The 56,862-nt window shown below is 36.7% G+C and overlaps 6 protein-coding genes across 7 annotated transcripts; 4 read left to right on the top strand and 2 right to left on the bottom strand.

Annotated features, from left to right (window-relative positions):
- The first annotated feature begins 495 nt into the window (after positions 1-495).
- Positions 496-12,460, top strand: LOC124645859 (venom serine carboxypeptidase-like). The gene is made up of 8 exons (XM_047185805.1): positions 496-666; positions 2,050-2,360; positions 5,978-6,090; positions 8,006-8,179; positions 10,154-10,321; positions 10,471-10,733; positions 11,061-11,192; positions 11,579-12,460. Exons 1-8 carry the CDS (start codon positions 632-634, stop codon positions 11,970-11,972), a joined length of 1,590 nt encoding a protein of 529 aa, XP_047041761.1. The 5' UTR covers positions 496-631; the 3' UTR covers positions 11,973-12,460.
- On the bottom strand, positions 12,447-17,416 carry LOC124645863 (venom serine carboxypeptidase-like). Its single transcript, XM_047185808.1, has 8 exons — positions 17,320-17,416; positions 16,415-16,737; positions 15,251-15,366; positions 14,377-14,550; positions 13,808-13,975; positions 13,287-13,546; positions 12,811-12,945; positions 12,447-12,592 (listed from the first exon to the last, which is right to left on the bottom strand). Exons 1-8 carry the CDS (start codon positions 17,352-17,354, stop codon positions 12,469-12,471), a joined length of 1,335 nt encoding a protein of 444 aa, XP_047041764.1. The 5' UTR covers positions 17,355-17,416; the 3' UTR covers positions 12,447-12,468.
- A 1,450-nt stretch (positions 17,417-18,866) lies between these two features.
- LOC124645860 (venom serine carboxypeptidase-like) lies at positions 18,867-27,672 on the top strand. Its single transcript, XM_047185806.1, has 9 exons — positions 18,867-19,000; positions 20,153-20,408; positions 21,957-22,131; positions 22,380-22,492; positions 22,995-23,162; positions 23,643-23,810; positions 26,512-26,771; positions 26,990-27,118; positions 27,377-27,672. The coding sequence occupies exons 1-9, from the start codon at positions 18,969-18,971 to the stop codon at positions 27,570-27,572; spliced, it is 1,497 nt and encodes a 498-aa protein (XP_047041762.1). The 5' UTR covers positions 18,867-18,968; the 3' UTR covers positions 27,573-27,672.
- Positions 27,673-28,199: 527 nt separating this feature from the next.
- Positions 28,200-36,972, top strand: LOC124646252 (transmembrane 9 superfamily member 2). Its single transcript, XM_047186368.1, has 9 exons — positions 28,200-28,525; positions 28,810-29,205; positions 32,880-33,035; positions 33,225-33,563; positions 33,658-33,750; positions 33,994-34,199; positions 34,518-34,677; positions 34,947-35,108; positions 35,366-36,972. The coding sequence occupies exons 1-9, from the start codon at positions 28,406-28,408 to the stop codon at positions 35,705-35,707; spliced, it is 1,974 nt and encodes a 657-aa protein (XP_047042324.1). The 5' UTR covers positions 28,200-28,405; the 3' UTR covers positions 35,708-36,972.
- LOC124646251 (DNA excision repair protein ERCC-5 homolog) lies at positions 36,968-41,474 on the bottom strand. 2 transcript variants are annotated; one of them, XM_047186366.1, is made up of 7 exons: positions 41,071-41,474; positions 40,804-40,979; positions 40,506-40,717; positions 40,186-40,381; positions 38,166-40,047; positions 37,770-38,056; positions 36,968-37,695 (listed from the first exon to the last, which is right to left on the bottom strand). In XM_047186366.1, exons 1-7 carry the CDS (start codon positions 41,156-41,158, stop codon positions 37,015-37,017), a joined length of 3,522 nt encoding a protein of 1,173 aa, XP_047042322.1. In that variant the 5' UTR covers positions 41,159-41,474; the 3' UTR covers positions 36,968-37,014. The 2 variants fall into 2 exon arrangements, with proteins under 2 accessions (XP_047042322.1, XP_047042323.1); XM_047186367.1 differs by lacking the exons at positions 40,506-40,717; positions 40,804-40,979; positions 41,071-41,474 and having other exon boundaries at positions 40,286-40,381.
- Positions 41,475-41,568: 94 nt separating this feature from the next.
- On the top strand, positions 41,569-50,381 carry LOC124646253 (suppressor of hairless protein). Its single transcript, XM_047186370.1, has 4 exons — positions 41,569-42,956; positions 43,686-43,930; positions 46,463-46,688; positions 48,632-50,381. The coding sequence occupies exons 1-4, from the start codon at positions 42,105-42,107 to the stop codon at positions 48,818-48,820; spliced, it is 1,512 nt and encodes a 503-aa protein (XP_047042326.1). The 5' UTR covers positions 41,569-42,104; the 3' UTR covers positions 48,821-50,381.
- Positions 50,382-56,862: the final 6,481 nt, after the last annotated feature.

Here is a 56,862-nt window from a genome sequence, read left to right as displayed (position 1 = left end):
TTGTTTGTTTGTTTGGTTGTAATGAATAGGCTCAAAAACTACTGGACAGTTTTTGAAAATTCTTTCACCATTCGAAAGCTACATTATCCACGAGTAACATAGGCTATATTTTATCCCGGTACGGGCAGTAGTTACCACGGGACGCGGGTGAAACCGCGGGAAAACGGCTAGTTAATTATAAAATTATGTCGACACATTTGTTAAATTAGACTTGTTAGAAGTCTAGATGAAATCGATTGCCAATCTTATCTAGACAAAAATATTATCTATGTATTGTGGGAAGTAGGTTTACCCAAATATCTTCTTGCCTTACGGTCACGGCAGGCAAACCTTCTACTTTTAAGTTTTTCAACATACCCTCACCGTGAAAATCACTGCCGCCCTTGAAGGTCATTAGTCAATACGCGAGAGTTAATTATATGACCGTACATAATATTATGTAGACTATCAAATGACGTCACGGACCAGGCAGTGTTGTGCAATTTCTCTGGTTGGCGCGAGTCTACCCAGTCCGGTTGCTGAACTCGATGCCGACGCGCGCGAACCGTGTTCCATTTTTAAATCGCGCGTCAATTAACCTATGACACTGAAAAAGTTTCTAACATAAACATATAGTTATCTGTGGTGCAAAATGAAAGTGTTCATTGGATTATTTTTATTATCAAGGTAGGTCAATTAGCTTTATATTTACTATTTTAATTCCTTGTTTATTTACACAGATTGTTTTTTATAAATCAATCTTGTTAGTATGAGTGCACGCATGACATTGTGATTGAGTGCAAAATATCTGCCAGTTAGCAGGAAATCATGATCCCTTTACAACAGCGCAATTGTATGATGTCGTTGCACTTGCCAATAATTTAAATTGATTGATTCAGTGCCGGTTCAATGGGATATAATAGATACAAATGTTCTCACACTTGGTGTTTAGATTGATATCTATGCATAAGCTATGTTTATATCCTTGTAGATACAACAGGCAAAAAGTCTATGCTTAGAATTATTTTTCTTGGGATTTCGATTTTAAAAATGGTTTCGTGTCACTATTAAAAAGCTATAGGTACTGTGTCCGCTCTATATTTTATCCGCGTAAGGGAAGAAGTTACCCCATGAGGGGTGAAACCACGAGAAACAGCTAATTATGAAAATAGTTGAAAAACAAAATTTGATTTGCTTGATTGCCATTAAGAAAATCAAACTTTAAAATCTCCTGTTTTATAGCTTTGGAATGCCAAGTTTGTACTACGAATATTTTTTTCTCTAGCAATATTATTGTGTTCAATCAATCTCATATTGGTTTAACATTACCAGAACCTAAGTATGTACTTATGTTAATACTGAGCGTGACTGGATATGGTAATATTTTTTTTTGTATAAACCTTATCAGTTAATGGTACTAAGTGCACATTCATATTTTTCTAATCTCAACCATTCTATGAAATGTTAATACACCGTAAAATTACTACAGTTTAAGAGAATAATCGATTTAAACTAAAAAAATGTTTTATTGCTTGCATTTTCAAATATTTTTGCTGCATAAATTATAACTAAAGTTGGCCTTGGTTGTATCGCGACTAATTAAAAATGCAAAGATTTTTTAATCCACATTGGTACATAGTATGAATCTGAAGCAGGGAACAGACTTCGTCGTAACAACCTTTATTATGACTCATTTCCGACGTTTTTTCCTTTACAAGTAGGTAGGCTTCACAGGTAAGTAAGCATGTACTTAGTACATTGGTTAACAGGGCACGTGTCACCTATGTTTTCACCATGCGTGCAAGGAAGTGGCCACATTGTACTTAAACGATTATTTCCAAACACCTTGCACGCGCAGCCTTCGAAACAGGTTTAATGTCACGACCAATCTGTATTATTCAAATTAACAACAAAATTATTATGCCAATAAAATTTTAATTGAAATAGGAAAAATCGTGCTTATTAATATTGATAAAAATAAATTGGTTAATATTGACCTTCAATAAATTGCAGCCCTAAAAAATTAAACGGCGAAAAATCGATAATGTATTCGATTGTTTTTATTTTCAGCCTATCATCGACATTAGCAAGGACCCCAGCTCTAATCCTGACACCACTTATAAAAAAAAACTTAGTGGAACAAGCGAGAAACTTATCCGTCGTAGATCCCAAATTATTCTTGAACAGGACCAGTTACTCTGGGTTCTTCACGGTTGATGAAAAGCTGAACTCAAATTTATTCTTCTGGTATTTCCCGGCTCCAAACTATACGGAAGAAACGCCATGGATATTATGGTTGCAAGGCGGTCCTGGGTCCACGAGCCTCGCTGGTCTTTTCGACGAGATCGGACCTTTCGAATATACGAACAACGAGTTGAAATGTAAGTTCCTTTCGCTTTGATAATTAATATTTTACATACACATAAATCTTCCTCTTCAATCACTCTATCTATAAAAAAAACCGCATTAAAATGCGTTGCGTAGTTTTAAAGCTTTGAGCGTAGGGATATAGGGACAGAGAAAGCGACGTTTTATACTATGTATTGATTCATATGACGGGTCTTGTATTTTAATTATGACCGGAAAGACACTCAAAGAAATTAACGACGATGCTCGTGTAGCTTATGAATTAGTTGCATAGATGCATAGCCAATAAGTTGGCACGTTATGAATGACCAAATTAAGCAAATCAATTACTAACTTGTTGACCTTTTTATATCATAGGTAGGTCAATGTTTTAAATAGAGGTGGCATTCGACAATATTATTATTCAACATTATAATATTTTGGGGAATTCTCTAAACTCCTAGTATTAGGCAGGTAAGTACCCTGTTATTGTAATAATGACCATCATCAAATATCAGTATTCTCAATCATACTTTCACACAAAAATATAAGTAGTTTAATCAAGTATTTGCGATACTAAAATTCATCAGCAGTGGGTACACTTATTGCCAAACACGATAGTCGTACATTGGTGTTGTACGAATTTTACACTTCGATGGTAACTGAGACTTCCTAAAACAATAACCCAATGAACAGTAGTAGAACTGGGAAACTGATCCGTTGATACGCCTTGTTATGTTTGCAACACTTAAACATACATTTAATAACAGTAGTAGTAAACATTATTTAATGAAGGTGACCTTAGCTGGCACAATTTTTAATTCTTTTTTTTTCTTCACTGAAATAAACTCAAGTTTTTACGCAGCTTTGCTGAAAAATAAGGTTTACGTCAATAAAGAAAGAAAAATGTGAATGCAATTCTTAAACATTTGCTACTTGGTTAAATAAGCAAGCCAAGCCAACCATGCCTCTACTCATTTGACCAAGTAAATATGTACTTTAAAAACTTTAAATTATTTCACACACCTGCTCTACAAAAGTTATACCCCTAATTAGCTAATTCTACGTTGACCCATTTTCTCCAGACGTTACGTTAATCTCGGATGTGACGTCAGTTCCGTTTCGGACATATTTCTGTGATAAGAGTCATTGACCTTCTAATGCTTTTGTCGCAGCATCGTAGAATTTTTAAACAAATGTTTAAACCCGTTTTGCCCACATACCTAATTCTTGAAATGTTCCTCTATTTAGGTAACCTGCAGATCTTTTATGATGTAATTTAATAGCATTTTTTCCAAAACTGACGAAATTCCGGTTTAAAACTAGTTGCGATTAACGAAGAATTTAAATAATCATTGATGATGATATACCTAATAATTAATAATGTGTGGATTGGTTGATATTATACAAAACGTAGGAATTTCCGTATATATTTTCCCTTTCAGCGGGTTTTTGAGTGCGAGTTTTATGATACCAATTATTACAGTTTGTACGAATTGCTGTGGGGATTCCCTGGGTACCGTGGGTACTAGTTTTATTGTGACTGCAAAATGTTTTATTTACTTTTATTGAAAGCAGAAAAAGGCCTCTTAGCAAGGTTATGGCCCAAAAATGTAGGTATAGATAAAGACATAAACGTTTTTAATGGGTTAATTTAATACTGAAGTTCCCGTCCCGAAATATTTATATTTATAAAAATTTAAATAAATACCTAAATGATTTATTACTTCACTTTGTTTTTTTTTTTACAATACTTTTGCTTATTCTAAATAAGTGCTGATGCATGATTTGCTTGAACTAGTGTCTCATTGTGTCTCAGGCAGGCGTAAGAAGTGCTTATTATAATATTTATACTTAGCGAATTAACAATAAATTGCTGCAGTAACTAAAAACTACTTAGGTCCCTGTGACAAACAAAGTGTTATTATACATATTTATTATAATGCTTACATTCTATTTTACTCCGATTATCACTAGGTAATTTGGATTTATTACAATCGGCAAGTCAGGTCAAAAGACAATCCTTGCAGAAAAATTATACCTAAAGATATTTTTTTTTACTGCTATCATAAAATATAACCTGTTTTACTTAATTCATCGCTACTAATATTATAAATGCGAAAGTAACTCTGTCTGTCTGTTACGCTTTCACGTCTAAACCACTGAACTGAATAAAATTTGGTACAGAGATAGAGTTGAACTTGAGAAAGAACATAGGATAGTTTTATCCCGGACTTTTGAAGAATTCTCTTGGAAACGGAAAGCTAGTTACTTAATAAAAGTCCGTTCAACTGTAGAATACCGTCAACAGATGATGATATTATTAAATATTTAATTCACTATTGCAATCATAATATCGTACTTACACTATTATTTTAATTTTCCCACGATAGTCCCTTATTTATACACTTCTCATTTACTTGAATATTTGATCTTTTTGTTCTGATCCGAACAGATTACTCGGCACATAGACATACAACACCTTGACTGATAGACATATAAAATTACGAGCTTATACTTTCACGGTCATTGTTAATAAATCTACTTAAGCATACATATGGTAAGTAGGTAGTTACACTCACTGTCTCCAATCCTTACTCTCAACGGTATACGGTTCGTAGCAACAATTCAAGGTAAATTTCGGAATTACCGGTTTTCAAGGGCCCGCTAAGCTTAAGAATAAAATATTTTTGGTAGAACCGGTTCGCTATAAAATATAACAGTGGGTAACGATTTGTTATGTGAATTATGATGAACGGAATGCCAACCTTCGTGGTGTCAATTTCTTAAGTGATGTAAAAAGAGGTTGTAATTCATGCTAGAAACCTCACACCTGATTTTCAGGCGTTGCATACTGACAAGTCCTGTTCATTTTGTAATAGAGTGATCATACCCATATTATTTGGTAAGCGTCAACTAGAAACGACTTTCGATTTCAGAGACTTCGGCTCTCATCTTTCCTTCCTCCTTGCTTCCGCCAGTAATTCTAAAAGCTCTGTCCAACTAGGAATAAAAGCCAAGTAGGTATGTCAGTGGCTCAGAGTTATATATGCGAATGCGAATAGACTCATAAAGCATTGAAATTGTTTTGAAAAATAATAGACGAACCGTAAATGAAACACATGAAATGTTCGATAAACACGATATAACAGAAATGATTCATAGTTCATTTGTTCAGGTTTACTTGATCCTACCTACTTATTTATTTGATTAAATATGAAGGCCACGTGAAAGAGAATTAATTTTATTTAGTCACATGACATTACGGAATAAAAAAAACTCTGTTTAAGTTCTCCACCGCTTTGGACAAGGATAATGGCACTTTAAAAAGTAGGTTCATGCTTCAACGACCACATCGGTACTTTATAAGTACTTTGGGCAATATTTACGCAAATAGCATAACATATTCTTAGGACAAACCTTAGGGATTTTGAATACATTGACTCGAGGTTTTGTCTTAGTCAGCATTTATGTATTTTTTTTTGTGTTGTGGCAAGTTGAATAAGAATCGATAGGAAAACCTGGTTGGTTATGCTTTGGGCAGCGGAAACAAAGAAAATGTTTTTTTCATATAAAACTGGTCATATAATATTTTTACAAAAGTGTTTTTTTCTAACGTAATCAGTTGAAAGAAATATTGTTTTAATTGCAGTGCGGCGTTCAACCTGGGCCAAAGATCATTCGTTGCTGTTTATCGACAACCCTATAGGCGCCGGCTTCAGTTTTACCAACAGCCCTAAAGGCTTCATACAAGATATGACCACGGTAAGAACCTTACACAATACCTTTTAAGGTGATGCAAAGGCAATTTCTTAAGCGAATAGACTATAAAATTATGTGGCTAAACGATGTATGCTATTTTATGTTAAAAGCTGCATGGTATAAAGCTATGCTATTCATAAGAAAATTCTTAGCTCTATACAAAGTTGTATGTAATGTACATATGTAGACGATAAACCACTCACGATTTTTAAAGAAACATCAAAATGTAAATAAGTGTGTATATGGATGGATGGCCTTCTTAGATTTTTTTTTTCAATATTTTAGCGGTCAATTTGATTGCGCTTGTGGTGATACTTATTCGCTTAAATCAATACGAAGTAGTTAGTTAATTCAAGGTCGGAATCCATTAACATATAAGGTACGCACAAGATTGAAGATAGAATGGGCGTATGTGATCATGTTGACACATAGGTATTTGGCAGATTGTTACTTTTATCTTTACTTTAAGGTGAAGAAAACATTTACAGTGGTTTTGCTACGCTTTAAAAAAGCTTTTCACTTACCCATAGATAAAAAGGTAAGTAATTTTACCAACATTATATGATCTGAATAAAGTCTTCAAGATCTAACTATGTCAGCTATGTGTTGCTAGGTGTACATTTTCCCCCTTAAAATTAATAGATCAAGTGCGCACCAAATTACTCAGTTCTCGGCCATTAGTCAGTTAGTCTAAAAAATAAAAAATAATATTATTATGCTTGTGGACAATCATAAAATTACTCGTCCCGCTGTGGGTGCATGCGTGAGAAATAATCCCGCAAACCCAGCAAACATAATACCTATGGGTAAAATGATACCATACTAAAACAAGGTGATCAATCACTGTTTCACATGCGAATGTTTTTGCTCCGCAAGAGACAAAACAAACATTATTTGCAATTTGATTAGGTTGCATAAACGACTGTTGAACAGTTGATACAAAACAATAGACAACTGGTAAACCTACCTTACTACTTACGTTGTTTTTTGTTGAAAGTTCGATGAAGCGTGGCGATAAACTTCCGCGTATGAATTGTAGAGTGTTTCGTTACTTCAATAGAGCTCCCATTTTAGAACTTATTGACAATGTTTTTAAAATATTGATTTCTTTCAATTAGATTTATTTCAATTATTTTAAGAGGTTCATCATAGCCAGTTTAATCAAGATAGCGGAGCAAGAAGAATGTCAAAATCTTATCTTCTGAAATCTTTAGGCACCCGGATACAACAAAAGAGCATATGTCACGTCCTTTTCCAAGTTTTTAGAATACTATGTGGTCATAATAGTATCTATTTAATAATTATGATCACGAACCTGTAACTAGATTTGTGCTGGTTTTTCCTATATCATAGACATCATAGATCACGAATTCACGAGTTAGATAAACTAATCCAATTATTTATTTCAAAACAGAAATGTTTTGTGGACGCTGCGTGCTACCATTAAAAAAAAAACGAATACATCTAGGATTAAGTAACTCATTTTAAATTGCATTAAATTCATAAGTATAGATTGTCTACATTCCCATGAAAACTGGGAGATGTTATAGATGAAAATGAACTGATGAAGAATGAGAATTGTCCGTTTTTATGCAAAATGGAACCACTCGACAAATTTCATTTTTTACTTTTTTTAAATTTTAATATACCTTCTTTCCAAGGGGGAAATCATGTGGTTCTTTTTTGTATAAGAATTTAGACCACTTTTACATTCGTATTCTTCAAAAAAAGTAAAAAATGAAATTTGTCGAGTGGTTCCATTTTGCATAAAAACGGACAATTATGATTGTATAAATAATTAAGTAATTTTATCAAAATTAAGATTATAAAACAAAAAATATACGTATACCACTTACTACTTATTCTGAAAGATGAACCAGATTACAATAAATTCAAGTATTTAAATCGTATGTTCCAGTGTTCGTCGCACCTATACAAGGCTTTACACCAGTTTCGGCTCGTATTCCCCGAGGTGGCCAAAGCGCCGCTGTTCATAGCCGGGGAGTCTTACGCCGGCCGATATCTACCAGCTCTCGGCATCAAGATTCTAGAACAGGACCACAGTATCGGACTGCTGGATGTTAATTTACAGGTATGTACCTATTTGTTCAATTGTCCAGCTTAGAAAGCTAATTGTAGTCGGTCTTGTAGAGGGAAAAAGTGATCGCGGTGTATCGCCAACCCGCTGGACAGATCCGTAAAAGACATCTGCACGTTGGCCTTGCAAATGGCCGAAGACAGGGAGTCCTAGCGAGTACTTAATGGCTCGTAGCAATCCTCAGTCATGAGGTGTCGAGGAAGAAGATATCGTTCGTAATTATTTTTGTTTAAATCATTGCTTGCAAATGAAGCCTCGCCGTTTGTGTGTCAAACTTTTGTTGGTTAGAACCACTTTGTTTCTTCTAAAGCCCTTTGTATTCCAAGGCTCTTTCAACCTATAGGTACTTCTTTGGCCGGCGTTGCTCACATCTCCTTGAGACGTCAGCGTTATATTAACTTAGAACTATAATTTTTTAAATTTTACTTAATGATAGTTGAGTACCTATGTTTGCGTTGCGTATTCAGGGAAACATACTCTTAGTCTAATTCCCAGAACACTTCTCACTTATAAAAAATACAGAATTGAAATAAAAATATTGACGAATCATTTTCCACTGTTGTTTAAGCAGGTACTTATAAAGTACACACACAAAGGTTGCTCAACAAGTACCTGCCTAAGCTACACATTAAAAAACCGCTCAACTGAATAGAGGTTAAATAAACTGACACCTCTTAAATAACGGAAACTATTCGAGTTAATAACAAAGCAATCTCAATGCAAGTCAATGGACACAAATGACAACAAATGATAAATGTCAAAACTAATTGACAAGGTCAATTTAAAAATCGTTTGCGGTTCGTATCCGTGAAATCGTTTGGTTGTAGGTATGCAAAATGAAACTCACGATGGTTAGAATTGATATGCCATAGTAATTACTGACCTATGTAAAAATATGGTTTATTGTTACTATATGATTTATGTTATAACTTTCTTTGAGCTGTACTTACCGGTTAATTCAAAATAACGTAGTTTCAATAGCGACACTTATAATGGGAGCAGACTCCATTAATCAGCATAACCATCTATATTGCGCCAAAGCCAGTCACAATGAGAAATATGTCTGAATTTGATAATTGAAAATAAAAAAAGGATCCCAAATATTTTTCGCAAACCGTATCGACCTCAAAATTCGACAAAAAATTGATATCTACTCAAGAACTGTTTTTAATCTCAATGATATATTCAAAAGTTTTTACGACCTTACCGATTTCAATAGACTGTTAATAAGCTAGTTTTTTGCAAAAATATTTATTATTCTCGGTACCCTTTAGCAAAGCTTAAATCATCTTGTATCTAATCTATGGTTTTATAACTCATTGTAGACAGGATCTTTAGAATGCGATATTTTAAATTATAAGCTCTGCTTAATTAATTCGGAAGTACAAATATGGGTATTCTGTTATCAGGAAACGTTTTCCATGACGATTGATTGACGTAACCTTCTCGCACCGGACATAACGCACTTATCAATGTTTGTATAATATTAATATCTTATATCTTGCTCTACCTACATAAATTGTACTCCATTGAATAGAATTAGTTAAGATTACAAAAATATACAGGTTGTCAATTTTTTTTCTGTTGCACGTAAAAGTATACGTAAGTATAGGATTTAAAATTACAGTTTACTTATCTCATAATTAAAATTAAAATTAGTTTAAATTTTAAATTAAAATTAGTTTACTTATCTCATAATTTTTTACGTATTTTATCTACATATTTCAAATAGGTAGGTACAAAGATTATTCTGGAGAATATAGGACAAGAGTGTTTTATTGAAATGATGCAACTGCCCATTTCCCTCCCAATCTCATTCCGAAAATGTTCTTGCTATAATAATACACACAAAAGAGATGAAGTTGGAAAATCTCTGCACCTACCCACTAACAATTAGTAATATGTAGTAAAGCTGAAAGTTCTGTGACATTTCTGTCAATACGTAATCTATTTATTAAAATGTTCCAGGGTATAATACTGGGCAACCCAGTGCTGAGTCGGGACAGCATAGCAGACTACAGCTCGGTGTACTACCAGTGGGGCCTAATCGACAGCCAGGGCTTGCTGGCAGTCAAGCCGCTGCAGGAAGCATATGACAAAGCCATTACTAGAGAAGACTCCGATTCCGCGTCTTTGGTAAGTAAAGTGAAAAATGACTTAAAAATCATTATTAATTTGAACAACTGGAGGTAACCACAGATATTATCTCTATACAAGGTACAGGTAATTTTATATCTGCATAAGTACTATGCGTATCGACTAGAAGTATTTTTTCTACGTTCCAGCTTCGAGAAGAACTTCTAAACCGGCTAAATGACATAGCAAGGCAGCAGCAGACGTTCAACATCTTAGTAGACGACCTATCCCATCTGGATGACTTCGTCAGCTATATCCGCAGACCCGAAGTGACTGAAGCCCTGCATGTCGGCAGCATAGAGTTCGCCTTCCATAACGCAACAGCTCATAATATGCTCACTCCTGACTTCTTGAGTGAAGTCCGCTCGAAGGTGGAAATGCTGCTCAATCATTATAGGATACTTATTTATTGGTAAGAATAATGTTTTCTTGTTTATTCTATTATGTGCACCAACAAAGGTACACAGGTACAGAGGGTACAAAGGGGTAGTACATAAGGGTGTAGGTACACAGGGGTAGATCATAAGGGAGTTAACTGGGGGAGTACAAAGGAGAAATAAGAGTGACGTCACAAATAAATTTAAAGCCAGCAGTGCCCACTCCGGTACTGCCCTAAAAATCCGCTACTTCATTGACAGACAAATTGTATAAATCAGAAGCCAGCTTCCAACCATTACATTACCGAAACGACCTTTCAACCTTTCAATTCATGAATATTAAACTACAATATGATTTGCAGTGGGCAGATGGACCTGACAGCTCCTTGTGTGCCCAACGCGAGAGCTCGCAGGAAGCACTGGCACTGGAACAAACGGGAAGAATTCCTTAACGCATCACGTACTCCTTGGTGGTTTGACAATAAAGTCGCTGGGTAAGTGATTAATGAAATCCATGGAATCATCATCACAATCTTACTTTTTATGTGCAGAAGGTGAAGCTTAGAAATGCTCTATATGCTTGTGGATCATACAGCACATATAAAATTTCCAAGAGAATTTTCGATCCTTACTCTATTATTTTTCTGAGTCTGAATTGTTAAACAATCTGCACCTTTGGAATAATAAACCTAAGAGCACAAAATCTGTTTCAGCAATATGGGGGGAAAGCTTTTTAAAGAAAATTTTTACATTCAATGTGGTCTCCATCACCACAAATTTTCCATGGCGGTGTTCTTTCTTTCTCTTCTTCTACCAGAGGTGCGAATTAATTATTCAATAAACATGAATAAAGTCTTATTGATTTGTTTTCTATTTTCAGCTACGTCAAAAGCGGAGGCAGCTTAACAGAAGTCCTAGTCAGAGGTGCAGGACATCTAGTCCCTCTAGACAAGCCAGCAGAGACCACGGAACTAATCGCTCGCTTCATTAAGGGCCTAGCCATGCCTTTACCTCCAGATTACCACATTATGGTCCAAGATACCGCGAAATACATTGATGATGAGCTAGAAGGTGTTTCCAAGACTATACTAGAAGTTCCTATTGTGTCCCCGTCAGGGTCTCAAACTGTGATGGTAGTGAGCATAGTACTAAATGTGCTGCTGATCTTAGCTTTAGTTTGTGGTGTCGTGTATGGGTTACGATGGAAGAGACGGACTGATGCGTACTTGTATAACACGGTTGACGAAACCAGTATTACTTCCACTATGTTTTAAGGAGTTGTCAGGATTCTATGCTGAGCATTGATGAAAGGTTGTGCGTAGTATTTTTGGACGTTGATTCAGTAGACCAATTTTTGTGGCTATTGTTAAGCCCATTGCTGCTCCACGATTCAGGTGTTCAATCCGATAACATTTTGTACAAATTTTTGGCCAAGAATTCGATGGTGGGTTGCAGTGTTTACAGTTTGTGAGAAAAGTGGTCTTAAAATAGGAGCCGATGTTTACTTTCGTCTTCGGATCTCATGCATTTGTTGTATAATGTAGGTATAATCAACTTATGATTTTGTAGCATTCGAAATTATGGTAGGTACATAAAATGCATTTCGGCATTTAAATTATTGGATGAAAGACGCGAGAACTAGTCTATGACATCTGCCAAGACCCTGTATTCCTCAGTGCCTTTTAGACTTAATACAATCTGTTGTAAATATGATATAATTAATATATAGAATAGATAATAAAATATTATTTTGTACATAAAATACAGCGTTTATTTGAACTCCTCTATGAAACTGTCTATTATGAATTTGGCGACGTCTGGTTGGTCAACTGGCACCATGTGACCAGCACCTCGAATGAGAACCTCCACGAAATTTCCACCTGCTTTCCTGTACCTGAAATAAGAAATTAAAATAAATGTCATCATTGTAAAACCTTGCTGGAGTAATTGGACACTTGAGTGTTGTATATTTGGTGGTTATAATTTTTGGAAGGCAAAAGATCGTAATAATTTTAATTACAATTTCTGACTGCGAGACTATCATGAGTAATTTCCCAATGCCCACTCAAACCAACAGGCAAATAAATGAATCATAGCAATTCGCTGTCTTACCCGACAACGGATCCGTTAGCGTATCTGCGCAGGCGGCGACGCGGGGCCTGCGCGTACGACTCGCGCCGCGACCATTTCAGTGTTTCGTACATATGCTTCGACAGGCTGTAGCCCAGGATTATGTCTAACTGACCACTTGAAAATTGGAAAAACGAGGTTAGTAAGTGTACATGGTGATGATATAGCGACTATCTTATGCTAACGAGCACTTCTATAACAAAGAGATTCCACCAATACAATACCTACTTATCTGGACTAGTTTTGGGCTATCCCAAATAGCCTACAATATAATAAAAGTACCCTTTCCTGTGGATGTTATAAGGTAAAACAAGAAGACTCCGTCAGTTAAGGAACTGTCATCTTTGACTGTCTTTCGATAATTCGCAAAAAGCAATTAATCAAAGCTTGTTATTTTAGGTATACCTTCAGACAACTATAAGATTTCAAAGCTATACTTAAAGCCTTCAAATCCTTACCTGTAGCTCAAAACTCCATAGTGCTCTAAAAGCTCTTCAACAAAAGGCTTAGTGCTATTAGCGAAGTCTGGCAACATCTTCTCGTAGACCAACTGGTTGTTATAGTCAAAGGTTGTGTTGCCCACATGTATCTGCTCTCTGACTTCGCTCCTGTTGATAAATTCTTCAAATTCGGGAGCCCCTGATGAAGGTTCCTCCACAAAGTTGTATATGCTGACGCCACTCTGTTTCTTTATGTATTCTATTGTTTCGTTGAATTTCTGGAAATAAAAATTAAACATAGTCCATGTAACAGCAATAAGCAGGTATACAAATTCTGTATTTTTTGAGGAAAACTGCGAGTGACCACGTAAAAAACGTTTTGAGTATGTATGCCCTTCATATGTAAGGAAATATACATACTTGTTTCGTGGCTTGTGTGATCTTAGGTTATGTTTTGGCTGTTTTGTTTTACCGTAGTCTTATGTCAACCAAACTTAAGATGTACATAATATTTGCAATACCATCATCAGTAAACTTACGTTAGCAGCATCGACCATCTTCTTGCTATCGATAAGCTTGACGACCTGTTTCTCCAACGTCTCCAAGTGATCAATCTGATGACCTTCCAAGATGCCCAGCACCTCACACATGGTGCTATAGTGCATCATGTTCCGGAGTTCTACCAGACCGTTGCCAATTGCTATACCCTGGAAATGATTTTAAAAGGTTGACAATATGAACGGGTCCAACGTAAATGTAGGTTTTGAACGTAGGTAGGTATATCCCACTACGACTACTACATTTTGGATTTCTATGCCTTTAATAGTTTCAACAAATGCTTCTGATAAAATAGATCAAATGGTATAAGCGCAACAGGTGAACTAGACAGATCAGACCCGGAGACAATGATGCAATCTTTCTATGCATTGGTAATTTTTGCAATAAAATCCGCTTCAAAATAAATTACTTACGTCTTTATTATTTAAGTAGGTATGTAGTTTATGGTGTATTGTATATTTTTTATGAATAATTGCTTTACGTTGCGTTCAAAACGGGTAAATTGTTAAGGTACTCTTTGCCTTAAAAATATGCTATCCTTCATAAGTACCTTTAAGTTGATATCCTGTTCTCTATCCTCCTCATTGTATCTATGGATCTGAATGGCGAGTGCTGGCACGTACTTCCCGGCGTACGACTCGCCGATTACGAACAGCGGTGCTGATCGCAGCTCTGGGAACATCTCCAAGAACTGCTTGAGGAACTCCAGCATTTGTTCGCCGACCTGAAAATCGCTTGCTTGCTTTTAAAAATAGAAACGCTCGCTTTGAGGCCTTGGACTTCTAGCTTCTATAAGTATTAGCAAGCAAAATTATTGAGAGGTTTCTTCAAGTGGTATTGTTGTATAAAAGTGTATGGGGATGCTAAGAAACCAACAAACTATTCTAAAAAAAGCCGTATATTAGCACCCAGGCCTGTAGAAGACACAAACTAGTAAAAACTGTATTTTTACTTAACTGCTTCCTGAACTGGTTTATTTCCATTTCTATAGGTTCATAAAGAGCAGGATGAGCTCGGCTAAACATCGTTGCAATAGATTTGCATGAAATAGATATTTAACGGCATCAATATTATTAGGTACAGTTACTTAGACTTGTAAACAGATAAACTTTACATCTAAAGCATATAAAATGACGTTCAGACTTAGACGAAAGCATTCTATGCCATCACACTTACCTTTTACGAGAAAGAGGTTTGAATATGGAAATATAAAAAAAGACAAAACAGCTAGCGACACTCTACAGCCTTACTAGATACATACATGACCATTTGAATTGTAGATTATTCTATCCTGTAGGTACCTATCAAGTTATTCATACAAACTGTTACGGAATAGGATGCCAGATGTAAGACCATTGTGCAAGGTTTATGAGATTTGATTTAAGCATAGGTCCTATGGTTTTTACTTATTCATATTGACTCACATCATCTTCGTTGTCGGGATATCCGTTCTCGTCATCTGTGAAGCTGAAGCCAGCACCGACCGGATTGTCGAGGAACAACAAGGAGTGATCGGCCCATGACACGTTTCTTGATGCAACTGAAATTAGAAAAGTAATGTGAGCAAACAGCCTCATTTTGTAATGTCGTAGAACGAAGAAGGTTTTGGATATATGATCACTACACTACTACACTAGAGACACGGTTTTTCATGCAGTTTTCATCAGAATAAAGAAGGGATTCAAGGGGAATTTTCGACTGGCTTGCGCTCCTTGCAAAGCTATTTAATGTTCAGTAGGTACCTATTCGCCAGACAAAGTATCAGAATACACAGCACGATATTTCATAAAAACCTGTCTATTGTCTTGGTTTTATCGGTCAGACATCGTAAAAAGTGCGCCTAGTTGCATATTAACTGCCATGAAAAAAGGATCATCAAATTCTTTGCTTAGAATCTATTTCGGACACAACCAAACCTATTCCGAATACTTAGTTGATTATTTGTAATGAGAACCAACCGTTCCAAACTTGAATATGATTTCCAGAATTAAGATATTAAATATTATGTACTCTTTGATTAAGTTCTTATTAAATACTTTTTGATAATAGGTACTTACCTGCGTTTAATAAAATAGCTGGCCGTGACGATGACGATATGAATTTATCGTGCACATTGCATCGATAAAAGAAACAGTTAATCAATTAGCAACGAATATTATCCATGCAAGTGTTGTTGAATTGGTAAACGTTGAAAAATAAGTATGTGAGCCCCGTTAGGGTTGCTCTTGATTGAAGCATCATCATCATAATATCAGCCTATTGTTAATGTTCAAGATCAAATGACCATTAAGAATTGTAAAAAGAAGGTATTTACTGAGCAAATGCTTTTAATTGACCTGTTTTGGGAAAACTAATAGAAATGTAACTATGAGTATCTACCTACTAAAGGAACTTACGAAAAAAGTTCGTGATGTAGTCCAGAAGCAAACCAAACCACGGGCAATGGTTAGTAGCCTATAAGTATAGGTCTATTGTGATTATGAGTCATGACTTGTTTATTAATGGTAACTTGCTTAGACGGAAAAGAGAGCGAACTTTTACGACCAACTTCCCTACTTCATTGCCTACTATAAAAAAAAGTTAGGTACCTTTTCCATTCTCCACTTTGATGGGCCCAACGATGTCAAAAAGTCCTTTCATAGACGAGAAGCCCGGACCTCCTTGCAGCCATATTATTAAAGGCGTTTCAGATATATCCGTTGCCGCGGGGAAGAACCAGAAGAATAAGTTGGAGTTATATTCTTTCTTCACTGTTATGAAGCCTGAATGACTCTTGTAGTCCAAGAAGCTTGATGAGTTTACTTCTGAAAGTTGTCTGGCTAATGCAGCGCTGCCATTTTTAATGTAAGGTGTTAAAATGAGACAGTCTCCGCAGGAATTCTCTGCTGCTAAGGCGATGCAGAAGACACAGCTGAATAGGAAAAAATATTCAGTATTAGGAACTAGATTATCTATTAATATGTGAAAATTGATAAATTGATCGATCAAACATGTAATTTTTACTGAAAAAAGAACAAAGGTGAGGAGCCTACTACATTTTTTTTATAAAAACTGTATGAGTTTATCAATAGGTACCGTTTAACTGTCTTCAGATTACTTAAATAAGGAAAACAGTCGAAAAGGTCTGAAGTAACTATGGCAACGCTAATTTACACGAATACCTATCTACGTAACTAATAAATTATCGCGTACGTGCCAGTCGATTTTCCTTATTTTTCTTCACATGTAAATAAGCGTAACCGTAAGAAATGTAAAAATTAACTTGTATTTTTCTTAATTGCAAATTAATCGATGTTATCGTTAAACGACTATAAATTATTGCCAAGAAACAAAAAAAAATACTATTTAATTAAAATATTTCAAATACATATATTTTTTTACTGAGCAAGCAAGCAGAACAAATTGTTTATTGACAGACTATATCCACGCTCTTGTCTATTCCCTTTTACATCCAAGGAGGTCCTACTGAGTCGGTCATTTTGCAAGCACTCACCTTAGGGCCGCGAACACTAGAATACCTCGCTCCATGACCGGCCACGGTGCAAACCAGTCTCGTTATGAACTTGTACTACATCATTATACTTGCACCTTACTTACTTATAACAAAACCGCGTAGAAAATTGATGACGAATATGAGGAATATTCAGTCATAGAGGTAAAGAATAGGCAATTTTCCTTCTAGGAGTTTGAAGCTTAGAAACTACGGAAACTGGATTGATTGATGATTGTTTTGTATTGGATGGCCCGGGTAACTGGCCACACAATACAAAACCCGAGTTACCTGGGCCACCCATCTGAGGCAGTCGCTCCTTATAAGAGATTGCTGCATCGGGTAAGACTGCCCGACCCCAACATAGTTGGGAAGAGCTTCGGGAGACGATGATGACGATGATTTCAAATCTCGAACATGTCATGCCAATGATGACTATGCGACATTATCAAATGTATGACAGAATATGACAAACATAATTCATAAATGGAACACCTCACTCAAACCTCAAACAGCGTAGGTTTACAATGATTATAATATATCTTCGTTTACCTTGTGTAAAAGGGAAAGATAATTTAAGGTTTTAATATGTTTAATTTTACTTTTTATTTTCCAAAAGGCAAAGGCAAGGCCTCCAGTTGTTGTCAGCCGTAGCCGCAAGTGGCCGCAACGTACAACCTCCTCACAGCGGCGAACAGAAATGTCGATGACTCAACCAGAATCTCACGGAGGAGCCCCATAAAGATTCAACCACATTAACATAGGCTTAATAAACTTAATGTGTTTTTTACAAAGAAATCGCGTTCAAAATTAATAGTTTGGAAAAAAACCCCGCGAAACAGAAGCCGCTGTCCGGTTTTACGAGCGTGGGAAAATCAGTTATCAGCGAAGTCGAATCACGCACAGCGTAATTCGCCATTATGTATTACATCCACGTATTTAAATGTATCGCATCGATGTTTGTTTTACTACGAACATCCTAAATATAGAGCAAATCACTTTTAAGAGCGTGCAAGAATCTATCGCGAATATCTGAGCGTGGGAGCGCGTTTATGCTAAGCAGGTCATTGGTACCCCGCGCCTTACCTCGCGGTATACAGGGGGATGTCGAATACATGCGGAACAATAACATCCATATTTTTTTGGAAATAACCAAAATATGGAGAAATAACAATCATTTTCGTAATAATTTTACTAATTAAATATTTAAGGTAAGCTTGCTCACTAATTCGAATATAATTGTGAGGAGTACCTACTTATTATTTATTTTTTTACTTTATATTTATTTTCTACTGTTAAATCGAGGTACTCTATCTGCTTAACCACAGATTTCAAAGTATGCCATTTTTATTATGGGAAGTAAAATTCTAATTAGTAATGTTTCCAAAATCACATCAAGTAAATTAAAGTAAGCGTAATACACTGACCATCAGTTAGTCAATTTCCCCACATTTTTTATACCACATAAAAATCCAATAACAAACCAAACCAAAGCACCCTGTATACAAGATCGAGATAAATCCAAGTTCAAGACGCAAGTGCACGTTGAAAACTGGCTGACTATACAAAGTTCCCGTGGCTAGGACGCGGGCCCATTCCGCTGTGGCAGACGACACGCGAAGCACCCTCGCCTCATACTCACCGAATTCGATATGGACCTCCTTTTCACATTTGTCTTGTTGACGTAAGTGCTTTTTTTTCTTCTGTAATTAAAGGGCGGGAAAGGGTGGTCTATGGTTGGGTTTATTGGATAGACCTTTTGTTAATTGTCTACTTTTAGTACAGACTTAACTACATAGTTATCTATTTATTTTTATGGATAATTAAGATGGTTAAGTATGTCATTAATTGTTAAGTTAATGTTGTTCTTCAAAAGCCCTACCGGTAGGATCGTTTTCTTAATTTCTTAATAACTTTAAGTAACAATTTAAATTGTTTATATTTACGATTTCAATCTTATAGGTACCTATTTTTTATAAACTTAATTGAACCGAATTATCACTTAAATTAAACTTATTAACTAATTCTTGTTTAACTTATTTTTTGGTTTCAACATTCTACTCTTTTTTAAATGTTAAGGGAATAGCGGATCTTAATTAATTACAAACCACAAATTGAACAAATATTAAGACCTTTGCGGAAAATTCATATCAAAAGAGCTTACCTACCTATTACTCATTAGTCACTTTTCCTTGTGGTTTTCTACACTTATGATTAACTCTTTACACGGTTTTGACGCTATGCGTAGTACATACGTAGTTCATAAGGTAGCTGACACATTGTAAGGTTTTTCACAATAGACAAATAGCTACGTGATCATACGTAGCGTCATAACGGTGACGCTATCCACAAGCAGTGCAAGCACCAAGCAATAAATGCAACATTGCAACTGTTCAATTTGGCTTAGAAATTTTGCATTTCCCGGTGGACACAAATTGAATGTGTGTTGTGTTGATACCTGCTATTTGTGCCTACTACTACATATGTTTAGTAAAGGTATCCACGATTCCCTTTCGAACATTCTAATCAAGACTATTGCGTATCACAAGCAAGACGCATACTATTACAAATGATAAACTGTGTTACTTAGTGTTACCCTTTCACGTAAAATCGGCTGATCCAAATAAGAATAAGATGAGGCTTCGAGATAGTGATACCCCAGACAGAGTTTAAACTAGTTTCAATCCGGGAGCGGAATGTACTCAGTTCCCTCAGAACACGGACGAAGTTGCGGACGAAATCTAATCGCATAATAATGGGGACTACCAAATTCTCAACTACTAGATTCTATTTCAATCTAGTGCCAGCTTAACATAAAATGTACCTAATTACACAGATGCCTACACCAAGGATTAACCGCGGACCGGTCGCCTCTACCCGACCTCCCACCGGGAGAGGCCCCAGAGCCTATTCTAACCTTCATGGAGAGGACCTACAAGACTGGTCGCGGTAGGACGTCGTATGACGCGGGCTCGCCTCTGCTTCTCACGCCGTATATTGAGGAAAAGAAGCTGGATGAAGCCAGGAAAGCGGCCTATGTTGACCCGGAGTACCTGCTGCCCGGTATGGACAGCTATGCTGGGTATTTGACGGTGAGTTATATTTTTTTTTGTATAAGCTTAAGTAGATGTACGAAGATATATAGAACTGTGCTCTCAACATTGAAACTTATGTTTAACCTATGTTAAGGTACGCCTTAATGAAATTACTTAACACTTACTTAATAACTACGTAACTACCACCGCAAGAATAATTGAAGACTTCAGCCCGATTTTTCTCGTATTTTGTTTTTTTTTTGTATTACTCTCATAATGTTATTAAAAATTGGAATTAATAACTAAGTTTATTAACTATGTAATGTAAGAATTTAAAATCTACAGGAGTTGGGTACCTACTCAAAACAAACTGCTAATAAAAAGAAATGCAGTTAATCTTTACGGTGTTTCCGTAAATGACGATGATCAAGAATGCCGTTTTAAAAACAAGTTTAGTTATAAAGAAGAAGACGTTATTGTTGTATCTACAAAAAACTAGAAATAAAAATAATTTTCAATCGGAACAAACTGGATCAGATTGTTTTAATAATAAATAACTAATTCAAAAAGTAAAACATGGCACCGCGAATGTCCATCAATCATTGCCCAACGTTCTTTTTTGGTAAAGGAAGACATTAAAGAGGACCCATGTGAATAGAAAAAAATAAGGATAAACCTAAGTTCGTATGACTAAGGTGGGCTACTATACAAGGTGTTGATTTGCATTCGTGCCATAGTTCAGGAGGAGGACATACAATACGTAAATAATCGATTGCAATTACAGTAGATGGGAAATAACTAATATGCACTGTTTTAATTGTCATTGTAATGTCGTGGTATTTCCGAAGTAACCCAATTTTATGAATGAAATTTATGAGTGATCGTTGCGTATGCTTTGTGTTTGCGTTTGTGTGAGGGTGCAGCACGGTTTTAACGCCAGTAACATACGCGAAAAGTTTAAATAAGGCTAGATGACATTTACGGAATTCCGAAAAAAAATTAGAGAAAAAAAATTACGTACCAATTTTTTTATTGATTTGGGTCGAGAATCATTAGCATAATTACCTCCTTGAATACGGCACGGACGCAAATCAACAGCTTGTATAATTAGTTTGCACTGGGTACCTAATACTTATATATTTTATGCCTAACTAGTACTCAAGTCACCTTACTGGTTCTTAACAATGTCATAATTTTAATGGTCTTGCAATTAGCGAAGCTCAATCCCACTCGGTAGATTGGTGACAAGCGTAAGTAGGTGGACATATTTATTTACATACAATTAAACCTTCTTTGCTGTATCCTCCATGCTAATTTGTATTCTAACTGCCTTTGCATCTAATTAGCTGGTCATATTAAGCGAACTGATGATATAAAATTCAATCTCGATGTTGACTACCTTACACTACGCTCTGACTCGAATATAACGCTTAGAGCTCTTTTTTAAGATGAGAAAATATTCATAGTGGAAGGAGTGTGTTTCGTACTTAGGTTGTAGTTTTATGTAACATGCCTAAGGAAAAACTATTAACTAACTACCTACATGAACCATGTATTTACCTGGTTCTAGAAGCGTAATTTTATAGCTAGATTTTTCTATAACAGGTGAACAAAGAATACAACGCCAACCTATGGTTCTGGTACTTCCCAGTATCTGGGAAGTCAGCGGAAGACACACCCTGGATCATCTGGCTCCAGGGAGGTCCAGGAGCTTCTTCGCTTTATGGACTCTTCACGGAAATTGGACCTTTCTTTGTCTCTAAGGACAATAACTTGGAAGGTGAGAAACGTTACAGATTTGACACTGTTGAATACTAATTTCTACGTATAAGTTTTCTTAGGGACTATTCGTCGTTTCTAAATTATAAAGCTGGAGAGTTTGTGTGCGATTTGAAAAATTACTTCATTATACTTCAGTTATAAATCTTAGTTCATTTTATCAAGATCTATTTAATGCAATTTGTAAGCTTTTCTTGATATAGAGATAGGTACCTCTAAAAGAAATATAAAGAAAAAATCTTCCACCAGAAATCCAGCACTCGTGGGGTAAGAACCACTCGCTGCTGTTCATCGACAACCCAGTGGGTACCGGGTTCAGCTTCACCGATGACGACAGAGGATATGCCACCAACCAAACCACGGTAATTACTTACTTCATACTTACTTACGTCATTTGTTTTCACTATTAGTCAGAAATGCTAAGGATTTCCGCAATAGCGACAGTATTTTGCCTTATGAATGTATTGATGCTGTCTATGGTAAGTAACCGAAAAAATCGACTTAATTCATAAGTAATAATGATAACAGTCGCCATCGTCGATTCAGCTGAAAGACGTCTACTGCTGGATAAAGGCCTCCCCACGGAGGACAAAATAACTAGGCCTCCCCCAAAGTTCTTTGCTGGCCTATCTATTTATTTATTTATAACTACACTAGCTGACCCAACAAACTTCGTATCGTTTAAAACTTCCCTGGACCTCTACGAACATTTTAAAACCAAAATAACCCAAATCGGTCCAGCCATTCTCGAGTTTTAGTGAGACTAACGAACATCAATTCATTTTTATATATAAGAGAAGATAAGAGAAGATAACTATTTTTTAAACATGATAATCGTAACCTAAGCTAATTTGACACTTTCAGATCGGAGAAAATCTCTACGAAGCGCTGCAGCAATTCCTTACAATCTTCCCGGAGTTAAGGAAAGCTCCTCTCACGATTGCTGGCGAGTCGTACGCGGGGAAACATATACCTTCGCTCGGTGTGCAGATCCTTTGGCACAAACATGAGCGTGAACCTATTAATCTTCACGTAGGTACCTAAACCGAATTGAATAGACACAAGTGGATTGCGGCGATTAGAAAATAAGATTAATAACTTTACTATAGCATTAGGTTGTTATAGCAGGAGAGTTTACCAACCAGGAGGCCATTTCTTAGTACTTATGTATTTAAGGCAGGCTTAAGGAGAAATGATCTGTTTGTCTTATATCTCCCCTACGATACCTACCTTAATAAAACATAGCTGACCAGCACAGTGGTACTTAACCTTTATATTTTTGAACCAAAAAAATCTATAATGTCGATCTGCTCTCGCATTATGAGGTGGCTGTACTTAATATATTTCACGTAGACCTAGGCCAGCTTGTGCAACTTCATCCCCGAGTGGCGTAATTTATCTGGTTAGAAGGTCTCCAAGTGGTAGAAAATGAAACCCGCAGACACATCGCGAAACATCCTGGTTACTTACAGGTAAAGAAACGAATTTACTAACGTTTGTTAAATTTTTCAGGGCCTTGCCATCGGCAACGGTTTCATAGATCCCCTAACTCTGCAAAGGTACAGTTACTTCGTGCGAGAGGTCGGCTTAGTTGACGACAATTCTGCAAACTTCATGAAGCACTTGGAAACGGCAGTCGTACAGTTCATCAATAATGGCGAGATGGTGAAGGCTTATGCTGTAAGTAAATAGCATGTTTTCTTTTTCTAACGATTCAAGACTCGATTACAGAATGAGTAATATTATGTTAATATTGATTCCCAGCCCGGATCTTCAATTTTTTTTAGACGGGGCAAAATTTGCAAAATGCCGCCCCGCCTACCTACTTATGTTTATTTTCACTTTTATCATCCATATAATTTTAGCTATCAATATGTAGGCAGGCAGGGCCGTCTCTAGCTCATGTAGCGCCTGGTTGCAATCATCACCCAAGCGCCATCTATGTATTGAAGTACTTAGAGTAGTTACAAGGAATATAAATAAGAACGTTCGAATGAAGTGCACTATTTGGTAGGTAAAGGACTTCAAAAAATTTGTCCAATTCATTGTAGGCTCAAACTGTTGGCGGTCTAAGTTATGAAAGTCGAGACAGAATGATGTAATTGTAAAAAGCAGCGCGAGCGAAGCGAGCGCGCAAATTTTTTAATTTGGGACACAAAAAGTTAATTAGTTTAAAACAGCGCTGTAACAAGCATCAAGCAAACTTTTTTGTTTTTGAGGACTCCATAAATATATATTTTTTACTACATTTGACCAGTGGCGGCGTAGCATCGGGTGGCACCCGGGGCGGACTACTTATCGAGCATCCCCCACCTCCCCAAAAAAAAAACGACAGAATATAATCACGTAGTAAAAAAAAACCTACAGTGAGCCCCAGAAATGTTCGAGATGTAGGAAAGATCCCAATTAAAAAAAAAAAACGGTAAATGAATCCGCGAGCATAGCGAGTGCGAAATTTTTGAGTTTGTTAACACAAAAGTACCCAAACAAGTTTGAAAAAAAGCACTGTACAGTGAAGAAGCCGCGAGCGTAGCGAGCGCGAAATTTTTGAGTTTTGGAACACAAAAGTACTCAAACAAGTTTGAAAAAAAAAACCACCGGAAAGTGAGGCAGCTGCGCAAAACTTTTTGGATGTGAGATACCAAAGTCCTCCACCTCCGCTTACAAATAGCGCCTAAACAACTTAAAAATAACCACTGTAAAGTGAATTTTTTTAATTGTTACTTTTGAGGACTGTAATTTAACTCTGAATTAAGCACAAATAAAAAGAAACCGTGACTGAAGCGAGCGACAGTTGTTTTTGCTACTTCGGTGCTTTAAATTTTTGTTAGATTGAGTACTCAAAAAGCAAGGGCAGAACAAAATAGAAATTAAGAAAGAACCGCGAGCGGATTTTTTTTTTCTAACTTTGAGGAATTAATTTAAGTAATCAGATAAAGCAAACATATAAAAGAGGGGTGACAGTCGGACTGAGAGGGGTGACCGCCTCGATGTCTCGCGCATGCTCTGTCGTAGTTTTGTTTAAAATTTGAATATAAAGAAAATGAAACAGTAAATGGTAGTGAACCTAGGCTTCGCAGATAAGAATGTGACTTGTCCCTTCTACCCGCGCCATCCTGGTCATGCAGATATGTGTCGACCAAGATGGCACCCCCCGAGATGTGGTACCCGGGGCGGACCGCCCCCTCCGCCCCCCGCTTACGCCGCTACTGCATTTGACTTATAAAAGTTAAGGCAGTGTGGACTTGACTTATAAAATCATTGAGGCAATGCATGTATAATATTGCGCGAGCGAAGCGAGCGCGAAATTTTTTGAGCCCGCGACACAAAAGTACCTGATAAAGGACATTGTAAAGCAACAAGTAGCCGCGAGCGTAGCGAGCGCGAATTTTTTTAAATTATTTGTGTGAAGACTCACAAATTTAACTGGGAATTATGTACAAATAAAAAGAAAACGTGATTAGAGACTGAATCAATGACCGACGACCGAGTCAATAAAAATAATAAACAATCAGAAAAACAGCCGCGTTGTCATTTAGCCGCGAGCGTAGCGAGCAAGAATTTTTTCACTTAGTTGGAGGATGTTAAAAGTAAAAAATAATCAAAATGATCAATCAAACAAAGCGAAGGCGACTTTTTTAGAAACTTTCCTTGTCAGTATCGAAATGTAATTTCATCGAAATTTCCTGGTGGTGGGGCGTCCCATGGCGCCCCTGAGACCGAGCAAGGCGCCCGGGTCATGCGCACACCCTGCACCATAGGTTAAGATGGCGCTGTAGGTACCTAACCATTACAGTAATCTGTGATGTAGGATTTAAAATAAAAATAAATATATGCGATAAGCGTTCCTGGCTCATAGATGATCGCAAATAATTTTTAATCAGTTTTAGTTTGCTAAAACTTCGCCTCGTGAATAATAAATGTTCGTGCAGTGGTGCAGGATATCGGTCAAGTTGATATGGCCATGAAATTGCTGTACTTGTGCTATTATTTATTCCGTGGTCAAAGTTAAATAAATGATGAGTTATCCATCTATCTACTACTCTGAACCTACAACACGTTATCCATTGGTCTGTGAAGTGTGAATTTGGCAGCCGCCTGATTTTGCCGCCCCCTGAATTTGCCGCCCGGGGCACAGGCCCCGGCTTGCCCCCCCTAGATCCGGGGCTGTTGATTCCTCGGTCGCCGTGGGCCACGTGAATTTCTGGACAACCAGACTGTTAGTCCAACATTTTGAAAGAATACAATTTCTGAAGTGTAAAGATTAAAAAAACTAAATTTGAATAGCTCCACGAAATTGCACGTAACATTTCCCCAGAAGCATAGAGTAGTCTCTGGTGCAACTGTACAACCCTAATAATGTCTTCCTGATTGTCCCCAGTACTACAACTACCTCCTCCAAATATTCCTGACACGGTCAAAGCTTTCGAACCTGTACAACTACCTGCAAGATGACATCGATCTAGACGGAGCCTACATGGACTTCCTTCAGAGGAGTGAGGTCAGGAAGGCGCTGCATGTTGGCAACACTAACTTCACGTCTATAGGAGTGGTGTACAGGAAACTTGTGCCTGACTTCATGGGCAGCGCTAAAATGTGGCTCGAAGAGTTGTTGGAGAACTACAAGGTTATGCTTTACAAGTAAGTTTTCTATGGACCTACTACCTACATTAGTTAAGTTTTTAATATTCTAATATTTTTTTTTAATTTTCCCTTGCTCACGTGTTCAGGATAGTTCTATTTTTTCTTTCATAGTGGCTTATTATATTCATTCAAAGATACTTCTGAATCTGGTGAATCCTATATTTATTTATGTTTCGAGATGTGGAATGTATTAATGTATTTCAATTTGCTTCCAGTGGTCATTTGGACATCATAGTTGCGTACCACCCGTCAGTGAACACCTATGACTCGTTGTCATTCTCTGGATCTTCACAGTTTGCACAGGCGAAGCGATCACCCTGGTACCATGATGGCAAATTAGCTGGGTAAGTTTACTCGAGTACTTTACCAGAACACTTTGTACAAAAGGAACAACACTGTGACATCGAAGTCGATTTTCCTACTCAGGATAGAGTAAACTTTACAAATTACATAAAGCTATTGCCTCTCCTCGTCCTGATAGCACAAAATCTACTTCTTTTTATTCTAAATACACAGGGTCCCCTGAGACTTATTTGGAGACAAGTCTTTGCCAGTACCTAAGCTTTGAAAAAGTTTGCTAATTTAACATTTCGTTTTTATAGGTACTACCGAGTAGCTGCCAATCTGACAGAGGTCATGATCCGAGGTGCCGGTCACATGGTGCCAGCAGACAAGCCAGCCGCCTCACTCGGTCTTATCTCTGCCTTCGCCCGGGGCATCTCACTGGACGATGATACTGGCAGCCTAGTGAACTCAGAAAAAAACTTGCCGCGACGAAGTCCCTTGCCAGTGCAGTAGTCGACTCGAAGATCTTACTATACGCTTACTTAGTTATATTCGGGATTGTTTGTACGATGGAAAATGCATAATTATTTCTATTAAATAAATAATGCCCAAAGTTGTTGTATAACTCTTAATATCTCCCTATTGGCTCTGCTACTGAGGAATGTCTGAAAAGTGCAACTTGATAGTAAGTTTGTGACGCCTTGGAGGGCCCGAAGCACTTGTTGGTAAGTACATCCACGTCATTTGATGGTTGGTCATGCAAAATAATGGACGTAATGGTATATGGTACGTCCGAGTCCATGCAACTTGGGAGTAGGTTCTGTTAACTAAATAGTAGGTCCGTCCAATGTACCCGTCCGTTGAATGGATGCAGCTTAGTTCAAAAAGGAGCAGCCTAGACGTACAATTTGAAAGACATTCATTTTTACTATAGACTATTTTTTGTTGCATAATATAATTTTACTTGTTATTTTTAAATTATTTTAATATTTCATTACATCACTCTGCAGTAGACAGTAAATAAAATTGCTGATAGAAAAAGATTCGACACTTACCAAAAACACTTCAGACGCTATGTTATAGCGAGAATTTCATCGCTACAATCTCAAATTGACAACATTCAGCTCTTTTTACAAACAGCAACACTAGTAGTGGTGACGTTTTCGAGAGTGCGCAGGCAAAGGGAACATTCAACGAAATAAAATAGGAATATTTAGATAAACGTACCGTAATTAATAAAGTATTCATAGTAAATATGATTATGTAGTTTTCTTCTTGAAGATTAGGACAAATAACTGTATTAGCACAGTATTTTAGCAACGGAAGTCGTGTAATAACATCACGTCATGTCGTTGTATGTGGTTTGCGCATTGCTGCTTTTGACGCCTATTCGTGCGTTTTATTTGCCGGGTTTAGCCCCTGTGAACTATTGTATAGCCAGTGATGATACTAGCAAGTCGTGCAAGGTAAGCTATCTCTATTTATTGAAGGTTTCTTGTTTGTAATCATTATTATCTTTTGCCGACATGACAATCATTTCGAAGAAACTTAATTATTACAGTATTGTTCTTTTAGTCTGTTCTAAGACAGTTACAGTATAAGAAATATTATCGCAAAGTTCGCATAGCAACGTAAAATACAACCGATTATAACAAATAGTTAAAAAACTCATAAAACACGATAACGATATTAAATAAGCACATCCAAATGCCAATTAACGGATTGTTAATTTAATATGTTGCTATTTCAGACTGAAATTCCGCTGTATGTAAATAGATTGAACACAGAAGAATCAGTGATTCCATTTGAATACCACCACTTTGACTTTTGTACTTCTGATGAGAGCCAATCACCTGTGGAGAACCTCGGGCAAGTGGTGTTCGGGGAGCGAATACGGCCGAGTCCATACAAACTTGAATTCCTAAAGAATGTCGAATGCAAGCCTGTGTGCACAAAGACTTACAGGGGCTCGGACACAGATTCTATCAAACGGTTGAACCTACTGAAGATGGGTATGGCACTCTCTTACCAGCACCATTGGATCTTAGACAACATGCCTGTGACTTGGTGCTACTTGGTTAACGAGGGCGGGAAGACTTACTGCAGCACTGGGTTCCCCATGGGCTGCCAAGTGCGCAAAGATATGGTAAGTACATCAATATAACCATTGACAATAATAGTTTTAAAGAACAATTCTCTATTGATAGTTATTCAAATCAACATTTAATTTAACACACTTTCTCTATTCTTTTTAAAATACACATCACATGGATCAATAAGTTTTGTGTGTGGTTAATTATTTAAGTGGCCAATTAGTTAGATAAATACTATAATGCTAGTAGTGAAAGTTATTTACCGATGAGTTTGTAGTTATATCATGTGTTTGCATAAATTAATATGCATACTGCTTAACTTCTAGAAAAAAAAATATCATGACAACTTTTCATGGACTAAAATACATTTTTAAATAGTAAATGTTAAATTGAAAATTAACATTTTTGAAGGGCATGTAGAACTTAATTAGTCATTAAGATGTAGGACACCTAGGTACACAAAGCTATTTAAAATTTTACTATTTGCATTATGAAAACATACCTATTTACCAAATACTATTTAAACACCTATGGATTAAATGTCAGTTATAACATTACTTCTTTACTTCACTACAAATAAATATTGAATAGGAGGGAAAAGATCATAGGATATAATGTTACTGTTGAGACTTGAGATGACATCAGATAGGAGGATAAAGAAAAATAATTTCTTTATTTCTGAACCAAACTCATTTATCGTGAAACTCTTCCTCCTGAACTAGGCAGCATCAGAAGGCAGTTCACTCCCTGGTTACAGAACAGTAATATAAACTTAATGAATAAAATGAAAAGAAGACAAGTTGAGCGAAAAGGCAGATCATCATCCTTTTTCCCAACTATGTAGGGGCTGGCTTCCAGTCTAACCGGATTCAGCTGAGTACCAGTGCTTTACAAGGAGCAACTGCCTATCTGACCTCCTCAACCCAGTTACCCAGGCAACCCAATACCCCTTGGTTAGACTGGTGTCAGACTTACTGGCTTCTGACTACCCGTAACGCATGCCAAGGATGTTCAATGACAGCCGGGACCTACAGTTTAACGTGCCATCCGAAACGCATGCATGAGCAAAAAGGCAGATATGGGCAAACAAATGAGAATGCTCTTAATATTTTGTATCTTTCTAATCAGTATTAAAAAGTTTCTTAAAAGATTTTTCTGTTCATTTCTAAATCTTAGATAATACAGTGAATTAAAACAAACTGTTAAACTTTACTCACTTGCATAATATACATATGTGTATGCATATGCTACTAAACCGGTATAATTTTCAATATCGAGGATAGGAAATTAGTGTAACTGGTGTATGCAAGGGAAAATTAATTATTATTTTGATAAATACATATTGTGCAGTCTGTTTTCCCTCACCTTGGCCTTTTTGATATGCAACAACTTTGTGAAATATAGTTTATTTGCTTTCTTTGCAATAGCTGTAATATTTAAATAAAATAAATAACATATATAATCCAAATCTAAATGGATATAATTTTCAGCACATACAGGTAAGTATTTGACAAATTGCTTTTATTTTGGAAAAATGTGATGATAAAATTCATTACTATTAATAGCAGTATTATGCAGTTGACCAATTACATATTCAGTAGAACACATTTTCATAGATACATGTTATAGTAACTACAGTTTTGTTATTTACTCTCACTTCACATACTTGTTTATTATTCTCCAGTGAAAATTAATTTATGTATAGTATAGCTGTCAGTTATTTTTGTATTTTATGTATAAGTTTTTAAACATTTCATTGGGTGCAAACCTATAGTCAGGATGGTTTCCTAAGTCTAGTTGACCGTTAAGAGTCCGGCACACCCCTCTGTCTCTCCCCCGGCGGAGGAAGTCCATGAGGATTCTCCCCCCAAAGGCCTCAACCCCAATACAATAATGTGGTAACTACATATAACATGACATTTTAGCTGAGAAACTACATTCCTAAAGTACAATTATTTTTTTAAATCCTTAGTCCACGTGGTTACGCCTGCGCCAGCGGCATGTGAGTTTAATTTATCTGTAAAAAGGTTACATGCTCTCTCAAACATCTTACTCTGATCTCTTAACTATATAGGTAACTTTTGTCAGGCGCGATATTTTCCGAATGCCGGGAACAATATTGTTTACACTCATTGTTGCAAACTAGCAACTTGATTTAGGCATATAAATAATTTTTAACCATGTTTTTTAATTGGATAAAGATAATTTTATCAGTAACACTATTTATCAATTAGTCACATAGGTCGTGTTTATCGCGTTTAACTTTAATTTTCTAATTTATTTCCCTAATCCATTTTTTTTACAAATAAAAACTTTAATGATTATGAATCGTACACAGATTTTTCGATAATTTTCTTTACAAATACATAGCTTATTAATTGAATAATAATAGCCGTTTATGGAATAAGTAATTAAAAATTCTTTCACACTAGAAAAGGACAATATTTCGAATAAAAGTTGTTTAACTATAAGAATTATACCTGTTGTTAAAAGTTGTAATATTACATTAATTAGATAAACAAAAAACCTTTAAACTATCAGTGCTGCGAATTTACTCTACAGTTTTGCCGGAAAATTAGAAATATGTTAAATACTCTCATCCGCTGTGAGGATATAATTATGAATATCCTGTGAGCATAAAGATATTTATCGTCAAACTCATAAAGCTTAGGGCCGTTAGTTATGGAATGAATATACATCATTTCCTCAGTGGTTACGTAAAACCCTGAAAAATACTCATAAATGATAATTATGACTCATTTTAAAAATTCATCTGATTAAGAAATAATAACGTGTTACTATATCGATGACACGTGAAAGCCTAAATTATTAAAGTCAATTGATCTGATAGGTCCTTCCTATTTTGACAATGGCTTGGCTTTATCGTCGTATAAGAGCTTTAAAAATATACCGTATAAATGTCCATTCACAGATATTACTTCAATTATAGGTTCTTATGATGTGTTGCCTCCCAGAACATGGCTTGTGGCTTTATTTAACTTTTAATTACAATTTCAAATATTAGACTCAAACTATGAATGCAATCAATTGTAACTTATAATGTGTTAAATTAATTAATATTTCTAGTTATGATAATTGTACGTTGTATTATTAAATGTTATCGCAAGGGATAGTATTGTTACATACATTTAATCAAAAATAATGTGCCGACTACGAAAAAATATACTCGTTAAATGCACTGCACATTCAATAGTTCTCCATTAGTAGTAGTACATTATAATAGTTCTACATTCTCTAGTTTCTGTTTTATTGATAAGTCACCTACCTATTTATATAAATAAGTAGTCATTCTTAAATCGATACTTGCTACGGAAATAAATCGCTTTATGAATTTGCTAAATGCAAGCCTTCATTTATAACGCACACAAAAAAGAGTTATTTGCGCGATAAAATATTTTACGACCGGTACTGCCTTCAACTGCTTATGGTGAAATGTACAAAAAAATCTGTAGTTATATTATTCTAATAGCTGTTTTCCCGCGGTTGCACCCGCGTCCAATGGGAACTATTGTCCGTATTCGTATGAAATATAGTTTATGTTCCTTGGGAATAGTGTAGCTCTTTCACTGTGTAGGTACTTATCAAATCGGTTTATTAGTTTCGGAGCCTATTCGTATCAAACAAACAATCAATCAGATCTTTCCTCTTTATGATATATATGAATGTTTATTACACCTGTAAATAAATAATATTTGTTTTGTTTTAGGATACATGCACGCCGATCGTGAACGGTCACTCGAGTCGTATTGGCGCTTACTACCTCTTCAACCACGTTGATATAGAGATTACTTACCATAGCGGCGGCGAAGAGGAGTGGGGCGTCGCGTTCGGTGAAAACGGCGGACGCATTATCTCTGCTAAGGTAAAGTTAACACCTTTAGTGCTGCCATTTCATAACATGGTTAAATCATGTTAATTTGCCTTTTGCACAACTTTGTTAGTACAACAAAACAGTGCTAACAAGAGAAGATAAGCATGAAACACTGTTATCGTTAAGTTATGTTAAAAAGTTTTTTTCTCCGTGGTAATTTGCATTATATTTTTTCCCTAGATCAAACCAGCCAGCATTCGACACACAAACCCGAAGAACCCTGAGTGCGGAGCCCGCGCGGCCGAGCTTCAAATCCCGACTGAACTCGATTCCGACAAGACCTTCAACGTCACTTACACGTACAGCGTCACCTTTAAAAAAAATAACACTATCAAGTGGTCTTCCCGATGGGACTACATTCTCGAGTCTATGCCACAAACGAACATACAATGGTTCTCTATTCTTAACTCTTTGGTGATAGTCCTGTTTCTCAGTGGTATGGTAGCCATGATCCTGCTCAGGACTTTATACAAAGATATTGCAAGATATAACCAAATGGAGTGTGGAGAAGATGCACAGGTAAGACGCCTATTAATTTGAAAACGATTATTTTCTTCAGCAGTTCAGGCACTTAGTTAAACTTTGTATTTCACATTTTTGTACGAAATTGCAGGAAGAGTTTGGTTGGAAGTTGGTACACGGTGACGTATTTCGCCCGCCTCGTCGCGGTATGCTGCTGGCTGTATTCCTTGGATCTGGATCTCAGGTAAACTCATCTAGTAGCACCTTTTTAACTCTGAAGCAATACAAAAAAAAATGCAGCATAAGCTAACTAACCTTAAAAGAAAAAAAAAAGGCCCATTTTCCCCGTGAACCATGAACTCCTAAAAACTGTTTAAAAATTGAACTTGAAAATTCATAGTAAACAGTTGCTTTAAGAAAACATAAATGATGTTGGTAAACTTGGGAATTTACGATAAATCACATAAACCTGGCAACATTGTTCCAGGTATTCGGCATGACCCTGGTAACACTGGCGTTTGCGTGTCTCGGCTTCCTGTCTCCCGCCAACCGCGGCGCGTTGATGACGTGTGCGCTGGTCGCGTGGGTGCTGCTCGGAGCGGCGGCTGGATATGTCAGCGCGAGGATCTACAAGAGCTTCGGAGGTAGACGGTGGAAGAGCAATATTTTGTTGACTTCTATGGTGTGTCCTGGGTAAGTGCAAATTATCTTGAAGTCTTATTACACTGACAAATTGAGTACGTTTTAAATGCTGCTGAACACTCAATATCAGCCTTTGTTACTACATCAAGATATATTTTTGCTAAAAATCCACTTCCAATATGTTGTTAAAATTCCAGCTTACACATACGTACAAATAGTCAATATACTATAATTACCTTTCAGCCCTTAGCACAAGATTTTAGATAGATGCCTTGTACCTAAAAACTTATTGACTACAAAAATAGTTGTATCAGAACTCGCAAAAGTTAGATGAAGTTCATTTTTAAAGATGCATGTCTTCTTTTACAGCGTGGTGTTCTCCCTGTTCTTCATAATGAACCTGGTGCTTTGGGGTAAGGGTTCATCAGCGTCGGTTCCGTTCTCGACTCTGGTGGCTTTACTCGCTCTGTGGTTCGGAGTCTCTGTACCGCTCACCTTTATCGGCGCTTACTTCGGATTTAGGAAGAGAGTAAGTTGATAATCTTTATGTATTAAATAATTGTTGAGAATAATGTAATTCAGCACTCCTTGAACACTAGTAAGATGACGTCTCTTCAGGTTTTATCTTAATAGCACTACAATTTTACGCAGCATCGAACAAGACGTCTTGACACTAAAGTTTGTTAGGTTAAAACTAGACGACATGATGAAAAGTTGTACTGGAACATTCTTCCATGTCATACTAGGAGGTTCCATGATACATAGACCTCGGCTGTTAATCCTTTTGGGTTTTTCCAGATTTTGGACCACCCAGTGCGCACGAACCAGATCCCGCGTCAGATTCCAGAACAGTCCCTGTACACCCAGCCCGTGCCCGGCATCGTGATGGGCGGAGTGTTGCCTTTCGGATGCATCTTCATTCAACTGTTCTTCATATTGAACTCGCTTTGGTCCAGTCAGGTACGAATTGGCATATATTTTCACTTTTAATAGTAGCATAATTTAATAGATCCTAATGAGTAATGTCTTGTTTTAAACTGTAGATTTTAATGGCCATCTAGTTTTCTTCTATACACTTTTAGGTAACTCATTTTTCGAAGAAAGCTATTGGCTATATTTTATCCAAGTGGGCGAAATGTTTTTCTCAGGAAGCTGCAAAACAAAACTGCAAGTGGAATCTAGTTACTATATGACATAACCAGTGTATTCAATTCCAGATGTACTACATGTTCGGCTTCCTGTTTCTGGTGTTCGTGATCCTGGTGATCACATGCTCGGAGACGACCATCTTGCTCTGCTACTTCCACCTTTGTGCTGAAGACTACCACTGGTGGTGGCGAGCCTTCCTCAGTTCGGGCAGCACGGCCGGGTACCTGTTCGTCTACTGCTGCCATTACTTCGTCACCAAACTGAACATCGAAGACGCCGCCTCCACCTTCCTCTACTTCGGCTACACCCTCATCATGGTCTTCTTATTCTTCCTCCTCACCGGTACCATAGGGTTCATGGCTTGCTTCTGGTTCGTCAGGAAAATCTACAGCGTCGTCAAAGTAGACTAGACGCGTCCTAGGTTAAGCATCGAGTGTCGTACAGCGGTATTGACGAGTCCGTCGTGGGCGTTGTTATGTAAAATTAAGCCAGTTGTTACACCAATGCGTTGTTTTTCTGAAAAATACGCTAATTTGTTGCGTGAGAAACTTCCGCCTAGTCCATTTGTTTACTGAAATGTCTCGTCGAGTTATAAAATGGTCTATAGGTGACGAAGAGACCGTTAGTGGGAGTTTTAACAGTTATTATTGAATCACAGACATGACTTGTATTGCAATGGATGTCGAGATGCAACACATCAGCTGCGCAGGCGTCGCCGGTCCTATGTTGCGCGTGTGTCAGTGACAAGTGAGACTGCTGTACACAATGTGATTAATTGTATAAAAGTTTATAACGCTAATAAATTGATAGTCTCCTGTGCGTCTTTTAATCGTTTGTTTATTATTTAGATATATTATTATTAATTTGAATGTTAGGTCGTATACATATTGACTAGAAACTCTATAGAATGTTGTAATCAGAATCCATTTTCTGCAAATCTAGAAATTTTGAGTTTCTTCAATATGTATGCGCCTTTAGTCGCTAGATGTGTAAGTTTTTTTTTTGTGAAAGAAAATCGAAGCTTAAATATTTGTATTTATTATTTGAACCCAGCTAATACTTATCACCTTGCACAAGAGAACTAGTGTTAGAAAAGCCGTGAATTGTCTAGAAAAGGATTGACTATAATAATAGTACTTAAATGTGCCCTATTCAATATCAAGAAAACTAAAATAATGTGATGTACGAATTATGTGATTCGAAGATATTTAAACCGTGTATCATACATTTGCAATTAAAAATAAGTGAGATTTAGCATTTTTTAATAAAAATTATTAGGAATAACGAATACTTCAGATCTATGTTTTTGTTTATGTTGTTGTGTGGAAAATCGACATCTATGAAATATATACCAATGCAAAAGATTTATTTTAATTTAAAGCAAGTTACATAAATTTTGTGCCTCTAAAATCACTAGCTGTAAAAGGGATATTTTGTAACTCACTAAACGTGTATCGACTTTTACTACTACTAAAATAAATACAAAGAAATAAAATTAGAAGTTGACTTCCATACGATGACATTATTAATTTAAATTAATATTATGTTAGAACTTATTGTTTAAATACATACCATGTATCGTATGCATATTATGCAATTTAATTTTATCATTATTTTAAAAACTGCTTAGTTCATTACGACAGTTTTAATGTAAATAAATAAAAAAACTATTTTACAAATGCTTTTCATTTTTATTGTAACGTAATAAAAAAATAATTTAATCGCTGTCGCTTTCAGAAAGCTCCGCCTTTTCTTTTGGTTGTAACGCCTTTCGTTTGAAATGTTTCTTCTTTTGATCAATTTTAGTTTTTCTGAATAGTTCTATTGCTTTCATTTTGTTTTCTAACAAACTCTTTTTGTCCTTTTCTCTTTGTGGAATCATTTCTTGGAAGCGATCTGATTTCGGTATTTTGATTTCAAACTCTGATTTTCCGTCTTTGACATGTGACACAACCTTTACGCCTTGATTTATAAGTACATTCTCTTCTAAGTTCTTTCGTTTCTTAGCAGTAGAGGTGCCAGCTTCGCTCGCACCTTTAGTCCCACTGCTTACAGCCTTTCTCTTAATAGCAGGCTCAGTACTATCTTCAGTTTTTTCATTCTCAGTTACGGGGGGCCCCTCAGGACCCATCTTTTGTACAGCAGCTTTAACCCGTTTACTCATTTGTTCCTCTAATGACCCAAACTCAACTTTCCGCTTGAAAAAGTCTTGAACAGACCTTTGAGTTTTACGGTCTTTTATTCTTTTCAGGACTGGTTTAATGATTTCATCTAATTTATTTTGAGACCACCCAAACTTTGCTTTTGTGTAATCTCTCAATATTGTGATGTCTAGCTCGCCCCAAGTGAACTTGTCTTCACTTTTTTCAATGTTTGGTTCTAAGTAGGCTTGGACCACCTAAAATTTATTTATTTCATATTAGAGGCACAGAATAATGAATAAGATGACAGTAAATAAAAAATAAAACTTACCCGCACACTGGGAAAATCCTCTGTGAGGGCAACATTCTTGAGTTTCTTCTTAAGGCTAGTGTTGTCAGTCCTCTTTCCAGCTCTGACCCATTGCTTGAATTCTTGCAATCCCTTCACGATGTGTGCGTAACGACCTTGCTTCGAACTCTCGCTAAGGAGTTGTCTCTTATTGAATGGGAAAGAGGCTAGAATCTCTAAGGCAGTGACAGGCCCTACACCACTCACTCCAGTTGTGTAATCACTACCAACTAGCAGTGCTAAGAGTACTAACTGTTCTCTACTTAAATCTGGAAAAAATAAAAAATATTTTTTAATGACAAAACATAGAAACGTAATTATAATAAACTTTCAGATCAGAATGTTACTCTAATACAGATAATTTCAAAAATTACTTACTAAAAGATTTCTCAATCCTCTCAGATTGAAACTGCAAAACATGCTTCTTTTGGTTGAAGAAATTCTTGTACACAGTTCTGCCGCCAAACAGCCAGATGTCACTATCGTCTGTTATTGTACCGTCTGTTAAATTCACACTTTCTAGGAATGCACATTGTGCTTCAGCCTCCATAGGGGCGACGATGTACGGAATACCGAATATTTGAAGTAATTCTTGAGCCTCTTTAGTCATTTGCTCAGTAATATTACGACCGATACGATCCAGTCGACCTTTTTCTTGTACCAAATCTTCCTCTGCAGTTTGCATTTCTTCAACCATATTATTTAACTGTTCTGTAGTTAGAACCTCTTTAGGTGGGTTAGTAACTTTTACTATTTCGTGTGAATCTTCATTAATACTACTTTGCACATCATCATTTACTGTATGTGACAAATTATTGTCAATTTCCATATTATCAGAACTTACAGTAACTTGTGGTTTATTCTGATTCAAGTTATCAACAACATTATCTATTTGTACTGTACTGACTACTTCCTGAGGTAACACAGGATCCTGTTTAGTCTGAACTTGTGGTTTCATATTTTGTTCAACAATTTTGCTAATACTTTTCAGTGCAGGCACATCAGGTATTTTAAATACTTCTTCTGGTACAACGTTTGTATTGACCGCCTTAATAAATGACACTTCGTTATCAGTCTTAGAATCTTTTATTGCTTCTTTTTTATTACTCACAAACTCCTTTTTATCGCTCACAACATCCTTTTTATCTTCGAATATATCCGCAAATATATCATCATCACCTGGTGCATCACCCATATTTAATGTAAGTTCTACAACAGGCTTTTTCGTTTTAGTTTCTTCTTCAGGTACTTCTTCAAAGTCATCCTCACTGGACTCACTTTCATCTTTTTCTACAGTATTGACTTCTTCAAATTCATCACTAGAATCATTTTCTTGTTTTATTTCAACTCTAGGGAAAGCATTCTCTTTCTCAGTTACACTGTCTGCTTCTTCTATGCTAGAATCTAGGTTGATGATATCTGGCTCTGGATTTTCAACGCAAACTACTGACGCTTGGGTGGAATCAAAATTGTTCTCTGTTTCCTTATCTTCTGAAGAGTTATTAGGCTCACTTGCAACTTTCTCATCTTCTCCACTACTATCAGATAATTCACCACCTTCAACACAATCTTCATCACTAGATGTTAATTCAATATTATCAACAATAACTGACTTCTCGTTATTAATTTCTTCCAATATTTCATCAACTTTAGGTACTTTCACTTTCTTTTTATTCCTTTTACGATCTGTTACAATTTTGTTAATGGCTCTGTGTGTAAAATCGCTGTACTGCATGATATAAGATTTGGCACTGGTCATGTCAGGTTGCTCAAAGCCATCATCTTCTTCAGAGTCTGTATATGAATAATCTGTGTCAGTCATACATGATGTCCAAGAGTCATCTGTTTTAGATACAACACTTGTGTTAGCTTCATTTTGTTCATCAGCACATTCTAATGACATTTTAATTGCTTTCTGTAAATCATCTTCTAGTTCATCAACTTTGTTTGGCTGACTAGTTGTTGGTGTTGGTTTTTCATCAAGTTCAGTAATTTCTATTTTGCTAGTGGTTGGGTTGTTTTCCAATTCTTTCCTTTTCTTTGCATCTTCCAAGGCTTGCTTTACATCTTTGATGAGTAGAAATCTTGTGGATACATTGGATGCAATGCGCCTAGAGGGTAATGTTTCTATTTTGGTGTCAATACCTTCTTCATTTAGTAAGGATTCTAAATCATTTAAGGACATTCCTGTATCACCCATTTCTTTTTCTGTCTCTTCAAGACATTCTTGTATTTTCCTTCTCTTTAGCAACCTCTGCATCTGTAAATTAGCATTACACTATATTTAATCTCAGATTGAAAGTTACATTCTCCTATATAAGTTGTTTCAATGTAGACTGACACAAGCTATTCAATGAATTTTTTGCTGCACTACAAAGGGATAGAAATACAAAATTACTTGAAAATCAGAAAATGTGTCACTGTTCTTGGGCAGCTCTTTGAGTCGTCCCCATGAATTCATTTTTCTTGTTTCCTTTAACTCAATAAGTAGATCATACTTTTCCTTGACTCCTAAATTCTTGAAGCTATCAGACTGCAAGTCTACTGTGTGAAGATCAATACTGGAGCTGCTGGAGTTCTGTTCATCATCAGACCTGGAACAGGCATTTTTCAGTTACTTTCTGCTTCATCAGGCTGCCTACAAATGCAAGTTAGCAAAATCAAGGTTATTTGGAGTGATATAAAGTAGTTTTATCTTTGTATTACATCTGAACTTACTCTGATTCACTTTCATCCTCCTGCTGTGGCAAAGTGGGCAGTTTAAACAGGTCATCATTATCTGCGGATGTATTGGCACTTTTCTTCGGTGGTGATATTTCTTTTCCTAATAAACTGCTAATTGCAGTTTTCTTACTTAACAATAGAGCAAGTTCTCTCTTAATCCTCTCAGATTCTGAATTGTACTTTGCTTTATGGTCTTGTCTCTTAGCCTATAATGATTATTTACATTTAAAAAGTAAACAAAACAAGATGACATAACATAAACAAAACAAGTCTCAACTTGAACACAACTTACAATAGTTTCTTTTTTCAATTCAGGGAAAGCTCCATCAAATACAAAAACTGGTTTTATTCTGAAGTACAACAGTTTGCAGAGACGTTGGAACAATCCCATGAGATGTGCATTTGGTAAAGGAGCTCCTTTTGCATCCTGATAGCCTTTCACCATCTGATGCAACCATATTGAAATATCTAATGACAATGGAAACAAAAGATAATTTTGTTGGTTGAAATGAGCTGTATAATCAGGAATATTTCTTAAAGACTCGTTCGTTTATCTTACCGACTGCGAGCACTTTGTTTTCCAATGTCTCGACCGGCACGGGCTTGCCGGCTGGCTCTATTAGCCGCCACAGTCCAGTGACTCCCATCGCATGCGATTAAATTCCAGAATAGATTTTTTGTTTATACTAATGTATATATCAGTGTACATAACAAAGGTCGTTTCCCACGAGATCTCCGGTCAATCGTCGGTCTCTTCCTCACACATCGCAACTATTTCGCTTCATGAGCTCAATGTACCCGCTAAGGCTACGCACACATTCATAAAACGAAACGATTGCTACTGGCGCACTGCGTTCGTAAATATGTGTTCGGTTCACTACAACATATCAAATGTTTTACTACGCCGCGAACGCCCACTCTTTCCCACACTTTATTTTCTCACGCCCCATGCGTAACCCCACATCCTATGACCGGCCGTCTGTCAGTCGGCGCGTCGCGGGTCGACCGATCCCTCATCGACTCGACTCGATTCTGTCGATTCGCGCGCGTGTAGTCGACAACACGCCTGCAAACAGCTCCGTGTCTATGGTCAATTTTGACAGCTCGCGCATCTGGCGTTGTCGTATTTATACTCGAATAAACAGAAGTTTATAGTCAACTTTTCGTAAAATAAAATCATAAATCGAAAACTGTCGGGACGAGGACGAGGACAAGTGTCCCCCGGTCGCGAGTGGCATTCGACGTATCTTCGCCCCGGACCTTCCGAAAATACCATCGTCGAACAGGTGTCTCGAACGAAATGTGTGCCAGTTCCCAGCGTAATTAACTGACGAGGGGCGTGAATAATACAAAAGTGTATCGATCGACGAGATAATCGGACCCGGGGGCGACGTTGTTTTGGTGGAATCTACCCCGTGGGCGCGCGCCCTTCGATCGAGGAGCAAGGAGGACGCTTAAGCCGCGTACTGGCCTGCCGGCGATGTGCCATAGGAGAAGTGACGCCAGCTAGGGAACGGGAGCATCATTGTGCGCGACCCGGGACCGGGTGCGCGCTATGCGGGCGGCAGCAAGGTGAAGGCAGCCGTGGCGAGCATGCCGCACCAGTTCGGCGGGGCGGGCGCGGGCGCGCTGGCGGGCGGCGCCTCGCCGCCGGCGCAGCACGCGGCGCTGTTCCCGCGGTACGCGGGCGCGGCCGGGCCCGGCGCCGGCGCCTACCGCCCGGAGGAGCGCCGCCTCACGCGCGAGGCCATGGAGCGCTACCTGCGCGACCGATCTGACATGGTCGTCGTCATCCTGCACGCTAAAGTCGCACAAAAGTCTTATGGTAATGAAAAACGGTTCTTCTGCCCACCACCCTGCATCTATCTGTTCGGAGACGGCTGGCGACTGCGGCGCGAGCGCATGCTGCGAGAGGGAGAGACTGAGCAGGCAGCACAGCTGTGTGCCTTCATTGGCATTGGCAACTCTGATCAAGACATGCAGCAGCTGGACCTCAACAATGGCAAGCAGTATTGTGCCGCTAAGACTTTGTACATATCTGATTCTGATAAAAGGAAGCATTTCATGCTGTCGGTTAAGATGTTCTATGGTAATGGCCATGACATTGGTATATTCAATAGCAAAAGGATAAAAGTAATATCTAAGCCATCTAAAAAGAAGCAATCTCTGAAGAATGCAGACTTGTGTATTGCAAGTGGAACAAAAGTAGCCTTGTTCAACAGGCTGAGGTCTCAAACTGTGTCCACCAGATACCTGCACGTGGAGAATGGCAACTTCCATGCATCTTCAACTCAGTGGGGAGCGTTCACCATCCACCTGCTGGATGATAATGAGAGTGAGTCCGAGGAGTTTGCTGTTAGAGATGGATATGTACACTATGGCTCCACTGTGAAGCTTGTGTGCTCAGTCACAGGCATGGCACTACCTAGATTAATAATAAGAAAGGTAAGGCTATGCACCTCTTAAATCTCAACAGTAGTTCACATAATAGTAATTTGATACCTCACATACAAATCATAAACATTATTTACTCAAACATTTTTAAACTATTACAGTTGATGTAGACATGCTAAATTGATTTTAACCTACTTTACACTGTTATCATTTGGTTTAAAATACTTGTATTTCTTGTATGCATGTTATAGTGTCTTAAAATACATTCATTTAACATTTTTCACCCTTTAAAACTTTTCTCATTCACTTTTTACAAAATCAGGTCTTTTTTCATATAAAAAAAAACTACAATAATCTAAATTACAGACAGAACACTGCATTAAAAATAAGAAAAAAAATACTGACATATTTATGTTTATAATGTCAACATGCAAAGACCAATAAATAAAATGCGATACAAATGCTATCGACTAACTACACTCACACTATACACTCAGACACAAACTTTCTTGATGTAAAATGAACTGGTTAAAACTTCAGAACCGCACATGCAACCAATTTATAATAAATTTATTCTAATTGTAGATAAGTGTCAAAATTTACATAGACATCTTTCAAAATAATAATAACTCTTTATTTTTCTCTTCACAAAGTTACCTTAAAACTTATATCTTTAAAAATGTACATAAAATTGCTCAAAGGCATAAATCATATCACTTAGCATAATTATCTCAAAATTAAATGTAAACTGTATTATTAATAATAACACTGTTCACCCAGGTGGACAAACAAATGGCCTTACTAGAAGCAGATGACCCAGTATCCCAGCTTCACAAGTGTGCGTTCTACATGAAGGACACAGAACGCATGTATCTGTGCCTCTCGCAAGAACGAATAATACAGTTTCAAGCGACCCCGTGCCCTAAGGAGCCAAATAAAGAGATGATCAATGATGGAGCATGCTGGACTATCATCTCCACGGATAAGGCTGAATATCAGTTTTATGAAGGAATGGGGCCTGTCAGGTATGATGTTTTTATTTTAAAAATAATTCCCGCTATGCAAAGAATGTTTGTAATATTGTCTGTCACATGTAAAAAAATTATACTTTAAAAAGGCTGTTTATTTTTGAGGTGGTTAGAGATTTTTAATTGTATTTGCCATAATAAACAACAGGTTTACAACCATAAATTATGTCTAGTGGTTCTAAAACCAGAAATAAAGGCTAAATAAAAAAAAAATATAAGCAACTAGCTTCTGCCAGCGGTTTCACCCGCATCCCGTAGGAACCTCTACGTGAACCCGGATAAAAAGTAGCCTATAGCCTTCCTCGATAAATGGGCTATCTAACACTGAAAGAATTTTTCAAATCGGACCAGTAGTTTCGGAGATTAGCGCGTTCAAACAAACAAACAAACAAACGAAGAGTTTCTTCAGCTTTATAATATTAGTATAGATATCAACCCCAAAAAACAGCAAGAAGAATACAGAATTTTTACTTCATCCTAATACATATTCTTTTCTTTTGCTATCTAATTCGATATTTGCTACTATTACATAAATCGAATAAGAAAAACACATACTATTTAACCTGATAGTGTCTTTAAAATAAAAATGTAGATATTTCTCTCCTAATACTACTTTGTGCCTATCTTCATATCTTTTTATTTGCCATTGGGCACAATCCAGTGGGGTTGACAAAATAAATATTATTGAAAAAATGAAAAAAATATATACATTTGCTTATCTGTTTTTTGCGATATATCCCAAAGGATTGTAGAGCATCTCACGCTTATCATAATATGCAACGATTGACATCCTGACAATCATGATATCAATTGGTCCCCACGATGATAACAATCAGGCGCTAGACGCCGCAAATATTGTACGCTCCACGGTACAAATACTACGAATCGACGAATAAATTCTGATCGCATAATCCTCTTTAAAACAGTAACTTCTTGAAATGAAATCGTTTATTTTGAAGTTGGACATAAAATCTTAAAATCACTTTTACACGTCATTTTAAGAACGCTGGGGTCGGCATTTCCTAACTGACTTATCCCTGAGAAGATACGCCGATACAAACTCAAGGGTCATAGTCTCTTTTAAAGTCCAAACATGTTATAAATCAAGTAATATTATGTGTGAGTGTCACCATGTACACGGTCTGGAATGGCCTTTTGAGGAAAGAGCCATCTTCAGATTAAAACTCCTAAAATGAATGTAATTAATTCCTGCTTGATAGCATTTTCTCATGTAATTTGTGCCCATTTGCAGCAACTCAGTTGTTAACTATAGGTAAGGGTTGCCTAATGACTCGTTATCTTATATACCGATCAAATAAAACATTAGTTTTCGCTTTGTATGAGTTATTGTCCACTAAACTATCTTATCAGTGTTTCCAAATTAACTAACTTTTAAACAGTCATGATTATTTAGATCTGACAGCTTTATTTTTATAGTCATGGCTCCATTTCATTCGTAATGGATCCACTGTATGTAAGAAGATAATCATGTATTAATTACCAACGAAGAAAAACATTAGAAAAATTCGCACGTTTCTCAAAACAGTTAGTTTTGACACCCTGGGAACTACCACGGCACCTGTCGGGAAATAATCCGATATATTAGCCTGTATGTTGTCAAAACACTCGTAAACGACCAACAGATTAAACAGTAGCAATATTTATAGCATCATATAAAAGAAAACATGGTGAAAATTCGCACGCACATCAAAACATGCAACGATTTGACACCCTGGGAACCTATCGAGCACAGGCGACTATTGATGTCACAGCTTATAGATACCCGACATGGCTGTGGCCACATGCAGAGTTAATTACTCCGAAACTAAACTATTAACAAGTTTATATTTAGTTTGATAAAAGTAATTCGATCGTGTAGGAGTCCCTTGTGGGCTTTTTGCCACCCCTGCAATTTTGTCGCACCCCTAATATTTGTTTAACGTGTATCGAATGATCCGCGATAAGGTTTGGGGTCCGCTTAATCCTCTCGAGTATTGTTATATTTCAATTGCAAACCTCTAAAACTTATTATAGTTCGGCCATTCAGAGAATGCGTTCCTGACACGTCGCGATTGAACTGACGACGTAACTTTGCAATGGCGTTGCAGTTACGATAAAAATATTTTTGCTGGTTGTTTACCGTTTTAACAATTGAGGAGCATTAAAACAACATTATTATATCAATAATCAATGAATGTTATTACGTCGTCAGTTCAATCGCGACGTGTCAGGAACGCATTCTCTGAATGGCCGAACTATAATATTTTGTTTGGATTTCAAATTTCGTTTGTCAATCCATCCGATCAATAGCGCTTGCATTGAGCAATTTCTTCAGCATTTAGAAATAAAAAACTTTGCTTTTTTCCGGGGTCATTTCTTCCCATATTTGCATAAAATCTATTGTTGTATGGTGGTGTAAGTTTTTGGACTGCTAAGATGCCTTTGTCCTGTACAAAATTGAATATCAATTATACCTCAACATCAAAAGAGTTTTATTTACAACCACTTTAAAATCCTTTCTATCTCCAGGTCGCCAGTAACACCAGTGCCGCTAGTCCACTCCTTAAACCTAAACGGAGGCGGTGACGTAGCCATGTTGGAGCTGGCTGGAGACAACTTCACGCCGTCTCTGCAAGTGTGGTTCGGTGACGTGGAAGCAGAGACTATGTACCGGTGTGCGGAGTCCATGCTATGTGTCGTGCCTGACATCTCGCAGTTTAGAGGACAGTGGCTTTGGGTGCGACAGCCTACGCAGGTAACTACAGAGGGTAGCATAGAAATACACACTTAGTTGTAGTTTCTCTGTAAATAGATGTAGATTTTCGTAGCAGCTTAGGCCATCATAAGACAATGTCTTAGGGAAGTAACTTTCATTATATAAAAGTTCTGCAATTAGATCATCATCTTTGGCTGTATGTATTTTCGAACGTGCTACTGTCAACAATGACTTTATTAAGCGACGCCCATAAAAATTAAGTTTCAGATTTACATACATATTTTTTTATTTAGTATTTTACGACGTGGTTTAAACAGTAGCTTGAACACTTATCGGTTTTGTTAACTGTACCTACAATTTACCAGCACCCTATTCAAATAATCTCCTCTGTCAGGAAGTGACCATCGCGACCACAGCGTTTAATAGTTGAAACTTTATTCCGCCGTGGGAACTCGGTCGGGAACAAGTATAAAAATATACTCATAAATGTTATGATAGGCCGTCGCCGAAAGGACGAGCTACACCTGTGTCTCACAACTGGTGATTACAAAACAATCGACATAATATACAAACAATAACAAAGTTATTAAACCACGTGTAATTGGTCTCGGCGACAATTGTTCCAAGTCTGCGAGTCTAGAACATCTGGTTTCTTAGCGAATGTTTATTATTATTTTGTTCGTTAATATTCAATCAGGAATTTTAAAAGTAACGTTCTTAAAACTGGATTCTTGATAAACAAATATGCGGATTTATATGCAAATGTAGATAATTATAGTATTGGCGATATAAAATTGTAGCGTAGATAACAGTGGTTTATAGTGCACCCTTCGATTGAATATCGAAATCGATTTAATAACAGATTATGCGTTTGATGTAGACTTGAATTATTAATGTCTACTGGAAATAGATACTTTAGCAATGAACGTAATATGATACCTCTACGACTGCGTAACATATCTTCATTTACCAGTTTGTTATAATAGCTAAGACTTGGATAACTTGTTCATTGTTGGTGTAATTAACTAGATTAGTCATGAAATTGAAACAGGCTAGTAATTAATTGAATTTATATGTTTATATGTTTCTTAATGAAGATAGCGAATGGATCGATCGACTGCTCTGAGCTCGTTTCAAAACTTGAATTTAAAACTAACCTTATTGGGTTACGATGGAGGCCATTACTGAGTGTGCCTTCCACCTCCACTAATTATAGGCGTAATGCTTACCTTATTAGAAGCGCTCGTTGCTTTAATGAATTATCTCGTGAGCATGATATTGACTTATTTTGCACTAAAACGAAAGTAGCAAAGAAACTTTTAGCTAAATCATTTTTTGAGAATGAAGCACTGTCTGGTGGTACTCAAATACACACGTAGCAAATAAATAATATTAATAATTAAAAAAAAAAAAAAAAAAAAAAAAAGAAAAAACACATTCAGGCATTACAATAGTTCATCGTTAATATTATATATCTGTGGAGGCTTGTTATTAGCAACTGGAAAATATATTTTTGTTACATATTATGTTATTAGTCTGTAAGCCTTCTTAAAATAAAAAAAAAAAAAAAAAAAAAAAAAAAAAAAAAATTCTGCCACATTTTTGCTAGAAGTAGTATTCATCATCTAAATTGAGGAAACTGCCCAAATATTAACAATACAATATTAATTCAACTATAATCACACAGTTAATCATTTTCGTTTTACAAAAAAAAAAAAAAAAAATTAAAATAGAAGAACTTAAGATCCGAGTTTGTTTAGTCTGTCTAGAACCATCGTCAACTTTGAAAACTTAACTTGTGTTTGAACTTTTTTTAAATTCGAAGTAAGCTCTCGACATTTTCCCCGTCGCTGGCTTAAGGCGCCTCTTTTATGAAATAAAATCACATTGATGTGCTGTACTTATTTGTTTATTTTTATCTGTACTTATTCCTATATTTTATCTGTATATTTTTATGATACAATTTAATAATTTGTCTTCAGGTACCAGTGTCGCTGGTCAGGAACGACGGCATAATATACGCGACGGGCCTAACATTCACGTATACTCCTGAGCCGGGGCCTAGGCCCGTGTGTGCTCCCGTGGACGACGTGATGCGACCCGACACGGCCGCCGGTTGGCACCACGATGCACACAACACCCACAGACTACCAGACAACACTCTTCAATAGCCAATGGACTGCAGGCTGGACGAAGACAGTCTGCAGTTATAATTTACTCTATGGCAACTAAAAACTGTGTTAATGTGACCCAAAGAACGCCGTCTCGTGTACCACACAGACATACGGTGAGTGACTCAAAGACAGTAATTGTATAATTTCGATAGTGCCTAATGTCTATTCATCATAGCATGATCTCTAGCTTGTGCTAGAAGTGGGTAATATTTTTGAAAAAAACGTATTTTAAGTCGTTCAAGTGAAATGGTATGTTCTATACGTATTGTATGCTGTTACAAACAGCGTAGTTTTTATTAGCGCATGCTCTTTGCGCAAGTGACATAACCTGCTTGTTGAGGTACCTTCAGGAGGGGGAAATGTACAATAGAAAATGTGTAGCTCATTAGTTTGTGCAATATTAAACAATTTTACTTTTGTGACTGATTTCCTACTGACGACGTCAGGCGGATATTTGTATCAAACCTTTTCTGAAGATGTGACTCCATGTCATCTGAAAAAGCGAATCATTGTACTAATATGAGAGTTACGTTTAACAGATCATGTTAGGGTCTATAGATTATAGAAAGCTTTATTATTAAAAAAGTGCCACTTCGCGAGTTTGCTTTGCTTGGGAGCTTAGGACCGCAGGCGCTAAACAATATGTGGACACTATAATGTGTGCCTAAATATATCTAAACGATATGTTTGTATATCTACGAGATTATGACACCAAAACTATGATTAAGGTTAAAAATCAGCAATAAAAAGCAAGTTGTGACAACAGTACCATAGTAGAAGTGGAATATGTGATAAATATACATGATGGCATTTTATTTGGCAACTTCGTTAATACAAAATATAAGCTCATGAAAATAGGGTGTATTTTGTATTAACAAATATACGTCTAATTAGGTGCCAGCACAAGATATGGCTCTACTAGTGTTATACTTGTTGTTAATTCGATTGATTTCTTGTATTTTACCTTGGGTATGAATTATAAAATATGCGAATTTCTACAGTAACGTCTAATAGAGCTGTAACTATCCTAGCTATAACTAGCTATAACATATTCTTTGTTTCACACGGTTAGCGGATTGGAAGTGGGCCAAATGCGACACTTGTTAGAAAATCAATAAGTGCATAAATTTCCAAGAAAAAAGGTGTTGTTACACCGTCGCTCAACTATTGTAAAATTAACCAAAAAGGCTTGATTTAGATAATTTACTACGCCTATCAAATCAACCTCTCTGATATTCAGTTTGGTAATGAGGTTTAAAATACACAGGCTTAAATTATAGCCATTGTTCATTTTGTTTATGAAAGCTATTGTAATTTTTATTAAAGAAATTGTAACCAAAATCATCGAGGGATTATTAACAATTTCCAATTCGCCAACTAGTGTTCTCCTCTCACATTTTTTACTACCAGTAGGTAACTGCTAGTCCTACTTAATTTTGAGCAATAGGGTAGTGTCCAGGGTCGAAATAATGAAATAATATTTAGTCCGCTTTTTAGATAATCAAAAAATATTGGATACGTATTTTTTCTTTTTTTAATTAAACATAAAATGACAAAGATAATACACTTCAAAAATTAGGAGTGGGGGCCTTTTACGTCACAGTGTCCTGAAAATTGTAGCAACTTGTGACGTCACACTCAACTTTAACACGCTATATCTTAACAAGTTCTGATCCAATTTAAAAAAGAAAAAATACGTATCGCTTAATTTTGGACAATCTACAAGACGGACTAATTATTATTTTTTAGGAAACTAGCCTATTATTCGCCCTTTCAAAGCGCTTACCACAGCACATTTATTTACAATTGCGAACAGTGCTCAACAATATATTGCTTTCGAACACTGAGGTATACAGGGAGGTAGTTCCTACTCCGGCATTTAATATACACCAATTTAAAAATAGTTCGTTCATTGTCATCGTCATAAAAAGAGATCTCTCTGCTCTTAGATTTGTTTCTTTGGGGCCAAATAGTTGTAATATCCATGACAAGTCATTGCGTTTATACTATAATACTATTCTAATTAAAGTTAGATATTCTTAATATGTTTGGGTAAAGGAAAATGAATTCTACGAGATTGAGTTTAAGAGTGATTTTAATGTTATTGGTTTGTATAAATTAAGTAGATAACCTAGAATATTAGTTTATTACAATCGAGTTAGAGAAGAGCCAAATAAGTCCTTTTATCTCAGAATACTTGATATAGTATTTTTCTCTTATACATTAGTGTTTATACCTACTATTTTATTTGCTTCTGTGAGTGCAAGTCGATCGGTCTCAATGTGTATGCACAATTTATCTAATCACTACACTTTGTTGACGATAATAATAAAATCCAACTATTGACACGTAGCTGTCACTGTACGTATGTATATTTACGGAGATTTTAAACGAACAATACATGTAGTTTAGTAGCTAGCGTTAGTCCATAGCAGTACGGGCTCTGCACATCGAGCGCGATGCGATACACAGCGACAACGTAACACTTTATACCCAAACACATACATTTTACAGAATGTCTCAAGAGCGTCGCTCGCGCGTTTTTCCGCACGTCACGCTCGATCTGCAGACCCCCCAATAATTAAATGATAAAGAATACTGAAATTATAAATTTTAAAATTCTATTTATTTTATGCCAATATAATTTCTTTTGAAAATGTATTGTTTTAAAAACGGATTTGATGTGTATTTTTAATAAAACGTGTGATTTCGAACATTCCATGTGGAAAGTGTAATAAGAAGTACAAAAAATATCAATATTTTTGTAGCAAAACGTTGAATTACGATATAATCTTATGGAATTGGTAAAGTTACAGTATTACAAGGAAATTAGTATTAAACGCGATGAATAGACAGTAATAATGTCGTCAATTTTGTAAAGCGATAAGTAAATGATTTGTCATTTAAAAATACTGTTTACTCCTTTTTATCATTTTACATTTGGTATTTCTATATTTGGAAATGGTCATATTGAAGTGGTGACTGCCCGGCCATCGTATTGTGAACCGGCTGTACAACGCGTTGATGATATTCGGAGCAGTGATTCTGAAATATGAGTAAATATTTTTTAATAAAATTGAATTTAAATAACATTGTTTTTCATTAAACCACTCATAATTTTAATATTTGAATTGAAACAACAATCTTGGATCATTAAGATAAAATTTCTCACAGTCGAACTGTTTTGTGCAAACCGGCTCTCATTGCCTTATTATTCATTGTTTTAATTAAAACGAGGGGTCAAGTGTAATTATCTACTTATGAATCAGTGTTAATCGAGGAATCAGTGCCTCGCCCGAAGTCTGTGGGAACGTCTTCAAAAACTCTTCACATGATAATAACAAGTGTCTTCCCCTACATACCGTTCCGCAAGGCTGGGTTTGACCTCAGATAATTATCACAAGTTTATACCCATTCCGCCATTGTTCGCTGCCGAGATTCTCTCTAATAAACAGGTTAATATTTATGACATGTGCTCGCATCACCGGCTTCCACTGTCACAATATAAATTGGATCGCTATTAAGGCAATTGATCTTCGATCCGACTGAGCCGCGGCCATCGACTGCTGTTCCTAACATAGAAACCTATCGCCACTGATTACTTTGATGATGATGAGAACTCAATTCCAAGTATTCGTCGTGCAATTACATTCATGCAATGAGTGACGCTGATTGCGCGTAAGAGATGACCGTTTACTTGTGATGCTGATCGCAGGCAATCACGAAATGGTGATATAACCCTAATGATACACAATGTTTCGATAATCACTGGGTTTACCCATATCCTGGTCATTTCCGTGTCTTAATTGCTACTGTTGTTTGCTAACTGTTATCAACAGTAAATTATCTTAATCATAACTTGAATTATTGCCGGATCTTGTAATTCAATTAAGTGTTCTTTGTTCTCTGAAAATAATAAATTGTAAAACTCAAAAGATTTATAACAGTTACGAGATTTCAATCCTCATTAGCTATGAAGCATATTTTTATTTCATAAAGCAGAAATTCTGAGTCGTTTTACCGTTGGGCAATAGGTACATAAAACTTAATCAGACGAAAACTTAATTAATCACTAAGAATTTACTGCAAATGGCAAATTGCATTTTCGTCACGGATAGAAAAGCAAATACCTATCTGTAGCAAGCCTCGCATACAAACTATAATATTGGTTCGCACCGTTAACGCCGCCTATATCGCGTGACTGCAGACATTATTTCCCAATCGGTGACGTGCACAAGAAATTATGACGTTATACACAACATGCACGTAACCATTAATTCATGCCTGCAAAAAATGTCATTGTGTTGAAGAAATGAGGGCAGACATCCTGCTCGCTAATCAGGGGAAACCACAGGTTTTCCCTCATCAGCATCCTTTTTGGCGAGAGTGGAACCGGAACATTGGTTGGTCATTTACCTGAACCAATTAACCGCATGACGATTATATCTATGCGGGGACTGTGAGAAATCTGTGTGCACACAATTGAATCATTGTCTGCCTTTTTACATTCTGCCAGGTTGATCTATGGTGGCAAGATATGCAGAGTGTGGGAACTGTGCGCCAGCCACCGGCGCTCCAATGTTTTCCAACATGTCATCTCCGTCCGTGGGAACGGTGGCCAGGAAGCAGACCAATTTTGTATTAGCAATTATAATTTTTGTTTTATTTTTCAATTGTTTTGAGTAGGTGCTGTTAAAATTATTGCTGATGAGGACGTCATTTGATAATTAAAGCGGCTGCTGCAAAAAAAGAGACTGTGATCTTTAACTAAAGTAGGTAGTTAAGTTGTATTTTTGGGAGTTTTATGTGAGTACATAGTAATCAACTATGTATTTTGTTATCCGTTTTCGATCCAAGTGCAATATTCATGCACGAAATACAAAAATGCCTAATCTTTTCAGAAACTGAGTTCTAGTGTCTTGTCTTGACCTTTTTCAACGAAGTCGGTCGCTTTTGGCCTCTAGATTTCGGCGTATTTCGCCGATAAGTGTATCTTCAGCAGCTGTTGCATTGTCCAGGACCTTGGCTATCATGGAAAACCGCTGCACAAATTATTTGTCTCCACAATCCACGTTGCCTGACCGTGCTTCACTAAACCACTGTGGCGAATCGGAGTAGTAGACGGAATAATCGAGAAAGACAGTGACCAGATAAATGCAAAATAACTTTTTTCTTTTCCTTACAACTCTTATTGGTAGGTGACGTTATTAAAATCATAAAATTGAAAAGACTTGTTTGGGGTGCAGAAGTAGAGAATCAAACGTTTACGGACTAACGTCCACCCATGTTCTTTCTGTTCTCGAATAATCCCGAAGCAGGTTTTCAGAAGTCAATTCCTAAAATTAAATTCGTTAAATATTTCAGTTGACCGTTGACGTAGTTTCTTTTTGCAGTAATTTTCTTTAATTTTATTCTCAAAATGATGTGTTGTTTCCGCATTGGCCAGTCTGAGATGTGGGTGGAGCATTCAGCTGAACGAATACGCCCATTGAATTTCGGGCAAAAAATAAACAATGCTTTGTTTTATCATTTTACTGAAGCCGTTTGAAGCAAGCGAGGTCATCTTCTGTTCAGATTTATATCTAAGTACCTACCTATCGCCCCTTAAAAGGGTTTATATAAAGAACTTCAAAAACTTAACAGTTTCTTATTTAGGTATTTATTTCAACTTCATATCTTCAACAATAACCATAGCTGGTTACATCGTTTGACTTCATGTCCGGAGCCATTCTCTATCAACCCACCGTCCTAAAGTTAATTTGTTTTTGTTGTGTCACCACATCCATGTGGACACGATACCTACTTAATTTAAGCTTTAAAAGCAGACCGGAATCCTTATAATAAAATTAATTAACAAAGGAAGGGCGATAAATAATTGTCGTTTCCTATTCAGTTAAGTATCGCGATGAAGTGACTGTCATGATTAAAATCGTAAGCCGCGGTTAAGGCAGTTTCCTCCGTTGAATAAGAGATCATCTACAGCTGCAATTATGTGCAGTGTGACGCAAGCATGATGCATAGCATACGGAAGTAGCCGCTGTACATTTACAACTGCATACAATAAACCCATAAACTGATTTTATAAGAACGAAAGATACTCTGAAGTATCGAAAGAACTTTGAAAAATGTATTCACCCAAAAAAAAGTGGAAGGAAAACCTTATAAAAATGCAAAGCAGTAATGCATCAATTCTCCAAATCAATTTCGGTCTTAACAGCCTATCTTGAAAGAGATTACCCAAGTTATTTATACCTACAGATTTATGTGCAATTTCACCCAATTTGAAGGGCCGGGAAGAGGCAATACACGCAGAACTCAGCTCTAAACTCTCTTCTCATAGCACACAAATGATTGATGAATGGGTGATTGTTTTCTTAACATTACCTAGTCTTTACTGATCCAGTTGGGGGACAACCTAACATAGCTGATCTAGAAATTCTCTTAGTTGCTTGCCCACAAGCCCCTTCATTTACCAACAATATTTTCTTAAAAAAAGAGTAGCTTCAATCTACGTACCTACCTACAAAACCTTCGTGCTTTCCAAGTGTGCATGTTCCAGGGTTATGTAGTTTCAGCAAATATGGAACTAGTTACAACACGTTAGTCTTACCGATAATAAGGGTAATTATTGTAAAAGTGTAATCTGAGTGACCTGGGTCATAGTAATTACCGGCTGCGGCTGTAGCATGAAATATGTTTGCGGTAATCTACCGAAGTTGCTATTCAAAGTCAAAGGTGTTTATTCCACATAGACCTATTAAGTGGCGCGGTTCTAAAGAGTGGGTCTTATGGAGAAGAAACAGCAAGAAACTCCAAAGACACTCTTATTGGTTGGTAATGTAGAGTAAAATTAGCCACCTAATATTAGCGTGTAAATCAGTTAGCCATAGCTTAGGTACCTAAACCTAGTTCACTTTGAGGTAATTCTTTATTCTTGTCTTGTCTATGGTTACGTGCTTGCTTACGGTCCTCAGGACAAAATCAGGATTGACTCAAAAAGCTGCATTTGTTTTAAACAAAATCCGAAAGGTTATGTGAACGCGTACGTGAATTTGATTAATTATTTCCGCTCTGATATTGATTTATCTTTTGATTTACGAAGAGGAGCCATTAATTAAGTATGGGTTTTCACTATGAGCATTTCCTTAAAAAACACAACTGTTGTGGTAATTTCAGCAATTCCATTAACGATCTTATTAAATTCTATGGCGGAAAGGCAATTTCTTTGATAGCTCATTGATTGCTGGTAGGTATGCGGCTATTGTTCTGATCATTAGGGGGAGATAGTAATAACTTCTAACATTAATGCAGTTGTATAATGGTACTGTTGGTATAGCTTAAAATCTTCACATTAATAAGACATTTCCCAAATTGCCACCACCTTTTTTTCTGCGGCTAGATTTTATAAGAACTTGTAGCGAAGGCTGACAAGAATAGCCACAAAGGGTTCTTAATTTTGCAAATTACAGATGCTTATTTTCGTCGATGACAACTATGACCTTTTTTACTTCTATTGTGAAACTAAACATACAAAATTGTAGATTACAAAACATAGCATTTATAAAACTCTAGAAACGTACAAAACAAGTAATCAAACAATACTTAGTCAGCGGTGAATCGGCAGAGTTGTTTGACATTTCACGTAGACGGTAGGTGCTGCGGAGTCACCAAAATTGCACACTTTAGGATGAGAAATCAGACACGAAATTGCTCTAAACACTCATATTCTTGATGTTAGATAAATGACTTCCTGCTGGTGCTACAATAGAGGCATCATTATTCCTCCAACTCCGTGAATAGGCCGCGCTACCGTGGGAGAGTCTCACGACTTTATTGCGGATATATATTTTTTGTTTGTTCTAATTAACAGTTTTTCTAATAGTCTGCTTTTACTTTAATTGTTCTTGTTCATTCAGAACACTGTTTTTTAACCTTTTTGAGTTAAATAAGTCTTTGGTACGGTTAGAATAACTAACATGAGGCAACTAACTTTTCTGGCTGCATTTTCTAAATCTACTCACTAATGTATTTGTATAATT

The sequence above is a fragment of the Helicoverpa zea genome, chromosome 3 (genome assembly GCF_022581195.2).
Source record: "Helicoverpa zea isolate HzStark_Cry1AcR chromosome 3, ilHelZeax1.1, whole genome shotgun sequence".
NCBI lineage: Eukaryota > Metazoa > Arthropoda > Insecta > Lepidoptera > Noctuidae > Helicoverpa > Helicoverpa zea.
The sequence above is the reverse complement of the archived record's forward strand: the minus strand, read 5'-3'. Positions and strand labels throughout refer to the sequence as shown.

What these genes read in the sequence shown, in the direction of transcription:
- LOC124645859 (XM_047185805.1), top strand. Translation starts at nt 632, where the DNA reads ATGAAAGTGTTCATTGGATTATTTTTATTATCAAG. An exon ending in TGCTGGATGTTAATTTACAG is followed by an intron (nt 8,180 to 10,153) that starts GTATGTACCTAT and finishes AAAATGTTCCAG; the next exon opens with GGTATAATACTGGGCAACCC. An exon ending in TTTGACAATAAAGTCGCTGG is followed by an intron (nt 11,193 to 11,578) that starts GTAAGTGATTAA and finishes TTCTATTTTCAG; the next exon opens with CTACGTCAAAAGCGGAGGCA.
- LOC124645863 (XM_047185808.1), bottom strand. Translation starts at nt 17,354, where the DNA reads ATGGAGCGAGGTATTCTAGTGTTCGCGGCCCTAAG. An exon ending in AACAGGATATCAACTTAAAG is followed by an intron (nt 13,976 to 14,376) that starts GTACTTATGAAG and finishes AATCATTTCCAG; the next exon opens with GGTATAGCAATTGGCAACGG. An exon ending in TATGGAGTTTTGAGCTACAG is followed by an intron (nt 12,946 to 13,286) that starts GTAAGGATTTGA and finishes CCAATTTTCAAG; the next exon opens with TGGTCAGTTAGACATAATCC.
- LOC124645860 (XM_047185806.1), top strand. Translation starts at nt 18,969, where the DNA reads ATGGACCTCCTTTTCACATTTGTCTTGTTGAC. An exon ending in TTCACATTTGTCTTGTTGAC is followed by an intron (nt 19,001 to 20,152) that starts GTAAGTGCTTTT and finishes CTAATTACACAG; the next exon opens with ATGCCTACACCAAGGATTAA. An exon ending in AGATGGTGAAGGCTTATGCT is followed by an intron (nt 23,811 to 26,511) that starts GTAAGTAAATAG and finishes GATTGTCCCCAG; the next exon opens with TACTACAACTACCTCCTCCA.
- LOC124646252 (XM_047186368.1), top strand. Translation starts at nt 28,406, where the DNA reads ATGTCGTTGTATGTGGTTTGCGCATTGCTGCTTTTGACGCCTATTCGT. An exon ending in TCCTTGGATCTGGATCTCAG is followed by an intron (nt 33,751 to 33,993) that starts GTAAACTCATCT and finishes ACATTGTTCCAG; the next exon opens with GTATTCGGCATGACCCTGGT. An exon ending in ACTCGCTTTGGTCCAGTCAG is followed by an intron (nt 35,109 to 35,365) that starts GTACGAATTGGC and finishes ATTCAATTCCAG; the next exon opens with ATGTACTACATGTTCGGCTT.
- LOC124646251 (XM_047186366.1), bottom strand. Translation starts at nt 41,158, where the DNA reads ATGGGAGTCACTGGACTGTGGCGGCTAATAGAGCCAGCCGGCAAGCCC. An exon ending in AATTGAAAAAAGAAACTATT is followed by an intron (nt 40,718 to 40,803) that starts GTAAGTTGTGTT and finishes TAATCATTATAG; the next exon opens with GCTAAGAGACAAGACCATAA. An exon ending in GAGGATGAAAGTGAATCAGA is followed by an intron (nt 40,382 to 40,505) that starts GTAAGTTCAGAT and finishes TGCCTGTTCCAG; the next exon opens with GTCTGATGATGAACAGAACT.
- LOC124646253 (XM_047186370.1), top strand. Translation starts at nt 42,105, where the DNA reads ATGCCGCACCAGTTCGGCGGGGCGGGCGCGGGCGCGCTGGCGGGCGGC. An exon ending in GAAGGAATGGGGCCTGTCAG is followed by an intron (nt 43,931 to 46,462) that starts GTATGATGTTTT and finishes TTCTATCTCCAG; the next exon opens with GTCGCCAGTAACACCAGTGC. An exon ending in GGGTGCGACAGCCTACGCAG is followed by an intron (nt 46,689 to 48,631) that starts GTAACTACAGAG and finishes ATTTGTCTTCAG; the next exon opens with GTACCAGTGTCGCTGGTCAG.